The sequence below is a fragment of the Bacillus rossius genome, chromosome 13 (genome assembly GCF_032445375.1).
Source record: "Bacillus rossius redtenbacheri isolate Brsri chromosome 13, Brsri_v3, whole genome shotgun sequence".
Taxonomy (NCBI): Eukaryota; Metazoa; Arthropoda; class Insecta; order Phasmatodea; family Bacillidae; genus Bacillus; species Bacillus rossius.
In genome coordinates, this window is record NC_086340.1 from 38,898,211 (window position 1) to 38,970,299 (window position 72,089).

A 72,089-nucleotide genomic window follows, 5' to 3' on the forward strand; every position below is an offset into this window, starting at 1 on the left:
TTTATTTATTGTTAAGTTACTTCTTTTACTTTTTTTAAATATCTTGTAGCGATTTAAGATGACCGTCTGGCTACGGTCGCCAAACAACGTTCAGTGCTCCAGGTGTTTACGCACGATTTTCAAACTGCTCAAGTTTTATTAAAAGTGCCTGATCAAGAATAGTACTTAAGAGCCATTACATTAATGTCTACACAAGTCTCGTTCCATGGTCTCACCTACAACATGTATTTTTTTTAATAGTGACAAAGGCTAAAACGAATGTTTTCACAGATATTTCCAGGTATGAAAAATTCAACATACAGTATTATTCTAAGTGGAATAGGGACGCGCAGGGATCCTGTATATTCAATTTTCCATTATCAAATGTTAAGGAAAACTGTAGGCCAGCTGTGTGCCTGGAACGTAGGGGCAAAGAGGAGTGCGATGCGCGAGCCAGTTTCGACCTTAGCGCCCACGCGCGCAGGCAGCCACCTTAAAATTACAGACTGACTAGAAAACCACCCTTACGAGAGCCGTTGTCTTTAGGAGTAGCACAAAGCCGCGGCGAGAGGGCGAGATACGCAGCTGTTGCGCCATTTTATTTTAAACGCCCGTATTTCTTAAATTCCATATGAAATCATTCGGTACATCCAAATGGTCACCGTGTTTGGGAACAGAAGAAGTGCGTTAGTTGCCTGGCAACGTATGTACCTGTTGGCTTGGCTTCGCTTTCGCTAGCACATGCTTCATCTGGAATCCTCCAGTATCTTTGTTTCTACCACACTTAAACTTACACAACAACGAACGAATGACTGAAGGAATGGGCTTAATATATTGTCTACATCTGTATTTGTCATTAGAGATGTTGAGAAGGAAGGGGATGAGATTGGATTGTTTACGAAATAACGAGGCGGAAAAAAAGGAAATTGCAGGAAAATATGACATGCTCATGGAAACGTCTGCCACGTTTCCAACTTAAAAAAATCGGGATTGGACCCAGCTGGGAATCGAACCCGGGTTGCTGTAGTGGGAGGTGATTTATCTGCCCACTCAACCACCTTCGCAAAAAAATTGTTAATAATAATGAAACACTTTTGTAGAATATTTAATTATAATTGTTCGATTGGCCACTGTTGATTATTTAGTATTTTTACATGTTTAAATAAATTTTAATGCTTTAATAAATGAATCCATAATCCTATCACGTTTATTTTCTGAGGGCTGAGAGTAACGTAGTTAAAAAACGTTATGCAGAAGCAAAGAATTATTTACTTTAAACTTTCGTGAACGTTTCTGCAATACTGTATTATTGTTGGGTAGCACATGTGTTAGGCGTACGTGTATTTGACACGATGTCAAATTAAAAACATTTGTAGAACTACTGTGTTTAGTGATAAGTAAATTTAATGCACACCCCACGTTAAATCTTGACATAAAATGAGACTTCATGCAAATAATTGAGTTTGAAAATTGACTTAAAGTTTTTTTTTTAACAAGGATATGCTAACAAAAAATCTTAATCACTACGGTCCTCCTATCGTAAAAAAAAATTGTTTTAAATTTATGTAAATTATTTAAGAAAAAAAAGTGTTTGTGTTCATAGCTTTAAAAATAATAGAACTGTTAGACTAAGTAACAGGCAAGATTGCCATATGTAGGCTGCATGAAACACTGTGGCAGAGTGAAGTGTTTGGGACAGCTGGAAGAGCCTGGTAGGTCGGCCACCAGGGTTACATCGCTGCAGGTAAGTGTTACGAGAACGCCTAACGCATAGGCCAACAACCGGTCACTCCAGCTGACTGGGTGGTGTGTAACAGGCGGCGGAATTTCGCTGAATCAACCAAACATTAATGAAACTTTTTAATGAAAAAATATACACATATCATGGAACCGTTTCTCAATAGCCTTAGTTCACATTGCCGCTACCACACCTCTTATTTGGTTACTAAATACAATGGTTACGTACGTTGTAATTAAACATTTATCCTTAAACCTTTGAATGTGTATAAAAAAATTATTAAAAAGTTAAAAACTTTGAGAAAATATTTAAGGTAATGAATTTTGGCAACCCAACGCTAGAACCTATGTTTCCCACCTGGAATACATTATATTCTGTACAGAATGTACAAAAGAAATATTGGTTTAGTCATCAGCCAAAATGCTTTTAAAATTATTTTTATCCCGCAAAAAAATTTAGTGGTAAAAATATTTTTTTCCTTCAATTTTGTTTAAAAATTAAAGGAAAAAATTAGTTTGTATATTTTCAAACAAAAGTTAGTGTTTTCATAATCAATTATTTTATTCCTGTCTTTTAGTTCTATATTCTAATTAAACGTACACATTTAAGAATATAATTTGGGATTCGTATTTGAGGATATTAAGATTTAATCTATAATCGATAGTTAAAATTTGTCATATAAGAGAAAGATCTCAAAAAAATTGCACCTAATAATGCCAGTATTTAAAAGATGCATAAAGCTTAGTACCTTCGAGTTTAAATTAAAATATTATCTTTGGATATGCTAAAAATACCCAAATTTCTTATGTTGAGACGTACCTTGTAGTAATGTTATTTTACTATACAATTAACTTAATTTTAGCTTATGGTTACATAGTTTATAACTTAACTGCCCTTAGCAACAAAGGTTTTATAAACCCTGTGGTACAATAAAGTGCTACAAAACTGCATGCATCTTTAACGTTCTTAGTTTACTTAAGAACAAACAAAAAATCGTGGTAGGGTGTTATTTATAATTCAATTTATATAGACAATAGACAACTCAAGCCGTCAGTATTCTTTGCTATATTAAATTAGATGCATTTATTAAAATATTTCAATTTGTGTCAGAAATTCTTGCTTCTAAAGTTATCCTAAATCTGATCCTTTGAATAAAATACACTACAATTTTTACAATTCTACAAACAGGTAATCAACAAAGCGATTCAATTTTAAACATTTCAATGGTTTGCCTGAAGTAATTTTAAATTATATACATTAAATTGCCAACAATACTTACAAATGTCTTGTATTTATTCCATTTCAATTTCCTTATATTCTTATTAAGAAGTTTATAAAGTGGCTCAAATAACCAGTAAGATATCTTGAACAAAACATTTTTAATGCAAATAATTGAACTGTTATTTAATTTTATGTTTCTTTTCATTTTACAACTAAATTTCGAAGAAAATTTTTTTTTCCATTATGAAGAGACTAAAAAAAACATTGTTCATACTTATTTTTTAATATTTTAAATGTATGTATGTGCAATATCCTGAAAAAAATTAAAGCAAAACTTTACCTGATTCCAAAATATTAAAAAAATTTATTTTGATGATCATAAATTTATGTTTTTTGCCATTAGATATTTTGAATTATTTACGCAGGAATATAAATACTCGGTTCTAATAATTTAATTTTCGTGTACGGCGGATTTTTTGTATCAAAAAACGAAAACAGATCTTAGGAAGGACTCCGAGAATTTTATTTTATTTCAAACAGAAACTTATTTTACATCCATAAAGACCGAGTGCTTGACGCAGTGGGCAGGGGACTGGATCTGATTCTGGTGTCCTGGGTTCGAACCATGGCTACACAGTTTCGATTTCTTCGTCTCGAAGTTTCCCTCGAAATCACTCCAGCCGAATGCCGGGGACAGATTTCAACAGTAAGTCATGTCAGATGCCTTTATCCCTAATTTCCCTGGGTTTCGATTGCCCCCATGTGCCCGTCTACTGTGGACTTTGAAAAACTGTTCCCAATAAATAGTGTGAAATACTACAAGAAACATATTACAAATTTTTACAGCACATAGCTATGCGTATTTTTGCATAAATGAGAAAAAAAACGTTTTTCAAGATAATACTAAATATTTCATACAAAAATTTGTGCATATTTGTGTATTTAATTTCATGTTTCATTCAAGAATATTTTTTTTTGAAACCATGAACAAGATTATCGAATATTTAATAATTGGACATTTGGTTTATTATGCTTATTAATGTATGCAGTTAATACTGGAAAGCTATTCAGGGAACGGTTAACAAATAATTTTAACTATTGGAGGTACATTTACAAATATCCGTATTCTGACATGAATATTTCTGTTCCATTTACAAAATAAAAATAGCATTACAAATTTAAAAGTTCTTGAAAGAAGCACAATGTTAGAAAATTCAGTAAATTTACGGACTTTTTAACGAAGAAAGCAGGTCAAGAATATAAAAAGTTTTTCGTAATTCCAGGTAAATTAATATTCGTAGAAAATTACAGAAAATACCAAATCTAATGTTATGTGTTTCGTTGTGAACAATGCAAACACACACGTAGGGGAAAAAAGAAGTGTTTTTGCTGCTGAATGAACCCGTTTTATTTTATTTTATTAGAGTACCACGATTATTTTTGTGGGTTCATGTTCAAGGTAAGTGAATTAGTGCCCGTAAATATACTAAGATGACAGTAGATCTACAAAAGATCCCTGGATATTTTGTAACCAGGGTTCTTTGTAAATTTAAAGTGAAAATTTTCAACAGTGTGAAAACGATCTACGCAGGGGGTGGACACGTCTGATAATTACATGGTCAGTATGTGAAGCCCTTTATTTTTACTCAGCTAATTGCTGTGCCATATTTTTAGACGCCCAAAACATTGGCTGAAGTGTAAAATTTGCACTGTGGAAACTATATTTAATGACCGTAACAATTTAAAGTAAGCGACTGCATTTATAACATGTTGATCGTATAAAAAGTATAATTACATTAGCATTTCTAAAAAAATTAAGTTGTTGTGCAGGTGATGTCATTTTAAGATTTATAAATAGGTGATTTATTTGTGCTCTTTGAATTTGTAAGATATTTTTATGCTATTTGACTTTTATAATGTATGCTTACAAACAGTAAATAATTAAATGTATTAATCTAAAAATATAGAATTATTATTTTCCTTTAGTGCCTTCTGTTGCAATTTTGTAACAAACCTTATAAATTTTTCACAACAACGAAAAAATAATGTCATATTTTCCTGTGTCTTTGATTAAATATTTAACGTCAATTTCTACAAAAATATGTTTTCCTTGCACATTTGCATATTTAAGGCTAAAAGAGTTTAACGCCACAGATTCTAAAGCATACTTACTAACCATCATACGACGTGACCAAGCACCATTTCCGCAATGTTAGGTAGTGACAATACTTATGACGATGGTGAAGTAAAAAAAAGTGTGTGGTTGGAGTCCATGCACGACAGAAGCAGATCTTCTAGTTTATTATATTATTGGTATAGGAAACATAATAATCTTTGGCTGAGGTAACAGATCAAATATATATATACGCAAGTGTGCAAGCGCTAAATTATGCTATTACGCATGTACGCGAGGGTGAAAGCATGTAATTGTGTAAGTATTCAAGTGTGCAAGTATGCTTAATAATTTCTACCTCTCAACTGCAGTCTCGTCATCTACCGGTTCCCCCACCACGTACCTAATATTATTACTTTCTTGAGATCGGATTTTTCGTAACGCTCGGAAATTGTTGCCTTCTCAGCAAAGAAGTTTCACTTCAAAAAAGTGACTCCAATTACGTCACAACATGTCTCCTGACAATTTCCAACTCCAGAGGTCTACATAACCTTCTGATGGCCTGACAACAGTATTTGCAAAAAAAAAAAAAACTTCTAGTGATTGTCGTGAAAGTTCGTAAACAAACGTCATGTGTTGCTTTGCAAGTGAAAATGATTCAGTAAATGGGCACCACTAGCGGGTGCTGTTCCATGGTTTCAGAGAGCTGTGAAATGCGAGGCGAGTTGTATGGGCACCACTAGCAGGTGCTGTTCCATGGTTTCAGAGAGCTGTGAAATGCGAGGCGAGTTGTATGACACTGACTGTACGTCCAGGCAGGGCCGCGGTGCGCTCCGAATCGACTCTGACTTTGTTCCTCCACTTATCACCTCCCCCCCCCCCCCCTCCGCCATCGTCCAGCACCCCTCGTCTTCGCAGGCTGCGGCGAAAACAACGGGCGCGCAGTTCGTGCCGCTGTCGACGCCGGCACCTCCTAGCAGACGGTCCCGATTGGCCGATAGGGAACGGGTTATGGCGTGAATAGAGGAGGAGTTGGATGAACAACTAGGGGGGGGGGGAACCGCGCGTGGGGAATTAATTAAAAGCAGCCCCGTCACGTCCCACATAATTAATTCAACCCCGTGAGTCAGCAACCTAACGAGGGACCTCCCCTGGCTGGGTTGTTATTGTTGTTGTTATTGTTGTTGTAACGCTTGGCTGCTAACGCGAGGTCAGAGTCCCCGTGTACTTGTTCTTCGACTGCTTCTTGCAACGAGGAACCTTGTTTCTACTTGGTTTCTCTGGTGGTTCCCTTTTTTTCACCATAAGGGCACTTGGGGCGTGAGTCCAGAGCTCCCTGCTTGATGAAGGGCCACGAAACTCCGGAAGAAACCACTTTCATTAACGTAACCAAATTCTCAAAAAAATTATCATTTCACCTATATTATATGTGTATGAAGGTAACCGTAGTAGCCATTAGAGGCAATAAATAAAACTACATATTGATGTTTACATCCATTTTTTTTACATTCTAAAATGGCCCCAAACTCTGTGTGCCCAATTGTCTATGACCTAAGATTTCTTACATCGGTTGTCCTAAAAAAAATAAAATAAAATAAAACCCTTTGAATGAACACCAAAGCTGAATACGGAAATACACTGAGGACAAGCGAATATCAATTGATGTCAAATATAGGTACATGTTTAGTCAACTCAGAAATTTCCGTGGAGAAATAATTATTCAGAAATTGCGGCACATTACGACCATAGTGATTTAATACATTTTCTTGTTTGTCATGGGAAAAAAATTCAAAATGCAAAATAAATTAATTAACACTGAAACTCTCAGAAAAAAAGCCTAGATCAACTGATGTCAAACACACAAACCCAACGATGAACCTGAATTTGATATTTACAATTATTGTTTCTTATTATGCATTTGTGAATTTTTCCCATGACAAAGCGCGAAAAATTGCAATTGAGTATGTACAAGAAATTGTACTAAATCAAAATTACCTTTGCATTAATAATTTAAAGCATGATCACAGAGGGCTGATGACGACGAAGACAGTTTTACAGAGAAGTAAAATACTAAAGTACAACCAGTCTGGACGACACAAAATTGATAACACGGTCGAACACGGTAGGAATTCTATAACTCTACGGCTTATCGCAGGGGTTTATCACATCTCGGCTGAGAAAGACCCTACTTAAAACAGTGTGTCCTTAAAACATGTTCCAGTTATAAGTATTTAATTATTAACTGTAAGCATTGTAAAGTGTTGGTTCAAGATCTCAAAGAGTTTTAGATATGAGCATGCGCGAGTACTGCTTTGTTGTTTTCACGCTTGCAGCATTACAACTACGCAAAATGGTGACTGAAGACCATAAATCCTTTTTTTTTTTTTTTTACCATTTTGCTAAGAGTGAATCGGTTATTTAAGTTCAACGTCTGTTTCGTTTAAAGTTCAATTGTGATCGGTAGTATTCAAGAGGGGCTTCTGAAACTGGGGCTTAGAGCTGGAGCTGGAGCCAATATCCGCCATCTTGTATTGTGATTACACGGCGGCCATCTTGGATGACCTTGAATTTTGACATTGACCTTGAACAATGACATTGACATTAACGTTTTATGGTGACATTTACCTTCACCTTTGACCTTGACATAGAACCTTTGACATTGGCATTTATTCTTGACTTTGACCTTCATCGCCATCTTGAATTTCGCCATCTTGACATCGAGCACCACAATCCCCTCTCAACCTGTTGACTAATATGTTAGGATCATCCCATGACATGTAACCAATATTTTCTGTTGCTGTCATCTTACTTGCATGTTTATTATTATTTTAAGGTCACTATCTTCCCAGGGATCATCAGGAAGCTCCAGTTTCAGTAACACCTTTAATACATCACTGTGATCCCCCATGGGGCAAAAAAAAACATCCGCCGATGGATAGACTATTCGAGATGACAGAGATATTTTTCCCTGGCCTACACGTTCACCTAACGTAACACTGTCCGATTTTTTTTCCTTTGGAGCTTTATAAAAATTCGTGTCTACGTTCCGCCGCTACCCAATGATTTTCCAGATTTGAGGCACAGAATTGAAGAGGCTATTGCTTCCATTACTCCGGACTTCTTAACCAAAGTGTGGGAAGAATTTTGTACTAAAGGTGCACATATTGAACATTTGTAAACAAAACCAGGTTAGTTTACCTTCAATAAGAGATATAATTTGTTGTAAATAGTCTAAATTAAACTGTTTTAATTTACCATTGAAACTGGCACTTTATTTAATGGCCACTCCATACTTGGTCAGAAGACCAGGCTTTTAGTATTTATCGTCCTTGACAATGGCTGCAATAGTAGATGCCCAAAACCTCGGACACATCATTATTTCTTCGCAAGAGGTCTTAAACCAAAAGCCAATTAAACTTGCGATCATTATGTTTACCCTGGTTAAAAGAAGGCTCAGAACAGGGAAAACAATTCCGGAACTACACGGAGCCTTTCGTTTATTGTGTGTTCAGAGTTTAAAAATTCATAATTTTATGTAGTTTTTGACAGTGCAGACAGCAGGGGCAATGCAAATGAACACACATTATTTACTAGCTAATGCGACTGCTCTTCGCTTCCAAAGTCTACAGGCAGAACTCTCTCACACGGCTCATACATTAAACATGTCCCTCCTCGCCTTCAACGAAAAAAAAACCTAATTCCAGTTTTGAAAATCTACTTGTGAAACAAATAAATAAATAAATTTAAACGTAAGAAATTCAAACTGAAGACATTATCTGGCATTCAAGAGTTTTTAAAAGCCATTAAATTATCATGAATTAAAATTATAATGTGAATTAAGTATCTAGAATGCAGTAGCCATTGCAATGAGACAAAAAAGCGTCAACAATAAAATAACGGTTAGCCAGGAGACGAACGAAGCACCAACAAAACGCAACAACCGTTGCCATAGAGATAATATGGAAATTGGGAAGCCTAAAGTTTATAGGGTTGAGAGCCACACCCGAACAGTATCGAAGTTCTCCGAAGTTGGCCGATCGCTCATGAAAATAACACTATATTGAAAGGATTTGTATATTTATTTTAAGGTCATAGAGTATTTTCATTAATGCTAACCTAACCTTATCAAGCTTTCATTTTCGTTACAGAACCTTACCAAACCTAACCTTATACTTCGGTAAACTTCGGAACTGTTCAGGTCGAGATAGTGTGGTTTTCATCACGGTAAACTACTAGAATATCTTTGGAAACTAAAGTGAAATATCAGAACAAAAAAATTATAAAAACTGAGACGAATTAAAAAAAAATCGTTTCGAGGTGCAAATTGACATCTGTTTCTAAGGAATTATCAGAAACATTCCGAGAATATCTGCAGAAGTCTCGCAAGGAATAACCAGGAGCGTACCAAATTTCGCGGCTCTATGCTTTTCGTGTTCGCGCCACGCAAAATTAACACAGGCAAAACATATTTCTGTTTTATTAATATACAAATGGAATACTAACATAAATTTGACTTTTGACTTTCGGGGGGCCCTGACAGTCTTGAGTACCAGGATGTAAGTGCCCTTTCCTCGTCTCATCTATCAGACGCAGTTGTTGACAGCCATAGCACACTCACCTCTACAGTCGGGTACTTTCGGGTACGAGAAGTTCTCAGTTCGGGTGTCATTCGGGCACACACACAAAAGGTATAAAAACCAAATATTGCTGGTGCATACCTTGTTCTGTTAAATCTCATAATAGCATGACAACAATATTGGCTCTACTGCTAAGAAGTGTGCGAAGGATTTTAAATTGCCTAGTATTTCAGCCATACGTTTTCCAGTTATAAGAGATAAATCCTTTTTTCAGGATAAAGGTTGGTGTAAAATTATGAAAAAAATATTACCTGTACCTAATACAAATATGGTGACGTAAATTTGAGTTGTGTTTAATAGTGTAGACGAGATTGTTTTGGAGTGAGAGATATCTCTGATCCTGTCGTCGACTCCCTACTGTTTACTTGAAACTAGCTGCAACTTGATCCTGTGGTCCTCCGGATATCCTTAGGTATATAGCGTAGCCGGGGGCTGTCAGTAATTCCTGACAGGGGCCAAGACTGTTTTCCTCTCTATGGTTGTCGTGTTCGCACCACGCAAAATAAAAACCGGCAAACAAACTCTCTATTTTATTGTAATATAGAAATGGAGTACTAATTTGAATTTGACTTTTGACTTGCGGGGGGGGGGGGGGGGGGTGGACAGCTTTGGGTGCCAGTGATTTATGACAGAGGCCAAGAATGTTTTCCTCTCGAATTATTGGTTTCCCATTTCAATTTAATGTTGTTCAATATTATTTGATCTTCACGGCTACCGGGTACAGACACACGTGCACACGAATTCGGACACGTCTGGCAACAGCGGACCAGGGAGACCAACACCCGCCCGGGCATGGCGGGACGCGCGAAGCGGCAACGTCGCCTCGCTGTGATTCATCGCGTCGTCCCGAGGAGCGGAATGTCAATAGGAGGGTGGGTGGTGCGAGACGTCTGCTCGTCGCCGTGGTCTTTGGAGCAGGCGGGACGGGGTGCTTAATAGGAGGGCTGCCAGAGGGCACACGAGATTATCGCAGCACCATCTCGCCTTTGCCCACGTGGGCAGCTTGTACGTGTGTGTGTACGTGTGTGTGTGTGTGTTCCGATGATTGGCCTCGTGCGGCTAGGTGGAAATTGGGAAGGGATTGTTGTGGAGGGGGGTGGGGAGACAGAGGTTTGTATTTGACACCAGGAATGCGGTTGTGACCTCCACCCCCTCGTCTATAATCGTTCAAGATGTTCTTCAGGAGATACTCTGTTCACTCTCTCACACACACACACACACACACACTCTCTCTCTCTCTCTCTCAAACGTCTCATTGGTCACGCGAAAGAAGGCATTTGGAAGGGAGAAGGGAGAGGTAAGAATCTCCTCCACTCGGCGATGCTATTAGATAACGGTAATCAGTGTTTGCTTTGACCGCTGCTGGTGGTAAAAGGAAAAGAAAAAATGAAGGAGAAGAGGAAGAGGTCCAATACCTTCGCGACGGATACGGGACCGACAAGAGTCGAGTTTGTCTACGGACGGTCGTCGTCGACCTTGGAGGTGATCGAAGAATTGTCGGGGCAAGCGACTCAAGGCCCCTACACACGATCACAGTTCGGGACTGATGGACTGACGCTGATGGCTTCCCATCAGATCGGACGAGAGCCCTCAGTCCAAACTGCGATGTGTGGTAACAACGTCTCGCCAGTCCAAACTGTCAGTCCAATAGCTAGAGACCTGAAAAATTCGCGGGTTCATTTCATGATATGTTAAAATTCAAATAATTATACCTTAGTGCTGCTTCTGTCAATTGGTTCACTGTAAATCTGGAGGACTGAGGGCCAATTAGAGACCCTCACTCATAGAAGTGTCGAATCACAGGCCACCCAGTCGAGACGACTCACAAGTCAGCAGCCAATGAACAGTTGGCATTTGCCCGAGTGTGAAGAGGATATTAGAGTCTATCCTGGAGGTCATTGAACCCGCGAATTTTTCCGGTCTCTACCAATAGCTGAGTGTCATGGCAGACATCTTTGTTTGTACTCTTTGAGTGAATTGCTATCATTTTTATTTTTCTAACAAAAAGCACAAGTGAATTTGCAACAACCAAATTTTCGTCCATATTATACGACGAAACTATACATCCAACAACAACCACAAGTCTGATCTGGTTTTGGGGCTTTTTGGGCGACGTTTACGAGCCAAGATCATCCAGTTTCCAGGCTACTAGCCCCCCCCCCCCCCCTTCTACGTTGAGGCGATCCGGGTTCGTGGGAAACGTGGCGGACGTCGCCGCGTACAGATAGGTTTTCTCATTGAATTCCCCCCCCCTCCAACACCACCACATTCGTTCATTCCACCAATGCTCCATTTATATCTCATGAAATTTCGTCGCCTTTAATGCCTCCGGTGTCCCAGAGACGCGAATTTATTATCATGCTTTGATATATTCCTTTATTTTCTCATTCATTGAATTCATTTATAATTGAACCACAAATGGTTGATCATAAATAGTTTTCTCAACTCTTGAAGCTGTTTACTAAATGGGGTTGTTAAACTCAAAGACCAATAATTTTTGTTTTCGGCTCTAGCGTTTCCATCGTGAGGTTTACGATTTTGAAATTATTCTTTTTATTTGGCCGTTATTGTAAAAAAATATATTTAACCTACAAAATTATATAAATAAAAAAAGTGTTTTTTTACCTAGATAGCCTAGATTTACAATATTTTTTGAAAGAATAATTTTAATTCGTAGATATATTCTAAAAATTTAGAGTTTGAACACAAAGGATGCATACGAACATTATATAAAAATTGCCTGACACATTATCTTGCAATCATTTAATAATAGGATGAAAAGATAAATCTGCGTTTAAGACGCTAAAAAACACTTTAATAAACTATAAGCTAGAGTTCCATTATTGCACTGTTTGTCATGGCAAAAATTCATAAATCCAAAATAAGAAACATAAAATAAAATAATAAAATCACAGAAAAAAAATGGTTGTCTGTAAAGTCAGTTTACGGACGATAGCTTAGCGTGACAAAGTCATAACAAAACATTTATGAAATTATTTCATACTTTTATGAATAAAATTGAATCATTTTTATTAAATTATCACTATTTTGTATGGATACAAAGAAGGATTGAAATGAAATCTACAATTTAATTGATAAATTTACTTTTATTTGCGCTGATTAATTAAAATATATTTATTACTTTAACGAACAGATTATTTTAACTATAATTTTTATACATGACTAGCTGCCCGACCCGGCTTCGCACGGCTTTACTAATAGAAAAAAATTAAGCCACATCTCCCATTTACAGTAATGGTAAATTTAAAAAAAAATCAGTGAAATTTTATTACGATGCTGGATAATGTACCGGAGAGAAAATGAATAGCACTGATGGTTTCCCGACTCGTGCACGCAACGTACAACTGATGTACCCGTACTTCGCTACGGCAGTCTACAGGCAGATCACTCTTGCGCCGCTCATTATACATGCCCCTCCTTGTGGGTACGCCACTGCCGCGCGATGCCCGTTGCCATGGAGACGCAGAAGGCATGAACAATGCAAAATCCTGTTCTCATGCAGACAAAGTACCCACTGTTGCCTGGTTTTAACCACCCATGGGATCTAATTTTCGGAAAATGGTCATCCTGCGTAACATAAGGAACATTACTGTGAAGTTTCAAGTCTGCAAAATATATATACTTGAAAAAAAGGGCAATTTTTGATATTTAAAGTACCCGCATGATTTCAACGGTGATGAGGACTGCACTTACAATGAAATAGTCGTTGCCATAGAGACGAATGAAGCATCTACAAAGCAACAGCCGTTGCCATGGTGATTTCCTACCAAAGACTGGACATTTTGATCTAAAACGACCCCAAAACTCCCCTTGGGATTGGATTTCCGCAGAATCCGTTCTTAGTGAGCGTCTACATCACAAAATGAGTAATAATGCTAAATTTCAAGTCAATCGGGTGTATAGTTTTAGAGATCTCGTGATGAGTGAGTCAGTGAGTGGTATTTCGCTTTTATCTATCTATCTATCTATCTATCTATTTATATATATATATATAGATTTAAGTCCTTGTCAGAATTGTAACGGGAGATGAAAATTATTGATGGTCTGAAAAATGAAAATTAATTAAAAATAATAAAAATAATTCTAGTAAAAGAAAAAACAAATAAAACACAGAGAGAGAAAAAAAAGTTTAGGTTTGCGATTTAAAGTGATAAAAAGTATTTAAATACTAATTGAACTCATATGAGGGTACTGATTGCTTCGTTGTTAATATCACACGGGTGTGTTTTACTTGTATGGGAAAATTAAGAATGATAAGGCATCTAGTGCGTGGCAACAATGTTAATAGGCAATAGGAAATAAACTTCTAGCGCCTGCGGCATTGTCAACACACTTCGTACGTGTACTGCATGTTGTATCTAACCTCCTCCAACGCATTTGATTCTAAATTGGACTTTAAGTAAGGATCCCTAATGTTATTGATAATATCATATAGCCTATAGCCTTCCTCGATAAATGTACTATCCAACACTGAAATAATTTTTCAAATCGGACCAGTGGTTCCTGAGATTAGCGCGTTCAAACAAACAAACAAACAACTCTTCAGCTTTATAATATTAGTATAGATTGCTATTCAACTTCTTCCAATCTGTGTTATTCTGTTAAGGATAGGACGATGATAGGAAAGGTAGGAAACGAATGGGAGTGTTTGAAGTTTAATGTGCCTCGAAAAAGTCAAATCATTGGTTGTTCCAATTGAGTGGAAAAGAGTTAGATGCGGCGCAAGCGTACAATGAGCGTAAAGGGTCAATGAGCGTAACGGGACAATGAGTCATCCTTTTTCATGCGTGCAGCCGGCGTTCATCGATTTATTAGACGTTGTTACTTCAAAAAGCCTAAATAATCTATGTCAAACATATAGACCAAACAATGAATTGGATAGGTATTATGGACAACACAGTGATGAAAGCACAGACGAACACATTCAAAATGTTTGTCTTGATAGTTGTGTTCGAATATTTGCGGTGTTATCCAGGTTTTCTTGTCTGTCTGTATTAACTGTTCTCATTGAAACTGTCTCGCCCACAGTGTTCGTCTGTGCTGTTATTATTTTTTCATTACTAAATTTTTTCCACGAAATTATTGTGCTGTTTGATAATTATGTGGTGTCCATGTGTTGTCCATAATACCTGTTAAGGTTCATCGTTTGGTTTATATGTTTTAACATTAGTTGATTTAGGCTGATTTTCTGTGGGTTAAGTAATTTTTTTTTTTTCATTGTTCAAATTTTTTATCTTGAATTTATGAATTTTTCCTCATATAGTCAATGCATAACTGTAATGGCGCTGGTCCAAATAATTGTATTAAATTACAATACACCTTTTGAAGAGTCACTTACCATGTTTTGGTTGCTGACACTTCTTGAATCGACATTCGTGGACTGGTGTAATGGTTATGACGGTTGCTTAGTTTCTTTTGTGAGGAAATGATGGAACAAATGAAGCGCGTCATTTGATGTAAGCTTTTGAACATACGCCATTGCTAAGCACATGTATGTCTGTAGAAGAAAACTACGAAAAAACCCAAAAGACAAAAATACAAATTAAGCAAAAAATTGCTGTTGTCAACAGGATATAAACACCACATAATATTCCATAACAGGAATATGGTCAATAAACAAAGGAAAACAATGAAAAATGGACTAACAGAACGAAAAAAAACCCTATCAAATGATGACAGCACAAAAATATTGAACCCCCCCCCAAAAAAAACTGTTGACAACAGCAATTTTTTGCTTAATTTGTGTTTTTTTTTTGTAGTTTTCTTCTACAAACATACATGTGCTTAGCAATGGCGTATGTCCAAAAGCTTACATGAAGTCATGCACTCCCATTGCACAAATCTTTCAAAGATAATGAAGCGCGTCAATGTGCGACGCGGTGTTTGCGAAGCGGAGAAAATTTTTTTAATCCTAAGAATACAGTGCGTCAGACGTTCCGATTAGATCGTTTATTTTTCTATTTCCATCATCACGTCACAGTGGAATTTCAGTAAAAAAAATGGTGGAATCTGCATTCATTAGTACAATTACACTGGTTTGCAATAGTGTTTTACTTATTTTTTTAGGTAGATTTCCAAGAAATACTACTTATTGTCGCCGTTATCATGGTGCGACTTCCGGAAAAATTTTATATAGTTTTTCGTTTCATGGTCCATAGACCCCAAAACAATAGTGAACTCAAATTATATATACATATATATATATATATATATATATATATATATATATATATATATATATTAAAATTTAATTGTGGAAAATCTTCGTCAAAATGGTTAATGGCATTTTTCGACCATAATATGGAAAATATCACATTAATTTTAACGTATTATAACTCGTTGGAATAATATCAAAAACTTTTGTCTATAAAATTTTTTTATTCGACCAACTATGGGTGAAAAAAACAACGGCTGGAGGACAAAAAAAATTTATAACACTGTTCGTAGGTACACCATCGAATTCCGTCAAATTGTTGGTAAATTGTATAATTTTTATATAAAACTTTTGTCTGAAATATTTTTTTGAAAAGTCAAATCATTGCTCAAGGAATTGGAAAAAAAAAGTTTTAAAATAACAAAAAAAAAATATATATATAAAATCGGTACTTTGTACACTATTCAAACAATTTAAATTTATTATTTTTATTATAAAACATAAAAATATTATCTAAAACTTTTGTCCGAAAATATTTTTATACGACCAACCATTACTGTAAGCGGTGGAAATAACAATGTTTGAAAGTAAAACAGATTTACTATAAAATCCGTTATAATGCATTGTATGAATCCTAAAATTTATCCAAAACTTTGGCTCAAACAATTTTTGATGAAATTAAATATTAACGTAAAAAACTGGGTTTAAAATTTAAAAAAAAAAATTAAAAATTTCTACGTATCAAATTTATTTGAATTTATTTTAACCATCTTAATATTATATTGAACTTTGGTGCAAAACCAATTTTACACGACCACGTTATTAATGCAGGAGATGAAAAATAGTGTTCCAAGGTTGTAATAATTAAATAATTGCCTTATTTGGCATATGATATAAAATTCGTTTTAAAGTATTCAATGGTAGATACATTTAATTAAAAATAATCATAATATTTTGCTGCATGGAAAATAAGTAAATATTTAATCGATCATTTTGTGATATTGGTGAACAGGAATCATATGTTATGCACATTTAGTTCTTAAAAAGATCCAGAAGTTTATAGAAGTTTCTAAAATATTTCCAGAAGCAATAGCTACTTCGAAATCTGCCCACGCCTATAGGCTGTGCCGAATAAGACTTTTAATTTATATTCTAATAACAAGCCTTGTCATTTCGTAGGATAAAATATTATGAGTTATAGTTATCTTTAAAATTGTTTCATCTTATCAAGTTTAACGTTCGAAGTAAAAAAGTCAAACATATTGAATGTGGCAGTAAACATAATTTATGTAAAACTTACTTGTAGACCTATACACCGTTTGATAATATAAAATTTCACGCTGACCAAAACGAACTCGTGGCTGTTTAACAAATATAAAACCTTGTTAGTAACAAAAGTGATAAATAAGCACTTGTTCCCACGAACATTTAAGTCTTTCAAATACATTTGTGACAAAATTCGTTAATCAGTACCAAATATACCAAAACATTTTCGTTGCTATTGTCCGCAACAGGGCTCGATAAAAATTGTTAATTAAAAGTAAAAAAAATTATGGGTAAGTTACTTTTACGATACATCACCAACCAATTTAAATACTACGTACTTACATTCATTTTTTTCTAAGTGGAAAGGTTAAAAAAACTGTTGCAACTTATTATTATAAAATCATAATTCTTACAGATGTACGTATTGCAAAACGTTCTGGACCAGTTTCAAGTACTTTAACCTACAAAAATACTTAAGGGAGTATTTCAGTACTTGCTAGTGATGTGTCAACATCTAACCTCGGTAACCAGCCAATTCATGTGTCCTCGTGTTGCAAATAAACTTATTAATAAGAAACTTCGACCCAAAATCTTATCTAGAATTCTTTAAAATAACGCCGAGCGTAATAAAATACACTAAAATGATTTATTTTTAAGACCAACAGTAAGATTTTTCCCTTTTGTAAAATATAAATATAATTCTATTTAATGAGATGGTACTACCGATGTCTCAGGGTTAACCGAACAACATTAAGTACCGATCGCGTTACCTGTAAATGTATCAACGCTGAACTTGTGACATTTCCTCCTAGACAGGCATTATCATCGCCTGCGTACGGAGCGATGAGGGTGAAACTTAAGTTTGCACCAATAAAATGTAATTAAATAAGTGCCCGTTAACAACGGTAATTTAACAGGTTGAATGCTATAGCCTCGTGCCAAAATCGTCAAGAGGGTATGCTCACATGCGCCCGTATATATTTACTTTCCCGAACATCAGGGGGATGTTCTAATCGTATTGGTGTGCCAAAGTAACCTTTATGGCAGTGAAACTATTCTGGAAAAAAAATTGTCATCTTGAATAGTCATAAGAAGAATTAATCGTAACATTAACAAATACATATAACTTTTTAGGCAGGGGAAAAAAAGTGTTGGAATAAACATGGCGTCAGAGCTATTTTTAACATATTGTTAATTCTCTAAAGCAAACTGTTAATACTATAAATAGAGAACTGAAACATTCGCGAGTTCATTTCGTGTTATGATAAAATTCAAATAATTATACCTTAGTGCTGCTTCTGTCATTGGTTCACTGTTAATCTGGAGGACTGATGACAAATTAGAGAACCTCACTCATAGAAGTGTCGAATCACAGGCCACCCAGTCGAGACGACTCACAAGTCAGCAGCCAATGAACAGTTGGCATTTGCCCGAGTGTGTAGAGGATATTGGAGTCTATCCTGGAGGTCATTGAACCCGCGAATTTTTCCGGTCTCTAACTATAAAGTTTCACTTTGGCTTTGCGAATTTTGGTTTACGGGTGGCAGCTCTTCCCAATCATGGAACTACTCCTACAAAATGCCGCGTACAGAGAGCTAAATTATTTCAGATCAAAAATTTTCTTGGGAGGTGGACCATTTCAGCCAGTTTGCAACCGATGCGACGCTAAAAAGAGAGAAGCGGATCCCGTAGAGGGTTACCTTGCGGGAAAGACGTGGAACGGGGCTTTAAGAAGGGTGGAGGGGATGTAGGGAGGGGGAAGGGGGGAAACTGCGACGATGGCCCGTGGGCGGCCCGCAACGAGTGAATTGTTCACGACGGCGTGGACACGGTGATCACAAGTTGCGGCCGCACGTCGACGAGGAGGGGTGGGGGGGAAGAGGGGTGATTAGCTGGAGCGAATTGATATCCGGCATCAGGGAGAGGAGAGAGAGAGAGAGAGAGGAGAGCGCGCGTGGCCGCCGGCCAAAGACGTGACGCTCGGCCGAGAGAGCCGCGCACGCCAGACCTGCGGGGTCCGCCCTCGCCCAGTGTAACCGATCCCGCGGGTACAGTCGCCGCCCGAACCAACAGGCGCACCTGGCGGCCTCGCCGCGAGAACAACTGTTATCGCTGCAGAACAGCGCTCGGGTTCTTCAACTGTCCCCTGAACAGCTTTCCAGCATCAACCGCGCACATTGATAAGCACAATTAAAACAATATTTAAGTTAAATTATTGAATTTTTAATTAACTTTTTCATGATTTAAAAAAATATATATTTTAAAATGAAACATATATGATTATGCGTGAATTTTTGTTAGAAATATTATCTTGGATAAAACATTTCATATACGCAAGAATAACCATAGCCATGTGTTGTACAAAGTTACAATTAATAACTTGTAGGTAGTATTGCAAATTGTTTCTGGGCACCTCTGCTCTCCAAAGTACAGAAAAGTTCTTCCTGGATAACGCAATGGGCGTGAATAACGTTAGAAAGACTTCTCGGCCAACTTCCTACGTAAGGTTGTTCATTCTGCTTCAAGGATGTGACAAAGCCACGATTGACGGTCGGCATGTGCTTGGGTTGAGTGGGACGTTAGGTCTCCCGGGAAAGCCTTCTATTTTATTGGCTATAAGATTTCAGAAAGGGAAACGAAATTTTTGGTATCTGGGTTGAAATGAGATAGCTGGAATGTATCCAAGATTTGACATAGTCTTACAACACTGCTCGTGTATGAGTAGGTGGGGTGATGTGGTTTATAAGTCGAAGTAACACTGTATTACAGTTGAATAACAGCAAAGCAGAGCTCTGTAAAATTACAAACGGTGCAAAGCCTTGCCTTGTATTACAAGTGACAACCTTGGCAACTCAGTTTCCAAGGACTGTCCTTGTAAAAACACAACAATTTTTTACAGTGTCTGGCGCAGAGAAAGTTATTGTGTGTCTGGGGCGAGTCATTCACTTCGCCAGCTTCGGCATTCCTGAGAATACTGGTTTTTTTCTGGCTCATCACACACACGGAGCATCCTTTCCCTGAACCTAATTACCGAAATGACAATTTATGAGTTCGGTTTGAAACAGCCTCGCCAGCTAATGCACATGAACCATGTCTCTCGGTCTATGTTTTTGGGTGCATACATGCACGTAAAAACATTTATGGTTGAAGGATCCATAGAACTGTACACACAACCCTTCAGAATGTTAATATGTGCGACGTGTTTATTAAGTATGTACCATTTTGAAATCACAAAAAAAAAAACTTTTCTTTGAAATTTTAATTTTACATCTACTTTTCTACATAATTTCCACCAATGTTAAGGCACTAATCGTATCGTACAAGCAGCTCTTGAATCCCATCCTGATAGAAGTCTGCCTCCTGATGTAACAACCACCGCGGCACTTGAGGAAAATCATCAGATAACATTGAAATAGTTAATCATCTGTTCTCTTTCACTATTTCTTCAACTTTCTGCACCAAATCTTCAGTAATGACAGAATGTGGGTGCGCTTCGTTGCTCATCACGAACATTCGTGCGGTCATCTTTAAAAGCCATTCTCCGTAAACTTCACTGATCTGAAAATGAATTTCATCCTCTTTCACGCATGTAGAATAATAAAAAAATTTAAAAAAAAAATTGGTGTCTGTAAAGTTGGTTACAGACGATAGTTTAACGTGACAACGTCATAACAAAACATTGATGAAATGATTGCATACTTTTATGAATAAAATTCAATCATTTTTATTTTAATAATAAAAAATAAATACTTGAAATCATACTAGTAATCAGATTTTTAAAATGCAAGAATAATTAACCTATATTGCCGAAATTGTTGTTGCAATAAGCAATGAAAACCACATTTACTTTTCACTTCACTTTATAAACAGTCGAGTGGAAGAGAGATAGATGCGGCGCAAGCATACAATAAGCGTAACGGGACACAGCGTAACGGAACAATGTGCGTAACGGGACAATTTTTGTGCGTGCAGCCGGAGTTCGATTTATTAGACGGTGTCACGTTAAAATCAATTACAGCGCGTATTTCACAGTTGGTGGGATTCTCAGTCAGTGGAGGCTTCATAAACACCCACAAAAACCGTAAACACGGTCGAATGTTTCCGTAATGGCGTCTGTGGTTTTCCAACAGATCTAGGTGCACAGCCCTTATGCGCGGAATTCTGACCGCAGCGCTGCAGCGGCCGAATTTCAAAACGGTACTTATTCAAAAATAACTCCCCTCGTAGCTGAAGCGAATAAGCTCGGTTGGTTGTGCCATAATAACTGCCCCAATGCTTGGAGTACTCTCTGAGGGGTCCCCGCCCTGTTGACGAGTGGAAGTGGTGAGCTACTTAAGGCCATATTTCACAGAATTTTTTATTTTTCCATTTAAAAGAGTTGTGCATGGACACTTTAAAATTGTAGGTTTTTTTTTTGTTTAGGACTCATAATTTTCAAAATATTTCACTTCAAAGTTGATAATTCAGTGCTTTTGTGTACCAATTTTTTTTTATTGACTATCCATTTTTTCCCCTAAAGATTTGATGTGATCTGTACTAAATGCCCTACAAAATAACTTATTATGAAAGCGATAAATCAACTGCCAAATGTTTTCTGTAATCATTAGTGTTGCTTAAATTAAACATTATTATTCTGATGAGAAACCACAGGCAGTATAGGAGGAAACCTCGGCTGGATCTCGAGCAACTGGGTGACACAAGTGGTCCCAGGGATGCGGCAGGAGTGGACTCGGGCCTCCAGTGGGGGCAGGCACCGTCGGCGACCTGATAGCAGCTGGTTGGCATGGGTCTCCTCAACCTCCCGACGTAGCTGTTCAGTTGTCGGAACAATGCCGCGAGTGTAAATGGCGCTATCTGATTCCCGGTTCTCAGAAACCCATGCCCAATATTTGGTCCTCTGGTGTTGGGCACGTAAAATAACCATCCAATCTAATCGGATCTATGCCCTGAACGGGATCAGTTGTCCGAGGTAGTTAGATGTAAGTGCAGGTGTGAACCTTAAAAGGTTGTTGCTGCATCACACGGAGTTGATATGACTATAGTCATGTTAATATTTTTTTTTGCGCTGGTAGTGAAATATAGTGTATTTTATTGTACACACACATTACAAACCTATTGTGAAGTACTGATTATGATTATTTAGTTCAGTACTGGAATTTTAAAATGGGGGGACCCACGCAAGCTTCCAGAAAACATGTGTTGTACCCAATTAAGGCCAAAATAAACGTTTTCTTCAGACTAATTTCTCTAGTAATTTTTCATACGTCCCTCAGCTACACGCCTTTTGAAAAGAATTATTTTACCAGACAATAAAATCCACATTTACACTGAGCCCCGGATGTACACAAATCAGTAATATTCATAATAAAATTAATGTTTCTCAAAGAATTGCATTATTCATATTATTAATATAACTGAATAAGCCTTGAAAAGAGCAATAACAGTTACATGACGTAGTATTTTAATTCCTTGCATTGTCACCTTGAGGACGAAATGCTTGTCCGTTATCTCAGCAAGTTTCCTCTGTCAACAACAATGCATCTACCATTTCATCTCTACACTGCTGTTCCCAGAACTTTTAATCTACCCTCTCAGGGCAATAGCACTACTGCTAATGTCTAGCTTTAGCTAAGCTGATGACTAAACGTTTCCCGTACCCATTACGGCAGACTTTCACATGGACTTTCTTAGAATGAGGGCAATAGCCCTGTGAGCCTAACTACCACGCTCTACCCTACAGTCTTCTATCTGTAACAGTGATGTAACTAATATTAGCATATTTCTTGACATTCGTATTCGCATTATTCATGCGAATATTTTGCGAATATGAATAACACATCTTTTAAATATTGATAATAATATTAAATAAGATACAATAACGAATTTCTTAACATTATTATTAGAAAAGTCTTCTTAATCCCTTTTTGAAAAATAACTTAAGATATTTAACTATGATAACCTTGCAATTATATATATATAATACGCTTTTAATTTAACATTGGGTTATAAGTAATAAATACCTAAGCATTTTTTTCATTAGAAAAAAAATACTATATAATTTAAACAAACAAAAAAAATTCTCTTAAATTTTTATTAGTCTTTACTTACACACTATAAATGTAAAATTATTTTGTTCCCGTTTTAGATCCGCCACTCAGTAAACAGACGATCGGCTTTTTTCGGATCAGCTCGGCAATTCCCGGAATAAGATGCACACGATGATAGATGTTTTTTTATCTTAAGCACTGCACGTCCATCCCTGAGTTGGGTGTTTGCATATTTCGTAACGAAATGCCTAGTTTGTAAGTCATTTATCTTTTTTCTGTATTAGTTTCTTAGTTTTTTAGGTGCTGACTGGCGGCGGAGTGAGTGGTCAGTGCAACCACTCACCACCAGGGGCGCTTGCGTCCCTGGTCACTAAATCCAGTACTGGACAACTGGAAAAGCGGACCACGAGTCCAAGTGCCCAACCCCCGCATGGTAGACTCTTTTCTACTCTGTCCAACACTTCATCCAGACCATCCTCTGTCTCCTGTAAATTCCTACACGTAATGCATGCCAATTTGCATCCCGCATGAATGTGCCCAGGCAGGTTTTACCTGGGCCCAACCTATCTCTAGTTATAGTCTAGATTTAAGAGTGAGGGGAGTTAGTCATGGCGCCAATCGCTGCCATGGCTGGCCAATCCCCTCCTAGCACATGATGCATGCGACCCTCTCCTTGCATGGCTAATCCCAGCATGACTAGGCGTATAGGCTTCGGCCTGAGACGCACCTAGGTCCCTCCCTAACCCGGACCCCTCCAAAATAGACTTAGTTTTAGTTAGGTTAGGAAAAAAAAAATTTTTGATAAATGTTTGGGGCTTCACTGGTAGTGCCGGCGGGTGACGCTAGGGCGAGCGGCAGTCGCGGGGGCGCGACGAGAGTAAATTGCAAGGCCGAATTTCAAAGCAACGTTTTCGTTAAAACGATGTCGTGAAACGTTTTTGACCCGAAATGGACAGAGAATAGGTACTTGAACGTAGATCTATATAGAGAGCACTATGTTATATACGTTGCTGGGGTCGATTTCGTTCTCCTATTTGTGCGATGATTCGTATCCACCTCAAAAAAAAAAAATAAGACTGAGAGAGATAGATGAACGAAATAATAAGACAGAGAGTCTGCGCATTCTCTTGTTTCAGAAAATAGATATTGCTATCCTATACAGTCAGATGTGACTGCCTTGAATTTTATATTTGCTACCAGCGCGCTAGCGTTCCTCTTTGTTCAACCAGCGGAGAAGAGAGCGATTTTGAGTTTATCAATGCATTTCCCGAATAGATAGCTACCTGTTAAGAATTTAATATTTCATTTAGAGATTTGTCGTGTTAAAAATGAGAGGATTGTTTGAAGAAACAGTAATACGCACATTTTAACTTTTTAATTGTTATTGGTTAATTATTATTAATAAAATAATAATAATTTATCATTATAAATTGATCGATAATTATTGATATCCTGAACATTTATTTTGAAGTGAGTAATAATTTTAATAACTCATGTTTATTAATTTATTTTTATTTTAATCAAATTTCTAATAAAAACAAAAAAAAAATGGATTCTTAAATAATTGAAAACGTAAACAATGACAAAAAAATCCCACACTCTGTTATTTTTTGAAAAATTGTCTTCTTTCTTGTCTCTCTCTTGCACTCTCTCACTTTGTCGTTTTATCCCTTATGATATACTCACGAGTCGAGGTTTGAATTGCCGATGAAGTTCCACTTCTATCACATGTCCTGAGTTACACGCGCTCTTTCTGTTTCATTTCGTCGATTCCTCGTTCTTATTAAATCATCAACTATCTGCTCTGACGGTCCCGACAGTCAGTGATAGGCTACGCGTAGTTCTTCATTCCTTCTTTTTCTCGACGTCTGAGCCGAGACAGCACATCTCTTGCGAAACATACGTACATATATCTTTTTTTGCGTTATTTTCTAACTGGCGGATTGGAATGCGTTAGTCAGACAACCAAAAGTTATTCTATTTTAAAATTTAAGTTATTAGTTGTTTCCTCACCTTTTGTTATTTTACATATGGCTATGAAATACAAAACTCCGAAGGTGTAGATGAAATGAACGTCCTGAGGGCAAACAACTATAAACGTAAAAATAAAATTAAATCAATTATAATAAAGTAAAAAAATACAGGCAGTCAAACGTTTAAATTGTTATTTACAAATGTTTTTTTATATATATAAATTGAAAATGGCTTTTCCTGCGCATCACTAAATTTTGAAAATTGTTTTTTCAGTCATATATTATGTCACCTAAATATTTCAAGAGGTTTTATTGGTTATCTGGTCATTGTGTAGCTGTATTATAAAAGATCACGAATCAGCAAAGAAAATTTTTGACGTGTAACATCTTAGATCTTGGTATACGGCATTTGGTAGGAGCAATTTCGGGAGTGCGACGGAAGTCAAGATACAGAAATGTTTGACAACAACCGTGCTGCTGCCTGTGGCGAATGGCGCGAACCGAAGTTCACAAAGACAAATAGAAACTTATAGTATTTACTGTTTAGTAAATTTTAACAATGAGATCGATATTTTTATTAATTTCATTGGCCAAAATTTGGTCCAAAACCGTGGTTTAGTATTTTTTTCAAGTTCTTTTTTTTAAATATTTTATTGGAGCCGTTTTATTATATATTTGAAAATTTCACGAATCAAATCGAGTGATTCAGTAGTTTACGTGGCTACTCCGGCAGTGAATTCTAGCGGCAGGTGTTGGAACTACTTGTGATTCGCGTCTAGAAATGCAGTTGAAAGAAATAATTTGCCTATATTTATCATTTTCAGTGTTATTGCAAAGAACACCACGTTAAATTTCGTGTCTGAGATCCGTGAATTTTGCTCGTTAACGAGGTTAGGTGTTTAACACATCACTGGTTGATTATTCTAGAGACTCCCTCGCATTTTTATTTGACACATTGCCTTTTATTCTGTCATCAGGTACCGCTTTCTTCCGAAGAATACCTCCATTTTGCCACAACAGATAGGTTTTTTTCCCCTCCCCCCTTGCGACGTTAACATTTGAGCTCGCCTACCCGGGCACACACATGATTTGCAGAGCTTCAGGAAAAATAACGCGATTTCAAAACTACTCAAGATTTCCGAGTGGGGTCTGCTTACGAAAAGAATTTAAGAGTTCTCTGAGGGCCGATAAGTACTTCTGATTTTGGTTTAAGTTTTTAAACTGTATTTTCAGAATAGTTAAAATTGCTCAAACGCATGTTTTCAGAGTAATTTTTCAGGAGTAAAACAACCAGTACAGATTCTTGAAAGCACCTAAGGGATTTGCATCACACATTTATCTTCATTTCCCCCGCAATGCAATGTTACGGTCACCGCTCAGTGCACTGGGAGAAGACTGCGCGCCAGTCCAGAGGAGACGCCGCGCTAGAAGCACCAGCGAGCGTCGCGCCTATCATCCCGCCTCACTAACACACATACACCCCTGACGAGGCGGGCCCCTAACTGCCGAGAGAAAGCGTGTAATTTGCTTCTCTCGGCGTGCACCCCATTGGCCCGGCGGTCAGCGCGCTTGACCTTTGCGCAGCTGGGATTGGTTCGTTTCCCACGCGGCGGTGCGCGAACCGAGCTAAGAAATTCACTCAACGGGAGGCTCATGGTGTCCGTCATCGAAATTGAATATTGGTTCCTCGCCAGTGATGTGTATAACATATAGCCTTCGTAACGAGCAAATTCACGTGTTCTCGTGTTGCAAAATACACATATAATACGTAACTGAGACACAAAATTTAACTTCTAAAGTCTTTAAAATAATGCCAAGCGTTATTATTAAATACAAAAAAAAATTTTAACTACATTTCTAGACGCGAATCACACGTAGTTCCAACACTTGTCGCCAGAATTCGCTTCCGGAGCAGCTACGTCGACTATTGAATGATTTAATTAGCATAACGAAACGTAATACTACAAAATGAAATGGCTCTATTAAAAGCGATAATACTTGAAAAAAAATACTAAACCCCAGCTTTTGGACCTTAATTTCGACAAGGCATTTTAATAAAAAATGCCCATTCTGTTAAAATTCTCTAAAAATTAAATACTATAACGTTTCCCTTTTGCCTTTGTGAACTATGATTCGTACCATTCGCCACAGATAGTAGAACCGTGGTGGTTACACATTTCCGTTCGTGGACTTCCGTCGCATTCACGGAAATACGCCCACCAAATGCCGTACACCGAGAGCTGAGATGTTACACATATTAACGCAGCACAAATTTACCTAGGAGATTTGTCCTTAATTAAAAAAAACAGTGTTCTCTGTTCCTATTGACTTTAACAATTGCTAGGTCAAAACAGTAAACATAGAAAACTATTAAGGGAATGGTTAGTTATCGCGATATATCGCTGATAATCTTTGTTAAGTGATTTGAAATGCCTTTAAAAGTTTACTTTCTCTGGAGCCAAAAAAAAAACATGTAATTAGAAAGACCATTTTGTTAAGATCATATTCTCTATTTTATCAGAATACCTTTAAAGCGAGAATAAAACTTTAAAACCGTCACAAAGTAAACAAAAAATTATGGTTTTTGGATGTACTGTGTTTTTTATTTACAGAACAAAATGCTAAAAAACGCTAAAATATGCCACATCGTAAACAAAAATACTTTTTATTTTAAGAAACTACACATTTTGATCACTCAAGTAAATATAAAAAATACCGTGACAACAATCTTTGTAATATCAGATGGCAAACCACTCTTAGTAATTTTTTTTTATTTATCGACATCTGTACTGAGCTTGACGGCAAACGTCTCTCGGAAAAATTACTATAGTTAAAGGAAATTTTAACTTCGTATGTCGTAATACCCCACTGGCTCGCAATATCACATGGTATCGGAAATCAGACCTAGTTACTGACCTGAGAAGCGCACAGGTCGACTGTTAATGGTTTTGCACCTGTCAAACTAGACCTTTCATTAAATATAAAATGAAACGTCCCTAGCAGTAGACATTAAAAGTGTTGTAATATTCGTGAGACTAAATTGAATATCTAACGAAAATTGTTTTTGCCAAAATAGGGTTCAAAATAACTCTGTTTCTAATATTGGTGACCTACTCATCATGAGTACGAAGAAGATAAAGCAACAAACATTTAAATTTTAAGTAAAATCCTCTAACATCACTTAGATCAATGTTATTCAATTTAATTGAAAAATAACATTCACTAAGATGTAAGACTATTTTTTTTGGGAAACATTTAACTTTAACAAATGTAATGTTAGTTTATTAAATTAAATTTTTTCCCTTGTTGGTATGTACCAAAAAAATGTAAAAATGTAGTTTTTACAGCTTAATGAGAAAACGATTGCTAGATAGTAAAGAGAGAAGCGAAGTAAATGTTCAGGGTATTCAGTCTATAGGGGGCGCTGTCATGACATAGAAACATAAAATATAAAATTATTTTAAGTTATGCCTGTACTAAGTTGCGTGTTTCTAAGTTATGACAATTTTAAGTTATATGATTCAGCGTAGTGTCTTTCTAAGTTACGTGTTTCTATTTTATGACCGTTCTAGATTATGTGTTTCTAAGTTATTGTAGTTCTAAGTTACATGTATTTAAATTATGTGGTTTGAGATTAAGTGTTTCTAAATTACAGGTTTCTAATTTATGACAGTTAAAAAGTTTTGTGTTTCTAAGTTACCTGTTTCTAACTAATGACAATTATATGTTTTATGGATTTTTTAAAAAAAATATAACTTATAATAGTTCTAAGTTGTGTGTTTCTAAATTATGTGTAGATCCCAGCCTAGAGCACGAGGAACTGCTGAAAGTAAGAGCCAGGTTCTTCCCATTTTTTATTTCGAAATCCACTTCTCCTACCCCCGCTTATACAAACATTCGTAATTTTCAAAAAAGGTTTCCTTTCAAGCCGACTTCCCACGTGATCTCGGCCGTGCTCTCCCCACGCTATTCGTATTTTCCTCTTCGCCCTGCTCACCGGACCCATGAAAAGTTTTTTTAACTGCGGCGAAATCTGGCAAACCAGCTTCAGCACGGTGCCTTCATTTTGGGACCCGCGGATATTTTAAACCCGTGTCAAAAAAAAATAAAAAAATATAAACATAACGGTGTGGTCGGAGGAAGAGAGAAGGTAGAAAGAATGGGTGTTGCACGAAACACACTCAAGGGGACTTTTTTTTAACGGGCTTTCGAAGAGTCCATCCTCCCATCACTCGGGCCGCCGGCACAGAATGTTGTCCGGCAGCGGAAACGCGGCGCGAAACACGAGGCTCGTTTGCGTCGAGAAGCTTCGAACGAGCATGGCGCGTGCGCGCCTTCTCGAGACACGAGTTTTTCCTCTCTTTTCTTCGCGGCAGAAATTTTCACGCTTGAGATTTTGAAACCGTGCTTTCATACGTGCGTAATAATTTCGTCTCGTGGGCTCGCTCTTTTTTGCAGCTTGTCTACGTCACGTCCGGTGTCTGCATTCCCGCCAGTGCGAGAAATATCCAAGCATCTTAATATGGAAATTCATTTAGACATAATTTCCTTCTCACAATCCTCTCTTACATCTTATTTCGAGCATTAGCTAAAATCCCAGTTTTTTTTTTTTTAATATTCTATTGCTACCACCGCAGAATTAGTTCTTGATAACGTTTGCGTGTGTTTATAACAACCCGTGTACAATAAGTCACACAGAAGCCTTTGAAGTGCATGTGAAATATTTGTCAATAATCAAAACGAAACTTTTTTTAAAATTAAGCTTTTAAATTATGTACTTAAAAGACTGATGTTGAATATTGGTACATGCAATTAAAATCTTTTTTTATTAAGAATATTATTGATAGAATTTCTGATAGTAATTTTTTTCAAGTATATTTATGTAAGTGAGGTTATGTTCCCAGTTGGTTACAGATATTACAAAGTTTATTACAGATATTTATTTGACTATAAGAGGAATTTTTTGGCAAGAACACAAAATACGCTCGCTCCTCTCATGATGGTTAAAATATTTTCTCCAGGTAAACTCTTCGCTGCAGCTGCTACGCTAGTGATCTTTCAATACGGCTGCAGGCAAAAATCCTGAATCCGTATCAGCTTCTTTGAATAACACCAGAAGTCTAATACCTCCTTCGGGTTGGTTTGCAGGGAACACATACGAGCAAGGGAGCTTCCTGGCACAGGCCAAGCTAAAACACGTGATTTCCAGGGGTTAAACATGCCTGGTTCTTCGCAGTACATTCCCTCCCAATACAGGACCTGAGGCGAGTAGTTTCCTTGACATGCTGTCAGACTTCTGTCCGTCACGACAATGTTCCAGTCTTAGAACATGTCCGTGATGGACGGACACCGAGTATGCTGAGGTGAGATGAACTTATGCAGCTCCATTTCACGATGTACTTCAGATTAATGACGTATGAAGTGTCAGTTTTCAGGTAATCGCGAATGCGAGTGCGGATATTGAATTTTCAAATCCTAGGTTGGTAGATACTACTAATTGTTAGTGCGACTGCCCCCGCCTGCCCGGGCACACACGTGGTGTGCAGAGCTTCAGGAAGATCAAACGCGATTGCAAAACTGCTCAAGACGTCCTAACGAGGGTTAGGAAATTGGTCGGCGAGAGAAGAGTGAAATGTGAGTGATGGGCATTTTCTCCTTTTTGAAACTTCTATAATTTTCTGGGACATTTTAAGAATTTTATGTAGAAAACATATTTATTTTCTCTAATATTACAAAACGACCGATTATATATTTTTCCATTTTCCATGCAGCGAAAATATTACGAATATTTTTAACTAAATGTATCCGTGTATTCAATAGTTTACAACGCAGCAGTTAATAGCTTAGAACGAATTTCATATTATATGCCAAATAAGGTAATTACTTAATTTTTTTGACGTTAAAAAACTACGTAGTCGTGTAAAAATTTCCTTTACACCAAGGTTTAAGATAATATTAATATGGTGTAAAATAAATTCAAATGAAATTGATACTAAGAAAGTTTTGAATTATTTAATATTTCAACCCCAATTCAATCTTAATAATTAGTTTCATCAAAAACGGTTTCAGGCAAAGTTTTCAATGAAGTTTAGTATTAAATACAATTAAAAAGTAATAAATACTTTTTTAACTTTTAAACCTGGTTATTTCCACTTCTTGCAGTAATGGTTGCGTAAACAAATATTATTTTAAGAATTGTTTTAGTAAATATTAAGACAGGTAAACAAAAATAAGAATAGATTAAATAGTGTACCGGGTATGGAAGTTTCATTATTTTCTCATTCCAACCCCTGGTATTTTCAACCCCTTGCAATAATGGTTTGTATTATCAAAAATTGTTTCAAACAAAAAATTTAAAAAAAATTGTATTATTTACAAACAATTTTAACAGATTCAATTGTGTCCTAATTAATGAGTTATAATTTTTTTATATTGCAGCCCTTGTTTATTCCACCGTTTTCAGTTATGGTTGGTCGTTTGGAAAATTATTTCAGCAGAAAATTTTAGATAACATTTATGCGATTTACAAACAATCCGAACGGATATATGAGTGTGCATATTAGGGGGATATGAAAATTTTGTCTTCAACCCGTGTTATTTTCCACCCCTTGCAATAGTTTTTGGTCATACAAAAATTAATTTTGGACGAAATATGTATGTAGATAGTATTTTTAGGTATTACAATAAAAACCAATGGATTAAAAATTGTAATAGGAACATATTTTACGATTGTTTTATCCCCTTTAAAAAAATCTTGCAACAATGGTTTTTCTTATCGCAAATTGTTTGAGACAAAGGTTTTATATTAAAATTATTATATTTACAAACAATTCGAACTAAATAAATAGTTTTCCTACTATGGGACTTATGATATCTTTTTTTAATTCACCTCTCATTTTTTTCACCCCTTGAAATGATGGTTCGTCTAATCAAAAACCGTTTCAGCCAAAAGTTTTAGATAAAAATTATAAGACTAATAAAAAAATTGTACAATTTCGGTTTTGTGCCTACGAAGGGAGTAATGATTTTTTTGTCCTCGAAACCTTGTTTATTGTACTCCGTGCAATAATAGTTGGTCGTATAAAAATTATTTCAGACGAAATTTGTAGATAATAATTTAAGGTTTTATAATAAAACAGTTCAGTTTTAACAATTTTCATAGTAAGTTAATGATGAATCATTTTAAACTCTACCCCTTTATTTTTTAACCTATTTCAAGAATGGTTAGTTTTATCAAAAATTGTTAAAGACAAAGGTTTTAAATACAAATTATACGACTTACAATTATTTTTAACGGAATTGATAGAGTACTTACTAAGGGAGTTATTTTTATTTTTTAAAATTCTATCCATTATTTTTCAACACCTTGCAGGAATAGTTCTTCTAATCAAAAATTGTTTCAGTATAACGTTTAGATAAAAATTATAAGATTAATAAAAAATTTGCAAGTATTCAATGTTGTTCCTATGAAGGGAGTTATGATTTTTTTGTCCTCCAACCCTTGTTTTTTCAACCCCTTTTAGTTATGGTTGGTCGTATCAAAACTCATTTAGAGAAATAATTTGGTATTTCTCTTAAGTGTTATACGTTCAAATGGGGTGTGATATTTTCCATATTATGGATAAATCTATTTTTATAAAATACTTTTTTTATAAAAAAAAACTTTCCCCATTTCTACCGCTTTGGTCGGTTATTGCCCATTAACGAACGCGTCCGAGACATTCCACTATCAGATTTTACGTATTTGTTGGGAAATGATTTTAGATAAATAGCTAAAGTTATTGTTTCCACATAATTGTGATATATATTAATTTGTTTAGTTATAATTATGTGTACATATAAACTTTTAAGTGGGCGATGGTTTTGGGGTCTATGGACCAAGAAACGAAAAACTATATAACAATTTCCTGGACGTCTCACCATGGTAACGGTTACAAAAGGTAGAATTTATTTGAAATCTACCTACAAGTGTCTAGCTTAGTGCTTCTTTATAAATTTTAATTATAAATGTCCATAATTGAAACGGTATACAGCTTTCTAACTTATAAATAATATAATACAAAATTTTAAATGAACTCATATTCTGAGAGTGATCAATTAATTTTAAATATGATTTTAATAATTACATTAAATTATAAAATACCGGTTATAAGATAAATTTAAAACAAAAATTTGGCAAATAGAACTTGTTACGTAGGCTATGTATTCCAAATAACACTTAATATGAGTAGGTATTAAAATTTTTCAAGTTTTTTTTAAAATACATTATTTTTTTAACAATTTTATTTAATCTATATTATTTATGTATGGTGGCAGAATAAATGTTTTTTGTGTACTTTTGTGGTGTCAAATAGTCATGTTTGAGGTTTTTTGTTATTACGGTGTAGGCACGTTTCACCACTGTTAGCTTGACCCTTAAACATTATCAATAAACAATAATTAATAAGTATTGTTCCAATACAAAACTTATTAAAACATTTCCTTTGAAAATGAAACCGAAGACTTACAGAAACTAGGTGAATTCAATTACATGAATTTTTTCTTATTTCAGTTCTCGGAGTCACATTTAATGATCCACGTAATTTCTCACGCAATTTCTTAGAAAATCGTTAACGTCAGAGTTACTTAGTCTGCAAGGGGTGGGTGCCGTCTCCTTCGAAATTAGAGACGATAATTTTCTGTGAGATTGTACCTCAATTTTCTTGGTAACAGTCAAGATAATGAAGTAATTAAGCACTATAATGTAACTGAATTTACTCGGCATGCGTTTAGGGGCAAGTGAAATAAAAAAATTTCATTTTGAAAATACCAGGTACCTACCCCGTCTCTTAAATGAAATAGAAATTATGTATTTTAATGTCGAATACTGACAATTTTCATAAACAATAAATTCTAGTTTTCATTTTTCTCTCTCGTATTCTGTCAGCAGGCCAAATAAAGCAAGATAATTTAAGTAACTTAGCGAGTTACTTGTGAAAATATGAATGTAAATTTGTGATTATCAATTTTTTTTAATATGTCGTTTCAGTAATAACCTTAAAATTAGAACTCTCACGATGTTTTCAGTATTTCATTACGTTTGTAGGCAGCCAGCTCATTCTCTCCATAAACTAAATTATAAGAATAAAAATATTTTTCATTTCATGAAACAATATTCTGTATATTTAAAAATTATTAAAAATATTATTTATGTCAAAATAATTATATCAGCTAGACCTATGACTCACAAAGTCAAGCTAAAAACCGTTGGTGGGCCAGTATAATTCCAATTTTAAATAAAACACCAAAATTAAAAAGTGTCGTATTGTTGCCGCATAAGTGGTGATAAGAAATTTTCCCCCAATGGCATAGCATATTTTAATTTTATTTGGAATTCTTATCAATAATATGTTGTTTTTTTTTAATTGGCGTAGCAAAAAGTTTTAGTTTCAGTTTGTAATAATTTGGTGCTGGATGGGTATTTTACAAACCAATTTAATAAATGCCTATAACTCGAAAAAAACGAAAATTTTTGAATTTTGGTTTTTTGATTCTGAATCATGATTATTTGGCCTACCAACCATCTCGACTAAATGTTGATTTATGGAATATCCTTAAATTAATATTTAACGTAAATGTGAAATGAAATTATTATTTTTGCACACCTTGAAATGACCGTGTCATTAAAACATTATGGCCGGTTTCCTTAAATTTTCAATTTTTGCCTTAAGGAAAAATATATTGATTAAAAATTTAAAAAAAAACCTTGTAAAGCAGTTCCTTTACCCGAATTTGCACAAATTGCGTGCTGTCTCTCGGGACTCAGGTTAAAACTGTCACGTCAAAGTTGCTAACTAAAAATAACACAATAATTATACAGGTCATCTGGATGTATTATATTTATTTTAATGATAAACTTTTATAAATGTTTAAACAGTTACCTCTAAGTTTTTTTATTTAATTGTGAGCAAAAAGATAATATACATATTTTTTTTTTTACTTTACGGAATGTTTATTCAAAGTCACTTTACAGGTAATGAGCCCCCACAACCGGGAAAGGGGTAGGAGAAAAAAATTAAATTGCAGAAAACTTGTTAAGCACGCTTGAACCACGAACTTAATTTCCATGACATACTTAGCTAATGTATTCCTCGCCGCTGTAATGCGAGCTAAATTTGCGGTTTTCGCAATTTTTTCCCCCCCTTTGCGGTTCGCGTGTCCGTCCTTAGCTTCTCCTTGCGCCTGCGGTGTCGTCAGCGGCTGTTCTGCCGCCGGGAGCACGGGAGAGGGGTTGCTGGGCCGGAAGGGGGGTGCGCGGCGGGGGTAGAAGGGCTGTTCGCGGGGACGGACCTCGGGGCGGGGAACAGCGCGGTGACGTCACGGACGTGCTAAGGACCGCCGGACTATAGCTCCTGCATTACCGGCGAGCTGCGAGCGCCTCGAGTGGGTCGTTGGAGGGAATTGTCGAAGCGAGGGTGAGGGAAGGGAAGGGTAAGGGAAGGGGGGGGGGGTAATGGGTGGGTGTGCGTTTCGGTAAAAACACGCCAGACCGCAAGACTCCATGCGAGTTTCGCGCACGCGGGCCTCGTACCGGGTAATTCCCCCCCTTCTCCACCGCACCCCCTCCCCTCCACGGGGAGTCATTAAACCCCAGCGAGGCCAGCGGGCGACAAGCGAACAACAATGTGCGCGCTTGATAGCGACAATAATCAACCCGCCCGCTATGGCCAAAGGCGCTGAAACAAGCTTCGAGTGGGAAGGGGAAAAAAAATTTTTTTTTTCAAGCTAACGGCCAATTAGCAAAAATTACACCACTCAAGGTGTTCTCGGAAGATAAACTCGCAATAATGCAACTAATTATATGATGCAGTTAGAAATAATAATAATCGCACCTGCAATCTGGCACAATCATGCTGATAAAAAAGGGTCATGCAACATCTAAAATAGATTGGGTAACATTTCTTCGATACGTTCCTGGAATGAGTCTTGCAATGGGGAATATAGTTTTAAATATATTTTTTTTAAAACTACAACATTGCTGGTTCACACGTTACGTCGTAGGAAAATCATCAAACGAATGTGAAATGGATGAATACACATATATATATAAACAACAATATATATAAATATAGTTTAAGCATTTAACATTTGACTACATATCAAGAAATGGTCTGAATTTCTTTCAGAAAATATTTATTAATTTTACCTGGCATTTCAAAATTCTCAAATTTGTTACGATTTTGAAAGCCAAGAAACATGAAATAGGTTTTTGTCATAGAAATGCAAACCATATCATGAAGTAGCCAAAATAATTGCAGTTAAACCTAAAAGTTTTATTTCTGCAATTCATCAAGGTCTTCTTTTTTGTTCAACCAAAATACGTTATAATATAATTTTGTCAGCTAATTATGCGAAAAGTATGCAAAATATATGTTTTTTTTATTTCGTGAAAGGTAAACCATTTAAAAAGTCTACAAGTCGATCTGTGATTAATATAAAAATAAAATCATACCAGAAATGGGAGGCACCCACTTAAAGAAAGACATGCACCGCCATGTAGATATGCAAATGGCGTAAGTGCACCGTTGACCGTTCTACCTGTCATGAAATACAACTAAGTCGGCATCATCCTCAGAGTTGAATTTTTGCATTTTCATACAATTATTTTTGATGTGTAACATCTTAGCTCTCTGTGTACGGAATTTGTAGAGACCGGAAAAATTCGCGGATTCATTTCGTGATAGGCTGAAATTCAAACATGTGTACAATTCTGCTGGTTCTGCTATTGGCTCGCAGTTTAACCGGAGCTCTCTGGGCCAATGACAGACTATCGACCAAAGAAGCGTCGAATCACAAGCTACCCAGTGGAGACGCCTCACAATTTAGTACCAAATGAACACGCGTGTTTACTTGAGAAGTGCAGAGGATAATGGAGGCTATCCTAGAAGTCATTGAATCCACGGATTTTTCCTGTCCCTAGGAATTTGGTAGGAGTAACTTCGTTAAAGCGACGGAATTCGCTGGAACGGAAATGTGAAACCACAGTGCTGCCTCCTGTGGCGGATGGTGGGAACCATAATTCACAAAGCCAAAGGGAAAATTTAAAGAATCAACTGTTTAATTAATTTTAACAAAAAGGGGAAAATTCCAATAAAACTGCTGGTCGAAATTCAGTTATGAAGCTGGGGTATGTTTTTTTTATTTACTTCTATCGTAGCCGTTTCAATATATAACTTGACATTTCGCTCTGCAAATCGAATGATTCGATAGTCGACGTAGCTGCTTCGGCAGCGAATTCTAGCGGCGGGTGTGGAGACTACGTGTGATTCGCGTCCAGAAATGTATTTGAAAACACATTTTTCGTAAATTTATCACGTTTGGCATTATTCGAAACCATTCTACGTGAAATTTTGTGTCCGAGTTTCGTTTGATAAGTGTATTTGCCACATGAGAAAACATGATTTTGCTCTTTACCGTTACACATCTCTGGCGAGAACTAAAAGACTTGCTCACATTTTTTTTCTGGTAAAATTTCAATGGATGTGCATAAAATTTCAGATTGTGCTCTGTAGAAAATTTTTTTCATCGAAGTTATCCTACATGGCCAGAGACAGAATACAATTTTAGGAATTCGAGCTAGAAGTTAAAACAAGTTTAACTTTTTGCTGCTTCCTTCATTGGGTCATAGTTGATTAGAAGTACTCTGAGCCAACAGACTACACCAAAGGAAATAGTATATAATCTTAAGCATTCAAATAGCAGGTCTCATAAGCTGGTAACCAATAATGAGGCAACATTAACCCGAGACTGTGAAGGCTTGTGGTGTCTATCCTAGAAATAATTGAAACCGCGATTTTTTTTAGACCTTTAACTTAGTATCTGCTATTTTTTTTAAAAGTCACGCAAATGGACCTGAAATAAATTGGGCAATGTATGAATTATAGGCCTAAATGCTACAGTATGGCGATTCCCCATTGGTACCTCTATGGGTGTTGAATCAGGGGGGTAAAAAAAAAAAAAGCATGTTCGTGGAATTATCGTTCGCGGGACCTAAATATTAGAGTAGAAGAACATATGTGGGAGATACTTTTTTGTAGGGTGTTTTTAAATTGTTTAAATATTGCAAACATAGAAAATGAAACTCACGACATAGTTTTCGTAATTTTATTTTATGTATATATATAATATATTTTATATATAACTATATTGTGTGTGTGGCCATCATTGTATTTCACAGTACTGTTTTTGATTGCAAATTATGGTGTTTAAAGTGGCTGAATAACAACACCTAATATTTAAAGTCTCTATTATGTAACTTGTCTTTGGTTGACAGTTCTTAAAAAATGGTATCAGTGGTACCATTTACCAGCTGTCATATGTAAAGCAACGCATGATGTTTGGTTACTAACTGTTAAAATATGTTTAAGAAACACTGTTGACAAACCAACAGCGACAAAAGGATGCTCAGAACATTTGGTAATACTTTTGGGAACCGTCGAATGTAAGACAAGTTAAGTGACAGGCTTGAACTTTTTTTTTGGGTTCAATATTTTTGTGCTGTCATCATATGTGTTTTTTTTTCGTTCTCTTCTGTTATTGGAAAACTATTGTGTTTGTTTCGTCTTTTCGTTTTGCTGTGTTTTTGTCTCGTTTCAACTGTTGTGCTGAATTTTTTGGGTTCGGTATTTTTGTGCTGTCATCATTTGTGTTTTTTTTTTTTCCGTTCTGTTAGCCCATTTTTCTTTGTTTTCCTTTGTTGTTGACCATATTCATGTTGTGGAGTATTGCGTGGTGTTTATGTCCTGACAACAGCAATTTTTTGCTTAATTTATGTTTTTTGTAGTTTTCTTCTACAGACATACATGTGCCTAGCAATGGCGTATGACCAAAAGCTTGCATCAAGTCATGCACTCCAATTGCACAAATCTTTCAAAGATAATTGAACATGTAAAACCTAATCCCGCCGCAAAGCTGAAGGAAAGGCCTTTAAGCCCTGGCGCTAGGCTAGGGGGTCTTTCACTCCCCCTACCCCCCTCTCCACCCACGGCCGCTGCTGGACGCTGGTTGAAGAACGAGGCGAAGAGAGAGAGATGGAGCGAGAGATCTAACCACGGAAGAGCAGGAAGAAACAAGGAACATAATTACAGCTCGAGACGTTCCGAAATTCCGGTATTATTAATTTCGCCTCCATTACATACACCGGCAGCGTAATGGAAATTTGCATAAAATTCCGATCGCCCGTCATAATTGGCCGTTATCATCATCAAGGTGCATTAAGGGGGAGATCTCGGCCGGGCCATTATAATTGTTTCAAATTAACCTCGGGGTCCCAGTGGCAATTAAGTGCAAATAATCACGCGACTCAAGCGCCGGTTCAAGCAGATTTCTTGCTGCCTGTAAAAGGAAGCAGAAGGAAGTAAGAATTCGCGGACGAAAGACGTGTACATTCTGTCTTTACTGAAAACTTATGAAATCAACCTTTAAATACCGTCACTGCCCAGAACTGTGTTGAATTAAAAGCAAACATGACATTTTTAACTGCCCGTCTATTTTGGCAGCTATCCAAGAAAAGTACAATCACGACTAAAATCTTGTTTAAAGAGGAGTGTTAAAAATTGGCGACTATTATAATAGATTTTCTATGAGTTTATGAACATTAGGGTAATATTAGTTGAAATTTCAACATACTCATGTGTAAGTTTTGCTTGATCAATGCATGCTTTGAAGTCATTAAGCCTTAGCAGTGTTGAATCAGCCATGTAGTGTAGGCATACTTAGGTTTTACTTTAAGGAGCCCGTTAACTCATGGGTATATCTGTGTTAGTGATGCGGAATTTAAGAGCGACGCTTGCTGTTGTTTCTAGCACGGTATCGCTTCTAAGCGCAAGTCTCTGAAATGGCATACAGTGATCTCGTCGTGCATAGGAAAACTATGCAATTTGAGCGATGACGATAACATTATATGACGTGGAAATGTAGTTAAAGGTATAATGCATTTCCCTTAAGTGCTTTCATGAATCTCTACCGGTTGTTTTATGGCTAAAAATTACTCTGAAAAAACACCTTTCAGCCATTTTTGAAACAAAACTTCTTATCGGCCCTCAGTATCTTAAATGCTTTTCGTGAACAGATATGTCGTGCAGTTTACAAATCGCATTGTTTTTCCTGAAGCTCTTCACACCGCGTGTTCCTGGGTAAGCGGGGGGCCTTAAGCATTTAAAACTATATATGTTATGAGAGATGTAAATTATGCTCACTGTAACCGAAAATTATCCAATAACTGCAAGTTAATTTAACTTGCAAATTAAGGCAATTGTGCACGCATGTGTGAATATTTACAGGACATAGACAATTTTCTCCTTTCTCTTTTCATCATATTGACTTGTTTGAAGTGCTTGGCATTGTGGGAAAACAAACAAGGAGTCTAGCAAGATGGCGGTTTGTGTTAGTGGTTTGTAATTAGTTGTGGTGAAAATAAAATACATTATCCGGCAATAGATGTTGTTGAGTTTATACATCAAAACATAATTTTGGTCCTCCGGGCCGGATAAAAGATATGAGCAACCAGTTTTAAAAACATTTCTGTGTGTGTGTGCTATTGGTGTCATGGCGGCTTCAACAACCGAGTTACAGCTTATCATTTTTGACTATGTTATGGACAAAGTAAACGAAGTTAGTGCAATTTTAAAGGAAACAGCCAACAATCCAGATCTTTTTGAAGAATTTGCAATTGCGTTTGAAGAAGTCTCCGAAAAGAAAGACGAATTGCTGGCTAACTACTTTGCTTTGTGTGCAGTACCGCCGAAACCAGAAGTACGAACAGTTGATGAATTGGGGACAGCCTTTGTGACGTTCGAAAGGTTGTTTAGGCAGCTTCGTATTGAACATAATCGGTGTACAGTTAGAGCGGCAGACCTAACCTCTCGTGCAACATTCTCACGTGCAGTCCTGCCTCCACTTCCTTTGCCGGTGTTTTCAGGAAGCAGGGCAGAATGGGCATCCTTTTCTGAGCTTTTTAAATCCATTGTGCATCAAGATGTGTCACTCAGCAACGTGCAGAAACTGCATTATCTTATTGGATGCCTGAAAGATGAGCCAAGAGAGCTGGTAAGTAATTTACCCCTCACCAACGAAAATTACGAAGTAATTTGGTCATTGCTGGAAAAGAAATACCAGAATCTACGCATTGCTACTACCATTCATGTTCAGAAAATACTTCATCTTCCATCTGTGCATTCTAACCCACCAGACTCATTATCCCGCTTTGTTAGTGTGGTGCAAGAGAATTTGAATGCATTAAGGGCTGATAATTTTCCAGTGTCTGAGTGGAGCTTTCTCCTACTGAATATTCTTCTTGAGAAACTAGACTCAAATTTACGTGAATTATTTGAAATAGCTGTGGAGCAAGATTTGCCCACTTGTGACCATCTCCTTGCATTCTTAGAGCGTCGTGCTGTGGCGAATGAAAATGTTAAACTACTTAGTGTTCAAGGGAATCATGAGGTTAAAACCTCTACAGTTGGTCGTAGCTACAACAGGACTGCAACATTTAGTGTGAAACCACCCTTTAGACCAACCAGTGGCCGAAGCACTGCCCTCGTAGCAGTTGGAAATGTTATGTGCTGTGCATTTTGTAACGAAAATCATTCACTTAGTAAGTGTGAACATTTTTTGTCTAAGAACATTGATGAGAGGATGCAGTTTGTGAAGGAGCAAAATATGTGTTTTAATTGTTTGAAAAAACATCATTATGCTCAGAGATGTTTATCAAAATTTTCATGCAATCATTGTCAAAAGAGACACCATTCAGTTTTGCACTTCAACCACAACAATCACCCAACTCAGCCAGAGAGTACTCAAAATGATACAAATGATACTCCAGCTTATGAACCATTTGTAAATAAATTACAATCACTACATCTGTCAGGTGATAATCAGGATCAATCAACTACCATTTTATTAACCACTGCTCTTTTGCATGTGAGAGATGGAAGTGGACAGTTTCAAGTGGTAAGAGCCTTGCTAGATGGTGCTTCACAAACTACATTTTTGACTGAAGATTGTGTACAGCGGTTGGGATTGAAACGTCATCGTCAGAATGTCGAAATTGCTGGTGTTGGACAGACTCCTGTGCCAGGGGCCAGAGGCATTGTCCATTGTTCAATAAAACCAGTGGATTCTCAACATATTCAGTTTAATGTAAAGGGCACAGTTCTATCTGAAATAACACATCCCATGCCTTGTTCAAGAATCTCACAAGGCTCAGTTACTCACCTCAAGGGTTTAAAATTAGCAGATCCATCATTCGACAAACCTGGGCCTGTTGACATGCTCCTTTCAGCTGATATCGTCAGTGAAGTGCTGACTGGAGCTAAATTACCAGGGGAGCCTAATGCTTTCCACTCTCTGTTTGGTTGGGTTGTGAGTGGTAAGGCCAAGTGTGAAACACATGTGAACCCACCTGTGTCATGCTTGATAAGAACAACTAACCTAGATGTACAATTACAGAAGTTTTGGGAAATTGAAGAAGTGCCATCAGTCGACCTTATATCAGATGGTGACAAGAAATGTGAAGACCACTTCCTTGCAACACATGAACGCAATGCTGAAGGGCGATACATAATTCGTTTACCATTCAATCAGGAGGTGAAGGACATGGGTCATTCTTTGCACTCTGCTTTATCAAGATTTGAGCGCCTAGAGTGTAGGTTGAAGAAGTCACCTGATCTCGCGAGGGAATATAGCCAGTTTCTCAAAGAATATGAATGTTTAGGCCACATGACCCGCGTGACAAGCATTCAGCATATTCAGGGTCAAGATGATGAAATAGCCTATGTCATTCCTCATCATGCTGTACTCAAGGAATCAAGTTCTACCACAAAACTTCGTGTGGTGTTTGATGGGTCAGCAGCAACTTCTAAAGGCATCTCATTGAATGATTTGCTCCTTACTGGTCCAAAACTTCATAAAAACATTGGTGATATTCTTTTGAACTTTCGAACTAGGCCTGTTGTTTTCACTGCAGACATCTGTAAGATGTATCGACAGATTCAAATCCATCCTGATGACTGGAAATACCAGTGCATTCTATGGCGACCGTCTCCCGAAGAAAGTGTCCATGTTTATCAACTGAAGACTGTCACATATGGTTTAGCATCTTCTCCTTACCAAGCTTTGAGAACCTTGCAGCAATTGGCCTTGGACGAAGCCCAGAAATATCCTCAGGCATCAAAAACATTGTTAAGAGATGTGTTTGTAGATGACATTGTAACAGGAGCAAATTCTGTAGAAGAGGCAGTGCAACTTAAGTGTGAACTCGTGGACTTGTTAGCTCAAGGAGGATTTGAGTTACGTAAATGGTCATCCAACAATTCCAGTGTGTTGGAGGATATGCCTGTAGCACATTGCGACACTCTCAGAAGCTTTGATCAAGACACAAGTCCAGCAGTTAAGGTTCTGGGCATTCATTGGCGTCCCATCACTGACGAGTTTATGTACCACATCAATGTACCCCATCTATCTGCCACAAAACGAGGAATTCTCTCCACCATTGCTAGGTTGTTTGATCCATGTGGATGGGTGTCCCCAGTTATAGTTTGGGTTAAAATATTGCTCCAGACTCTTTGGACACTGGGATTAGAATGGGATCAGCCAGTCACTGCAGAGGTTGCTCAACAGTGGTTACACTTCAGAACATCATTGTCTTCCCTGACTAATGTAAGGATTCCACGATATATCCATTTTCTGGATGCCTGCTGCATTCAGTTTCACGGATTTTGTGATGCCTCTGAAAAGGCATATGCTGCAGTGATTTATGTAAGACTTGTGGACAAAACTGGTATGGTCTCAACCCATCTAGTAATCGCCAAGTCAAAGGTGGCACCGCTAAAGACATTGTCCATCCCCAGACTTGAGTTATTGGGTGCTATGCTGCTTGCTAAATTGTGGTTATATGTGAACACATTGTTTGAGAGCAGATTGGACAATTTTACTATGTACATGTGGTTAGATTCAACGACTGTGTTGTCATGGCTTAAATCATCTCCTCACAAGTTTAAGGCCTTTGTAGCAAACCGTGTGTCCGAGATTCAAGCTATCACACCCCCAGGAATTTGGCGCTATGTTCCCTCAGTGTGCAACCCAGCTGACTTAGCATCCCGAGGTGTTTATCCTGATCAATTGATTGAGAGTTCTCTGTGGTTTCATGGTCCAGATTGGTTGGTAGATTCAGACACAGAATGGCCTGTAAACCAATTTGAGGTATCACCTTTCCTAGAGCTTCCAGAATGCAAGCCGGTGCAAAGTCAGGCCCTTGCAGTGCAAGAGGACAGACAAAATGAATTGGTGAAATTGTTGGAAACATTTTCATCATTTTCAAAACTTAAGCGAGTAACAGCATGGATACTCAGAGCCAAAAGTGTATTCTCAAAACTCCCGCATTGTGATTCTAAGATATTGAAGTGTGAGGAGATGCAGTCTGCACTGATGTTTTGGATCCATGTAGTGCAACATCAGTATTTTATGAAAGAAATCAAACTCCTGAAGCGCAATGAATGTTCCAGTAATTTGCGGAGTTTGTATCCATTTATTGACTCCCTCGGAATTGTCAGGGTGGGCGGACGTTTGCAATATGCTTGTTTGCCTGAAAGTACCAAACACCCAGTATTGCTTCCAGGAAAATGTCATCTTTCAAAGCTTATTGTAACCTTTTACCATGTCACATATCTCCATGCAGGACCTCAAGCTACTCAATCTCTCATTCAAAGGCAGTTTTGGATTGTGGGTGCTCGACATCTCATTCGGCACTGTATTCATCGGTGTATCTCATGTTTCAGGTTGACTGCAAGGTCTCCTGCACCTCTAATGGGGAATCTCCCAAGTGTAAGATTCTCACAAGTGCGTCCTTTTCTGAAGGTTGGTGTGGACTTTGCTGGACCCTTTTCTTCTAAGACCACCAAAACACGTAAAGCCCCAATCAGTAAAAGTTATCTTTGTTTGTTTGTGTGTATGTCAAGTAAGGCAACACATTTGGAGGTTGTGTCCTCACTATGTACAGAAGCATTTCTAGCTGCTCTAAAAAGATTTGTATCTCTGAGAGGAACACCATCTGACATACATTCAGATCAAGGTAAAAACTTTATTGGTGCTGACAGACACATGAAAGAAATTCGTCAAGCCTTGTTTACTGAGCCTGCCTGGCAGATGCTGCAAGATCACCTAGCTGACCTCAACATTGTGTGGCACTTCAATCCTCCCGCTGGCCCACAGTTTGGAGGTTTATGAGAGGCAGCTGTCAAGTCGGCAAAGGTGCACATGAAAAGAGTTATTGGCAATCAAATACTCACATTTGAAGAACTGACCTCACTCTTTACTGAAATCTCAGCAATTTTAAACTCAAGACCATTGTGCCCTTTGTCAGCAGATCCCTCAGAATTTGATGTTTTGACTCCTGGACATTTTTTGATTGGTGCTCCTCTTGTTGGCATACCGGAACAGGATCTATCCCACCTTTTGGAGAATCGTTTGGATAGATGGCAGCTCATCACCAAACTGAAGCAGTGCATCTGGAAACGCTGGAGCACCGAGTATCTCCACACGCTCCATCAAAGGACAAAGTGGAATACTGCAGTACCCAATGTTAAGGAGAATGTATTAGTGTTAGTGAAGGACTCGAACTTGCCACCCTTGAAATGGAGAACTGCCAGAGTTATCAAAACTCACCCGGGTAGAGATGGTGTTGTAAGAGTTGTCACACTGAGAACCTCTACTGGTGAAATTGTGAGACCTGTGACAAAAATTTGCCCTTTACCAATCTCCTAAACTTATGGACATAATCAGGAGCTTTTGTGATGTTGGATCTTATTCGTTTTGTGTTTTAGAATCAAGGTTATGTATGAAGTATGGAAAAAAAAAAAAAGTCATTTTTTTTGGTGGGCGGTATGTGCACGCATGTGTGAATATTTACAGGACATAGACAATTTTCTCCTTTCTCTTTTCATCATATTGACTTGTTTGAAGTGCTTGGCATTGTGGGAAAACAAACAAGGAGTCTAGCAAGATGGCGGTTTGTGTTAGTGGTTTGTAATTAGTTGTGGTGAAAATAAAATACATTATCCGGCAATAGATGTTGTTGAGTTTATACATCAAAACAGCAATTTTGCGCTATAAATATACAGAGAAATTACGAGCTCTGTAAAAAAAATATATAATTATATTTCTTTTCGTGACGAGGTAAAAATATTTTAAAAAACTAAAAAAAAACATAATTTATTTACAACTGTTCAGTAATATTTTGATGTCGCTAACAGATTCCTCACAGTAATGATTATGAAAAAAAAAATATTCTGAATGCGTTTTTCAATTCTTTATCATAATATGTCGGTTTATTGTTCATTTTATAACAAAAGGTAGTATATGATAGTGAATGATACCAAATGTTACCAAAGAAACAAAAAAATTGTTATTTTAAACACTACATATTTTCTGGGAACCTACCGCTAGTATATGTTACATTGAAATTCAATTTTCTAATATAAAGTATTTAATTTTTTACCAGTTGGTAGTTATAATAATGTCCAAAATTAAATATTTGATAATAAAACAGCAAATTATCATATTATCGAAAACTGCAAAATTAGTTGTGCAAATTGTATATTACCTACTATAACAATACAGATTTTTTTTTAACTCGGTGTTAATTCAGTACAAGTACGGAGATAAGCGGAGAAATGTGAATCTCGCGCTCTTTTAGGCGCTAATCCAGTGGCTTAGAGGCCGCGCGATTGGATGGCAGTGACGTATCACGTTCAGGCGGGCGACGAGAAGGAAACAACTAGCAGGGTGCAGACGTTAAGGTTTAAGGCCCCCCCCCCCCCCCCCCCCGCCAAACCGGGCATACACACGGTGCGCAGAGCTTCAGGGAAAACAACGCGATCTGAAAACTGCTCAACATATCCGAGTGGGGTCTGCTTACGAAAAGCATTCAAGAGTTCGCTGAGGGCCGAAAAATACTTTTGATTCCGAATTACTTTTATGAACTGTATTGTTATAAGAGTTAAAATGGGTAAAACGCATGTTTTCAGAGAAAATTTTAGGCGTAAAACAACCGGTACATATTCTTGAAAGCAATTAAGGGACTTAAATTACATCTTTATCTTCATTTCTCCGCCATATAATGTTACGGTCAACACTCAAATTTCACAGTTATCCTGTGATTACGAGAAGACTGCGCGCCAGTTGAGATAAAAGAAGCCATACGTCAGAGAATAAAATTATTATTTATTTTTTATATTGTTTTGATGTGTTCACAATTCCATAAAAATTAAAAAGATTTTCCCCACTAAGATCGAACCATCTCAATAAAATAGGACACAAATTTTAACTGAAACCATATTAAAATTAACACATTTTTTGGACAATTATTTAGTTTAGCTAATATTTAATATTAACTGTTTTATATATTGTTTAAGTTTTTCACAGTTTGATTTTATAGGCACCTTCTTATTCATCTAATGAATTAGTTTTTCTTCCAGCTGCTTTTGATAATTAACGGGCAAAGATATTTTCAAGACGTTGCACTGGGTGTGCGATAAAAAAATATTATCTTTTAAAAACTAAAAAAAAAAAAATCTTTAATCAGATACACACTAAAAAGTTCATAAATTACAGGTTTAAAATACGTGTTTTGTCAGTACCGGAATAAAAATGAAGGGATTTGCTAGTAGCCATTAAAATGCTCCACTGTGCATCTTCTGGCTCCATTATTATATCAGTTCGATGGTACCAAATTATTTTTTTTTGTCATCCGGATTACATAAATATACTTGCAAGGTTTCAAATCGATTCGATGATTAGAAGTAAGTTAAGATTGACTTCCAAGATTTGTGACGTAGCTCGTTAGTTACAATTGAAGCTAATAAGAGCGTTTTAAAAAGGAGGGCATATGTCAAAAATAACATTTATATTTACCATTTATTAGGACAGAAATTTTTTTCCTTTACAATAGGCATAAATTACCTTAAGTTTGTAGATTATACTATCGACATTTTTTGTTTCACTGTGTTTTATTACAGGTGAATAATTTTTTACTACAATAAATGAGACATGCGTTAGTGTATTTTAAAACTGGTGTTTATGATTTTTCTAATGTGTAACTGATAAAGCGTATTTTTTTTAGTTTTCAAAATATAATATTAGTCTATTGGACACCTAGTGCGTCATGTTGAAAGAATATCATGTAAAGCTTGAGATACTATGCGTTGCAACATTACAAGCGAATATAAAATGTGCCACGAGACTACTTTATTACGCCACAACCAATGAAAATCCTATATAAATAGAAACAGGTGTTTCAACAAATATAAGGTTATCAAAACAGTTACGAAGATGTTAAGAGGCAGACCGGCCAGCGGGGAGTCCAGGAGAGACAACCCCCCTCCCACCTCCCGGACAGGTAGCGCCCGTCAGCCCGCAACACGGTGATGCGATAAGAGCGGCGCCTGTTTGTTCCTCTCGAGGGTTCGTGAAGTTTCCACAACCGCGTCTGCGTGAATTGGCGCAAATAAGACGCCGTTGTTCTTGAAGCTTCCGAGTGCTACGGGACCTTTCCAAACGCGGTTTCGCAGGCGTGTGAATGAAAGCCGAACCTGCGGCGACAGCGCGAGTACCTGGCGAATCCTCGGAGCGATGCGATCAGTGAAGTGAAGAGGGTGAGCGTCCCCTTTGACGAGCGATAGTGGGTGACGAGCGACGGGCTTCGTGTGTGGAGACTCGTGCATCGAGACTGTGCTGTGTGCGAAGGACTAGTAAGTGGTGCGAGGTAGTGTGTCGGGACAGAGGTGCTCGGTACGAGATGAGCAGTAGAGGGAGCCACTGCCGAGATGAGCTACAGTTGAGAGAATAAAGAGTGGGCCCAATGAATAAATTATATATATTTAAAAATATTGTTTAATGACCTAATCACTTCTTTTCTTGGACTTTCACAAAATCCTTGCGCTTCTTGAGAGTTTCAAATACCACGGACCCTGTTTACACTGCGTTTTTCTCACATACCAAATGTTTAACATAGTTACTAATAAATATTTGTAAATTTATTTTTGTCTTTTTATAGATATTAGTATTCAAGTAATCTGGCAAATTGCAACACAACCCAACCAAATAAACTAGCAGATATTATATGTAGAATGTAAGAGATAATACAGAGACCGTTTGAATTAAAAGCCCCGCAAAACTAAGAGATTTTCATACATTTTGTATTGAAGATGCACACGGCTCAGAAAATCGAAACGAACAAATAAATAAAAATGGTTAACTATCCTAAGGCGATATGTTTCAGCCTATAGAGTATTTGTCTACTTGCTAAAAGAATATTGTAATTTTGCATGTAAATTTTCACTTCATAAATCTTTTAGTACATAACCCGATTTTAAGCAGCGCGGTCTAAAAATTATGTAAATATTATTATTCCACATGTGTATTCTAGACTTTATCTTAATTTATTCAGCGGAGTAAATGTACGCTTTGGTTGTGTTGATAGTTTTATCTTCATCATAATTTCTTTGCCGAACATTGATAGATTTCCGTAGGCTTGCCCTCGCTGTGATCATACCCAAAGAAATGTAACAGTTAACAAACAAAGTAAAAAGTTCAAAAATTAGAGGCGGTTTAGGGATTACAATGATAGTATTTTAGAGGTTACTTTACGTTTGAAGCTTCTTCTAAATTATTTGAAGCTTACAGTGTTCTTTTATATAGAATGATTGGTCTTTTAAAAAGCTGCCTTAAAACCACCCTTTTGCGTATATTTATTCACGCATATTTTTTAAAATCCTTATTCAAAATAGTGAGTAGTAACTGTTCTAAATCCAATTATAAAAAATTACTCCAAGCCCGAATATTATTTTATGAAAAAGAAATAATCACATATTTTATATTTTTAAAAATGCACTTTAAAGACTACTTGATTAGTGCAAAACGGACAAAGAGTCTTAAATTTAGTTAAAACGTGTATAAAAAGTTTGCAATTTTTCCCCCCAAATTATTAAATTATGATACTTTCACATCCATTCCTACAAAGGATGGGCGGAAATACGTGCCAATTGTAGCCGATAAGGTTTGAAACTGCAAGAGAATGGATGCGAGGGTTATTTGCTTGCTACGCTCCCAAACATGAGAACTTTCGAGAAAGGTTTCATTAAAATTTATTGAAAGTACTTACCGCGAAAATTTCAAGAGGAAGTTAGTTACCTACCGCAGCACGGATGAGTGCGCCAGTAGAAGGTAAAATATCGTTTCGGAGTTTTTTTTTCTTTTTTTTTCTTCCGGGCTTACAACGCCTTTGAGCTTTATTAATGAGAGCTCCCCGCGGTTAATTACAAGCCTGTCGCTGTTACGTCGCACCTGAGCCTCGCGCCTGCAGCCGGCCACTTCTCCTTGGAGCGGCGCCTTAAATATTACAAGCGCGCGCGTGCCCGGATAATCGACCCTCCGCGCACAACTGCGGGGGGGAAATTTATCGGAACGTCACTTCCCACGCGTTATTTAATTCAAAAGTTATTGATCACCCTGTGCGGGGCGGCCGCAAGTTCCTTCCTCCACACCCCCCTCTCCCCACGAACCACCAAAACCCCACCGCCCCCGCTTTTATCCCCACCGCTCCCCACCTTAATGTAGCGCACTCGTACACCGCCTAATAGCCTATTACGCCGAGACAAGCAGGCATGCTTAATGCGGCTCATTACACCGGCCCTAATCAGCACGTGGAGTCGCCCTGGTTTGGCCGGCCAGGGTGGGAGGGGAGGAGGGACGTGATTTGGGACCCCCCGCCCTACCTTTATAATAATAATGGGTGCTCTATCGGATACCAGCTCGCTGGTGCTCCAGGGCCCTCTCGCCCCCCCCCCCCCGGACCAAAAGTCGCGGTACAGTCGTGGGCAATTAAACGGCACCGCGCGGGCTGAGAAAGTCGCCGCCCGCCACTTGTACACCGGGCAGAAGTAGAGTCGATCTCGTCCCGTCGGAATTCGGTGCGTCGGCAAAGTGGCAAAAGCTAGAAGGGGCTAGAATGTTCCCGTGGATTGTACACCGGGCAGATTTTGTCACAATCTTAAAAAATTTGTAGTTTTAGCTGAATCTCTTGTGAAAAGGCTTGCTCGGTCTCACAAGTCGTTATTGTTTTTCTTTTTTTACTCTTTGTCATTTTTTTATTTAAGAATTTTTAGTTATTTTTAAATGTTTGCCATACTGGAATTAGCGGTTGTGTTACAAATATTATCAATAGATATTCACATACAAATGATCATAGTTACAAAGATTTATGCGACATTTTACACCATCCGTCCAAATAATGTGGGGCAGGACAGCAAATTTAAATACTATAATTAATTATTTTTGAAAAGTTAATATTAGTTTTAAAAAAATATTTTTTCACTATCTTGTAATGACTCTCTTGTATATTATGTTTCATTTAAAATTTTCTTTACTTTCGTATACCTATTTATCAAATATTATCTAATAGCATTCAATGACCACGAAATGTTCTTAATTGAAATCCCTTGCAGGAAATATTACTTTTTACAACTCGAAAATAACTTTCAGTAAATATATTGTGAAAAAAAATTGTGACCCAGCTAGAAATGCAAGTAAGCTATCAGAGGAAATTAACAGGAAAATCACCAAAAAAAAAGCAATGGCGAAAACATGTAAAAACCAACTCGGCATGTCAGACAGCTCTTGAAGTTAAAGGACCACCAATAATCAAGAGGGCTTAAAACCAACTGGTTAGAAGAATCGGGGGTCATTGTATCGTGCCATTTAAAGATTGGAATCGATTACAAAACTTGTACAATAAGCTACACGCCTCAGCGATCACGACCAGTTAGAACTTGTAATGGTGACATCCCAGCACAAGAGTGAGTAATAAAAACCATTTCCAGGTTTATAGAGCTTTTTTTATGTCTATACTCTTAGCTCTCGGTGTACGGTGTTTGGTGTAGTAGTAATTTCGTGAATGCAACGGAATTCGCATGAAACGGAAATGTGAAAACACAGTGCTGCCATCTGTGGCGGATGGCGCGAACCACAGTTCACAAAGCCAAATGGAAACTTTAAAGTATTTACTGCTTAGAGAATTTTTACAAGAGCGGGCAGTATTTTTATAAAATTCCTCGTCGAAAATCAGATCCAAATGTAGGGTTTAGTATGTTTGCAAGTCGTTTTCGCTTTTATCGGAGTCATTTCATTACATAGTTTTAAATTTCGCTCTGCGAATCGAATGATTTGATAGTCGAAGTAGCTCCGCAGGTAGCGAATTCTAGCGGCGGGTGCGGAAACTATGTGTGATTCCCGTCAAGATATTTAGTCGAAAATACAGTTGGCTTATATTTATTACGCTCTGCATTTTTTCAGTGGATTCTACGTTATATTTCGTGTCCGAGTTTCTTATTATAAGTATACTTGAAACACGAGAACACAAATATTTTCTCGTTATTTAGGCTAGATGTTACACACCATTGGCTCATTTTTTCTATCATGGTTTTGACCGTATTTACTGGTAAACATACGCAAATATAAATTGAAATTAATTTTAAATATATTATGTTTTATGTATTTACATTTTGAGATAGCGAGTATGATGCTCATGAATGATATGGTCACATCTTTCGATGCTACATTTTATTTTCGCAGAAACAACAAGTTGATGATGCTAAGGTAACATAACAAAAAATTTAGCATAAGTAGCTCTGAGGCTCTCGACTTGACCTTAATAGTGGCTTCTTTCCCATCGCTGCAAAAACTTGGGTTTATCGCGAAAATATTAACGTGGTGAGTGTGTCGTTTCCTCTTGATTTTATGTTTGTTAATTAATTTAATTTTTGTGTTCGTATCTTTCATAATTGTAAATTGAAATAAATTTTTCGACTTCCCACACATTTTTGAAACTGAATAAAGATGTTGTGTTTTATCCCAAATTTAAATATGCAGGCCTGAGATATACAAATGCCTATGCTACACTACAGTGTAATAAGTGTAAATTGATTCAGAGCCTTTGAACAGACTCATATGAGTATATCTTAAATACAAAACTACCAACAGTGCAATGTTAACACACAAAACAAGAGGGTTTTTGGTACCATCCAAGACACTGATTGGTTGAAACGTAAATTCTGTTAAGAATTTTTTTTTATAAATATCTCACCATCTAAATTCATGTTAATACAACTTATAAGTCAGCTCTTTCGGGAAAGTTATCGGCCTCTTACCATAAACGTAACTAATAAAGATACAAAAACTTTTTCATATAAGAAAGTTTACATTTTCATATTGAAGGGATTTAATTTCGTTATTTGGGTACCATTTTGGATCATGGTTTAAATAAAGCACTGCAAGTGGTCTATAAAATTTTTAAAATTAATCTTTAAGTCAAAGTCGCATGTGAAATTATGATAGTCAGTTAGGAAATTGGTAAAATTAAGAAAATAAATTAATTAAGTTTACTAGTGTTTCATAAAGTATTATTATTATTATTATTTTGCAATTTGAGCCTCGTCAGTCAGCTAACAAATGTAGCGATATAATCCTGCGCGCGAGAAAAATTAATGCTTATATTCCAAAGGAAACTTAAGATTCATTGACATGGAGTCAGACAGCAGAATAATTCTCGCTCGTGCATTTTAGGCCTTATTTTAAAACGTTTTTATTAACTCGCTTTCTTGTCTGTATTTCCGGTACCAATATTGCAATCCATTTTAAAATAATTTCCCGATGAGCTAGTAACTTAAATCTTTGAACATAGTTTAGAACTTGTTGACAGATTATCTTATTGCTTATAGAAAACATTTTTATGGGTTATGTATATTACTTAAAACTACTGTGGATATAATCATTTTTCAAGGTTTGCAAGAGTAGTGTGTTTTAATTGTAGTACCCAAATTATAATAGACACACACAAGATTATATATTTTATATAATATATTACAGTTTATATTATATAATAAATCAGTTCCTTTAATCTGACTTATTCAATTTTCCAGGGTATAGCTTTTCCGTCATTATTTTATTCCTTTTTTTTTTAGAGAGGTCTGGTTTGTATTGCTTGTTTAATACTTCTTATACATTTCCTTTCAAATACAAGAATTAAATTCAATCCGACTATTCGATTACGCATACATAAGAAGAACAGCCAAGAAACTTGTGTAGGAATTCGCAGATAAATTTTCGTAATTATTCCGTATCGGAAAGTAAATCTTCCATCAATAATTGTTCGTGTATCCAGCTGTCCAAACGTTCAAGCCTCTTTGATAATTCAAAAATGTAGCTTCGCCATATGTCATAGGTCTTCTTATTTCTTACTATTTGAATAATGTTCTTGATGTCTACATCTTCCAGGGCCATTTTCCATGTATATAGGTCTCGAATATCTTCTGTTTTGATACAGTCATTTAAAACATGCTCTGCCGTGTCTTCTTCCGCACATACTGGGTACAAAGGGCTTGACTGGTTGACAATGAATATTAACATGCTTTTGTACGTTTTGTTTGTTTGTTTGTTTGTTACAAACTTGTGTGGTTTTCTTGAGCAAAATCCCAATATTCGCAGCATTGGGCTACGAGCAGAACAGTACTGTGCTGCTGGATGCATACGCAGTACTCGCAGGCGGTACATATATCACTCATACAGGGCTCGGAGAAACGTCCGCCACACGGTCATATAGTAAGGACGGGCAACTTCCTAATCCTTCTCCTTGGTGAACCCGTCCGCTTAGCAAAGCTCGCGGTGACTAGCGAACTAACGGCGCTGATAACAGTTTAGTTTAGAACTTTGTCAATAGATGGCTTTGCATTTAATTTGACACACACTGTCGTTTGGTGCTTCCATCACGGATTGTCTCCTTACTATTATCCATTGGAAAAGTACCTCATTTTTTTTAGGTTTAAACCTTACATGTATTTTTATAGGAATTTACAATTCACAATCACATATTTTCATTACATTCTGTATGGGGTTAGGAATAAATAAGATATTTAATCTGTTATAAAAAAATCAGTTAAATAAATTGCAAAATTTCACTCATACAATATATATGAGCAGAAAAAAAATAATTATATAAAAATATTATTAATTTTTTTAATGTAGGTACTCAAAAGTATAAAATTATTTCTCCTTGTCCCGTTCAGATTTCTAACCCTATAAAGATTACCCTAAAAATTTGTGATTTTTTTAACACCTGTGAATTAACTATTAAGATTTAAAATTGATAAAGTGGAGCGCATGCAATATACAAATGATGCAATAATAGTTCACTAACGATTTTATTGCACTGCAATTAATATGAACTGTTGTATGAGTTTTCTCGACGATAGCCAACCCCTGCACATCTTACTACTAGCGCTCGCATGAGCCCCATTTTCTTTTAAATGTTAAGTCATGAGCACATTTAAAACTTAAAAAATAAAAATTCAAGCCTCCATAAATGAAATTATATCCGTTTTAATTTAGCCTACAGCCGTAGATGGAGAAAATATATTGGTTACATTCTGAAAAATTTAGCAACATTGTAGAAGCTTCTGGAACATTCTAGAAACTTTAAATACATAGCACCTTACATGTTCTCGAATATTCCAAATTATTGAACATTTATTTTTGCAGATTTGGAATCATAATTTAAAAAAAGGACATTTGGAAGCATATAAAAAAACGAAGCACAATTAGAAGCACATTCGACAATAAGGAAGCACATTTGGAAGCACATTTAAAAAAGGAAGCTCATTTGGAAGAACATTCGACAAAAAGGAACCACATAAGACAGAAAGGTACCAAATTAAGAAGCCACTCGATAAAAAGGAACCACAATCGAAAAAAGGAAGCACATTCTGCAAAAATGAAGCACATTTGGAAGTACATTAAAATTAAGGAAACATATTTGGAAGCAAATTTGACAAAATGGAAGCACATTCAACAAAAAAGAAGCACATTTAGAAGCACACTCGATAAAAAGGTGAACGTTTATAAACAGTGAAGAACATTTAACTAAAAGGTAGAACATTTGAACGAAAATCACAGTTGGTCGGACATGAACTCCTCATGAGAGATATACGATTTTATCAGTAGGATACAATACTACAGATTTGACTACGAGAATTTTACTAAAACGGCGTACATTTTCACGAACATACAACACTTTAGGCTGCGATTCTATCAGTAGGATACAATCGCTTATATACAGTAGGCTCAAACTGTCTTAAGCTCCAACTGCTCAAACGAATTTTGGCCAGGAGACTACAAGACTACAAGGCTACGAGATTACGAGTCTACTTTCCAACGAGGCTACGAGGTTAAATTTTTTTTTAAATGTTATGGTAAATTATTTAGAATTTCCAATATGTTATAATCGGCTTACTGGAGGCTGGTAATTAGGAACTTAAGCTGCTTTTAGGATTTTTTGCCATATTTTATTGAATAGATTTTTTTGATCTAAAATTACCCTTCTCACATTGTTCAGTGATCGAACCGAGGATGGATATCAGTCGAATCAATCATTATTTTTATAAGTAATTTTGTTGTAATTAGGAATTTTCCCCAAATTTCAAGCTTAATAAATACAGAATTCCAAAATAGTGGCCAAGGCAGCTGACAAGTTGGCGGGTGCCATGTAAAATAAATAATTACTGCTCTCTAGCGGGTAAAAATTAAACTAATATGGTAGCAGCGCACTCTAGCAGATTGAAACAATTAATCGGCTCCAATATGGCGTCCTCCAGCAGATGAAAACAAAATTGCTGTTATGACATCATACTGAGCGACGTAATAACTACTTTGGAATTAGTGGTGTGTAGTCAGTCTGCTGGTAGCTTCCGGGGAGGAAGGATCTGTCGCCAATTTTAATCAAATGACTTCGCCAGGTTTGAACCACGTACCGTAAGATAACTGTATTGTTATTAAAATTTATTATTTTTAGTTTTTTGTAAAGTGTCAAATTTTTAGTGTTTTTTAGCTTAAAAATTACAGATTTTTGATATGAAAACCATTACGAAAATTACGTTTCTAAAATCCAAGATGGTGACCTAACATAAAGTGAAACATTAAGGAATGGAGCGCTCGTTGTCACGATGGCTGAGTTCAAGAAAGCTGAATTCAAGATGGCATAATTCAAGATGACCGCCAGGGTCAAGGTCCCATGGTCATGGTCAAAGGTAAAGGTCAAAGTTCAAGGTCAAAGATAAAGATAAAGGTAAAAGTTCAAGTCAAAGGTTAAGACCAAAGATTATTGTTAATGTCGTTCAAGATGGCCCACTTGACTTCACAATCAATATGGCGTATATCGGCTCAAGCTTCTCAATCTTATTCCTGCGCTCGGAGCCCCAATATATACTACTAATTATAAATTTAAATATTTCAAATTACTTTTTATACAATGCATTAGTTTGACATTATTTTATTTAGCAGAGTTAGGTATGTCATAAATAAAAAATAATAGTTTGAAAAAGATTATATTAGTCAATAAAATTAAATATTGAAAAACAGACAATTAGATAAGTAAGGACATTTAATCAGTAATACATAAGAAAAAAATTACAGTTGTTAGCAAATGTACTGGTTTAACAGGGAACATTGACACACTTTTCGCTAATCTTTGTGTTTTTCAGCTAAACAAAGATTTTTTCAGACAACTCATAATATATAGTTGATCTTGATCTTCGCGATAAATGGCTTATTTAAACATTGGTTGCACTACATTATATATGCGTAGCATTCTTAATAAATAAAGATACCACTGTTTTATTTCTTGCAGTACACAAATATATGAGGTAAATATATATATTTGTATTTATCATATATATGTAAACATTAATAAAAAAAGTCTTATCGAAAACGAAAAAAAAAACTAGTAGCCAAATCAAATTATTTAAGGAGTTATATTTCATGATACCAATACGTTCGTGCAATAATTAGATTAATTCAGTCCCAGGAACACAAAGAAAACAGGAAAAAAAAATTAAATGATCTCCAACTTGAATGTTTCTTTTTTGAAAATTCTAAGACCTCTCTGGAAAGGCGCAGGTGTGAAAGACACAGCTAGCCGTATCTTTTAATCTCGGCTCACGAGTGCGCGTTTAATTGGCAGCCAAATGAGTACGGCCTGTGCAGCTGGCGTATCTCGATCTCATTCGATATTCGATCAGCGAACCTCCCCAAAGGAACTCGATTAACGCCGTTTGAAAGACGGAGGAACGAAGCTGCGACAGCCGAAGCCTGGAGCTGGTGTCAATGAGGAGCGAAAATATTAATTATATTACGCTTTCACTGTTGGAACGGTCCGTAATTGGCTTTTGCCCTGGAGAGATGGTGAAAAAAAGATTCAGGGCTAAATATAGACGGAGTGAAAAGAAAATTGGCGAGGAAAAGGCAAAGAAAGTAATGACGCGGCTTACTGTGTGAAAATTAAAAAAAAAAAGAAATATAAAAAAAATTTAACTAGTTAAAAAATATTTTTCTATGCTGGAAAAAAAATAGTTTTGGATTAAACATATATTCATGCAGGTTTATTCATTACTCTAACCTAACGTTTCCGAGTACAAAAATTACTTCTCATTTTCGTTAGAGAGGAAGAAAGCTTGTATAAAAGAAATTGCACTATATTTTTTGTGTGGTTTCGTGAACCGGGATTGTTTGAAGCCAAGTAAAGGAGAATGGCAGATATAATTCTTGGGGAGATTGTAGGGCAGGGACAAAGAGGAATTATTAAAACATCGTCGTTGATTCCCTCAGAGGAATGAATTAGGCTCGGCTCCGACGATGAACTGAAATCACGCGAGATGGTTATACTTCCTCCTCGACCCGTGAAGGGGGGGGGGGGGGGGGGGGGGAGGGTAAGGGGCGAAATTTTAAGAAACAACAAAGAATTCCGTTTTCGTTAAACGCCTGGACGATGGAAGGAAAACCGTTCCGCGTTTCTGTATTCCCTTTTTTCATTTCCTTCTCCTTCGCAATTTGCATCAATTACACCCCATTGGCCATTCTTTGTGAATCACCACAGGCGGAGTGTCTTCAGAACCGGCATGGTAAAAAAATAATAATAATAGTATGGGTCGTAAAAATTTGGACGGTTTTCCACATGAATCTATTGCGTTATAAGTCGTTTTCTTTTCTAGGTCAATAAGGCAAAAGTGAATGACAGGAAATTACTGCTATCTTCACAACGCAGCCCACTTACCAGTACCTGACAAAATTTGGGCAATCGGAAAAGAATCATATTAAAAATGTCAGATGTCGTAAATTAAAATCTAGCGCGAAAGCTTATTATCATGCATCCAGCAGGTTTTTTACTTAACTTGATTATTGTATTTTTATTATCACAACCAATTTTTATATAAACTTATTAATGCCACATTATTCAATTTTTGCATTAGAACATATTTTTACTAATGGGAATGCAGAACCAATTTTTGATGTAAAATCTCTATGATTGTAACTACACTAGAAATTAATTCATTTACAAAGAACATAAGCGTCCATAAATAGGCAATAGTTAATAATTAAAAGCTGTAACGGGAATATATATATTTAATGCAATGAGAAATAAGAAAATAAGATAAAAATATGGACAAATTTGACACTGTATTCAACCAATAAATATTCTCGGATTAACTATTGGCTAATAGCAACAAAAACCGTAGCTGAATGAAGGCTAAATATAGAGGGTTTTTTAAAAGCTTGAAAGAAACTCATTAGGATAAATCGTAAAAATGATATCTTGAACAAAATTAGGGTTAAACAATGTTGTTTATAATGTTACGGCTTGAAGTGAACACCCCCCTTCCCCCTTCCCAAACATTCTTGGATGTGTCCCCTACTCTGTCGCTAGTGCCAGCTTTAGCGATGCCGAAGCCTGTGGTGTAGGCAACCCTGGGTGCTTCGTTTGCCGGACGCCTGTGGTATAAGCAACCCGGCACGCACCCAAGTAAAACGTGTCATAGTGTAAAAAATAAAAGCCTCCAATATCAACAGGGGATGTGACGTCATCGGAAGTCCACCATTGTCGCGAGCAACCAGAAGTTTATACGAGAATGGTCTAGGTCTCTATAGCGAGTAAATAAGGGCCTGATTGCGAAGAGCAGAGGCAGTCGTCCTACGGAAGAAGATCGTGCAGATGCCACCCTGACGATCCGACCCGCCATGTGAAAAAATCCATAATTCATTTAAGGATACGTTTAAATCCAAACTAGTTTTCTTTCATGCTACTTCAGTGATTGGAATACAGTTTATTTGAAGGCCACCGAGTCAATGGAAATACTTCAACAAAAATAGTATCGAATCACAAGCATCCAAGTTGTACAGGCCTCACAAGTCAGTAGCCAATGAGCAAGCGGCATTCACCACACTGCATATGTGGATTCTACAGTGGATGACACTGAAACCGCTAATTATTGCGTTTTCTGTCCATTACTAATGATGGGCAAAATTCGTTTCGTTACTTGAAAATTGCAAATAATGCAAAAAAAAATTACACATTTGAACTGATTTTTAATTTTATTGTGGGTAGACACACCAGAAGGAAATTATACCAATAAATTTATTTGAAAAATTCTAATGAACTAATCAAATGCAACCCACTCGGTAGGTTGATTGTGGTAGTAATCGATAGACACTAGACACAGACTTATTTGTGTGCACGTATTTGGAGTTAATTCTGGTAATATGGGGAAAAAAACATATCAGCAAGTCTTTCATTACTCGCCAGAGTTGATTAACATCCAACCTCGGTAACGAGAAAATTTATGTGTTTTAAAATTGAAAATACATCTTAAATAAGAAATTATAACACAAATTTTAACATAGAAATCTTAAACATATTGCCGAGCGTGATAAATACATACGAAAATGGTGATTTCAACTACATTTCTGGACGCGAATCTAATATAGTTTCCGCACCCACCGCTAGAATTCGTTGCCGGGGGTGCTACGTCGACTATCGAGTATTTCGATTTGCAAAGCGAAATGTCAAACTATTTATTGAAATTTCTCCGATTAAAGTGAAAATTACTTAAAAAAATTCTAAACAACGAAATTGGAACTGATTTTCGACAAGGAATTTTATTAAAATAATGCCCATCATGTTAAATCCACTAAACAGTTAATACTATAAAGTTTCCATTTGGCTTTGTCAACTTTGGATAGCGCCATCCGTCACAGATGGTAGCACCGTTGTTACACATTTCCGATTCATGCGACTTCCGTTATTTTCACGAAATTACTGATATAAAATGCCGTGTACCGACAGCTAAGATGTTGCACACGAAAATATGTGCTTTAAAAGTTAAGTTATGTGTGTACATACGTTTAAAGGAAAAACCTCCAGAAACCCTCAAATTAATAACGGTTACCGTAGCCAAAGGCCCCTATGCAACAATTTTTTTTTCGGGTGACGAGGTAAAGGATTCGAATACTGGTAAAGTCATGAGTACGATTACACTATACACTGTCACATTCAAGGCAAACTTGAGCATAGATCGTAGATATTCTTAGCCATAGTCACGTGCTACTTCTTGGCGTCAAAGCAAAATGATGAACTGATTTGAGGTCGCGTACGAATAAATGATGAACTGGCCCCAACATTTCGTCATGGCTAGTTGCAGCCATCTTCAAAGGGTATTAACAATCGTTAATTCGCGATTGAATATGGCTGTAACATTGCGTGCCGAAACGTCAAGCACTTTTTTTTTTCATTCCCACGATCGCGGCCTCGATCAAAAAAAAAAACAAAACAAGTAGCGTACGGGTGATACTCGCTTAAAACCGGCGCCAAATTACCTGACTCCCTCAACGATGGAAATCGACGCCTATTTGAAACGGGAAGGCATTTAATTGCAGAGGGATTGTTTAAGGGGAGGATAATTGTTTAATCATCGACCGCGTCCGCCGAGACACGGCAGCGCTGACGGCCTGAGAAATTAATAACGTCCGTTTCTGTATCTCCCCGGCAATTAATTCCACCGCGGATGAGTAACTACCTCGGTGCGTGCCACTTCTAGAAGGGTTGCGGGAAGAGGGGGGGATGGGTCAGGTGCTAGCTGCGGAGGAAAGGGGGGTGGGGATTATTACGCGGCCAATCACCAGCGGCTGAGTTAACCCCGTGTCGCGTGCCTCGAAGCCGGAAGACAGCCTCGTCCGCCGGCGACCGTCCTTACGGAGATATCGAAGGGAAGCCATCTTTTCACAGACGAGAGATCCAAACGTCCGATCGTGCATCTTCGGTTTTTTTTTTTTTTTTTTGGATCATTGTAAATAAATATGTCCCCTTGCAATTTTACGCAACTTGTAATTTTCAGGTAAGGAATTATGCTATTTCTGATTGATTTTTTAAATACTGAATCATTTTGTATCTAACATGTTTATAAAAATTACGAAGGCTCTATACTAATGGTCATTTAGGTTAGGTTAACTACATCTATATATATAAAAATTTAGCTTCCGTATGTATTTGGCCGCAAAACTCGGAAAGTATACGATGGTTTGGATTGAAATTTTTACAGAACATTGCATCTTAACAGAAGAGTGTTTATATGAAATAAAAGTTTGGGAAAATCCACCGGAAAAGTCGGAAAAAAAGTTTCTATAACTAAATATCATGGTCACCCAACTTAGTTGTGACCACGCTCGACGATGCCGTACCATATTGTCGAAGTTCAAGCACATCAGGCTACTCGACCATTGTGCCTTGACGACTATAATTTACACAAATATATATATATATATATATATATATATATTTCAAGAAAGAATAAAAAACTTTATTTAATTTGAAAGTATATTCTTTCGACTCTATTGATAAAAATACGTTTAAATTAAAAAAATATTCAAATTTTTGGAGCACAGTAAAAAAAATGCATTTAACCACGAATATGCGAGTTAAACTTCAGAACGATCCAACAGCAGTCATATTTTCAAGACAATTAATTGAAGTTGGTAACGGCACTGTACCTACAAATCCAGAAACAGGAAAAATCAGCTTATCATCTGATTTATGCAACATCGTAGATTCAAAAGAGGAATTAGTAGACAAGGTATTTCAAAACATCGAAACAAAATTCAAAAATCATGCATGGTTGAGCGAAAGAGCCATTCTAGCGGCTAAAAATGTTGACGTACACGATATGAACAATAGTATTATAAACAGAATCGAAGGTGAAACAATGACATACAAATCTATTGATTCAGTAGTGCACCAAAATGAAGCAGTGAACTTTCCAACGGAATTTCTCATTTCACTCGATGTTCCAGGATTACCACCACATATTTTGAATTTGAAAATTGGTGTGCCAATTATATTGCTTCGAAATATCTGTCAGCCTAAATTATGTTATGGTACACGATTAGTAGTTAAAAAATTAATGGATAATCTTATTGAAGCAACAATTTTGATTGGACTTTATAAAGGTGAAGACGTATTACTTCCACGAATGCCACTTATTCCGACAGATATGGCGTTCGAGTTCAAACGACTTCAATTTCCAATACGCCTTGCGTTCGCTATGACCATCAATAAAGCACAAGGACAATCTTTGCAAGTGTGCGGTTTGAATTTAGAAAATGAATGCTTCTCTCATGGACAGTTATATGTCGGGTGCTCCAGAGTCGGTAAACCATCTGATCTATATGTTTATGCAAAAATGGGAAAACAAGGAATGTAGTCCTTCCATTAGCTTTACAATAAAAATATTTAAGCTAAACACATTTTTATTTATTCTATTACATTCCACAGCCATGCACAGTAAAATATTAAATTAAACAATGAATTAATATTAAACTGTGCCACAGCAAAGCGTGGCCGGGTTTAGCTAGTTATAAATACTTTAAAACATTGTTGACGGTTGATTTTGTTAGGATAGCTACATTAAAGATGCTGTGAAATTAGGTAAACGGTTTCCAAGCGCTGGATAGCTAAATATTAAAAAGTTATTTGCTAAGAAACCATAAAATGATTTTAAAGAATTTATAAAGAAGCTAAACTATCATATGCTTCTTTTGACTAAAAAAATGAGATACCGTTTTATCTTCATTTACTGGATAATTCTTTAAATTACTTCTTGCAAATTTTAAGAATGACATCTTATAAGTGAAACCCGCGCATTTGGAGAATAAATAAATGCCCGTGAATTTTTTTCTTTCCCCAAATAGATACACCTGATGTGGTATGGAAAAAAAAAACGAGCATGAACTTCGGGGAACTTCGGGTGTGGCTCTCTCGTCTGTGATAGAATCCCTCTGATTGTCCCGTAGAGTCCACAACAGCCAGCAGAACGGCAGACTGCGACGTGGTTCTGAGTTCCTTCCTACCTCACCATCACCGTGTTGCAATACAGAAAGCCATACACACGCCGCGTCATCTGATGTGTTCAGGGTTTTAAGATTTTTTTTTGACGTGACAGCGTCTAATAAATCGATGAACGCCGGCTGCACGCACGAAAAAGGATGACTCATTGTCCCGTTACGCTTTGTCATGTTACGCTTTGTCCCGTTACGCTCATTGTACGCTTGCGCCGCATCTATCTCTCTTCCACTCGATTGGAACATTTATCGATTTCACTTTTTCGAGGTACATTAAACTTGAAACACTCCCATTCGTTTCCGGTTATGGAATATTATGTGGTGTTTATATCCTGTTGACAACAGCAATTTTTTGCTTAATTTGTGTTTTTTTTTTTTTAGTTTCCTTCTACAGACATCCATGTGCTTAGGAATGGCGTATGTCCAAAAGCTAACACCAAGTCACGTATTTCATACATTGAAATATGATCATAGCCATGTGTTGTACAAAGTTATAATTTTTTTTTATAGTATCACAAACTTATTTTTGACAACTAGTTTCCAAAGGAATCTTTTGTAGAAGTACAGGAAAATTGTTTTCAGTGTGTAACATCCGTATTCATGTACTTCCGTTGGCGCATGCGCGCTAGCAGCTGGAAAACTAAAATTTCACTCCCAACAATTGTCAACGATAGAGTAGATATCCATCATTGCCTGCAAAGTCCCAGTATGAAAGTCTCCCGAGTATCTTTCCGGGCATTTCCGCCAGACATGCCCGGTGAAATTTTGTTCAGTAAGCCACATGGGACATGACTCATGTTTTTGGTAACTATTTGAAATAGCTCTGGATCAGTGGCATTTGGTATTTCTGCTGAAATTTGTTCTGGTGAGATTTTTGACGTGATAACGTCTTGTAAATCTATGAACGCCGGCTGCACGCACGAAAAAGCATGACTCATTGTCACGTTCCGCCTGATCCGAGAGTGCAAGAACCGGCCAACCACCGTGCGAGAAAATCTTCTATAATATCAAACACGTTAAGGCGGGCTTTTTAACTAATAGTTCGTGACTATATTTAAACAAATTATTTAAAATAAATTTGCAAAAAACTGTAAATAATATTTGATAGTTAAAAAGTATGCAATTTTTCATAAATGTTTTCTTATGAAATTATCACGTGAAATTATCGTCCGTAAACCGAATTTACAGACAACACCCCACACCTTTTTTTTGATGAACCAGATTAATATGTGTGCATATGGCAATCATCTTTTGCCACTTGAGACTTTTGTCCCTAGGAATGTCGAGTTGAGTGTTTGTTGTGTTCGGTGTCAAGGCTTGAAGGAGTCAAGTCTAAAGGTGGGTTTACGATTGAAAATTAAGAATTAAGAATTATGACTTAGTCGTGTACTTACCATATGACTCTATGTAAACTAGTGGAATGGTTTATGATTGTCGTGTGTGAATTTTGACGGGTCGTGTGCAAACCATATGATGACTTAAGACAACAGGAATGGTTATATTTTATATTTTTCGTTAAGACGTAAGGGAAGCGACCAATCACAAGAAACCGGAACCTTTCAGCCGGAAGTTTATGTCTTGGTATTGGACCGAGTGAGGCAGTATTTTTGGTTATAATTCGTATATTTGTAATTACAAATTAATTTAGACATGAGTGAACATTCTTATGCAACAGAATTTGATATTTAAGTAGAATATGATGTAATGATACAAGTAATATAGATATCCCATTTGTCAATAACCTATTTCAAACCTGCTTCTCCATTTCTAACAATAGCCGACAGTGTTTTTTGTGCTGTGATTGGTTGGAATTAACGACTTCTATGTCAATCATAAACAAGAAAATGTAGTTTTTAGTTGATCGTGTGCTCGATGTTAGGTTATAATTCTTAAGGAAATCAATCGTAAACACAGCTTAAGCCACTGCGCCATCTCTCCCGGTCTCGCGAGAAGTGGGCGGTCGTTGACCTTGAACAGCTGCGCGGGGAATGCTTCAAGTATTGTTTGAAGATGGTTGGAGAGGGGAGAGGAGGGGCAGTATGTCTGGGTGTGAGGGTCGCTGATCTCTCACGGACGGACTGTCCCGAACGAGGATCGAACACGTGACCATGCCGCGGGCGCATCAGGTCTCCTCGTGACGAATCCAAACCCAGGATCTTCCCTTTCCTCCCCTCATTCCCCTCCTTTAACCTCAGCCCCGCCTTATCCACCCTACAGGTTAAAAAATTGGTTTTCTGTAAAGTCGGTTTACGGACGATAGTTTAACGTGACAACGTCATAACAAAACATTGATGAAATGTATGCATACTTTTATAAATAAAATTGAATAATTTTTATTTTAATAATAAAAGAATAAATACTTGAAATTATACTAGTAGTCAGATTTATAAAATGCAAGAATAATTAACCTTTATTGCCGAAATTGTTGTTGTAATAAGCAATGAAAACCACATTAACTTTTCACTTCACTTTATAAACAGTCGACGAAACAGTTCACGTGTAGATGTAAGTTGTGTGCTGCCGCTGTCTTTCTTCTCCTCGGACGCATAGGCCAATCGAGTGGAAGAGAGATAGATGCGGCGCAAGCGTAAAATGAGCGTAACGGGACACAGCGTAACGGAAAAATGTGCGTAACGGGACAATTTTTCGTGCGTGCAGACGTCGTTCATCGATTTATTAGACGTTGTCACGTCAAAAAAAAAATTCCTGTAATTTTACGTTGGATTCCTTTGGTAACCAGTTCTCAAGAAACAGACTGTAATGCTACAAGAAATATACTGTAACTCTGTACAACGTAGTAGTAGTACGTAACTGCTCCCTGATGATGGCGACTGCAATGTCGACCGAAACGTCGGTGAATTATTCACCAAGGACACGGCTACAGCCCAGAAGCCAAGCTACTTCAACATAATACTAAGTACTTCTTGCCGGAATTGGCGCTAAATATTATATTTTATTTGATGTGTCATTCAACCATAATTTATTGAAACCATTGAAAAGATAGGGTAATTCCAGGAGAGATGCCGCACATTTTGAAAAAAATCTATAGAAAAAAATATATTGAATAAAATTTTACATACACAATGTTACATAGACTACATTTTGTGCTTTATCAGAAAAAAAACATAGTTATAGTAATTACAAGATGTCTCGAAATAAGTGAATGTTTTCTGGGGCTAGTTTTTTCTCAGCATAACACTTCCTACAGGAGAGATGCCGCACCAATGAGGATAGATGCCGCACTTTATTTTTTTGTTGTAAGTTAAGTTTTCTCTTTTATGCTCTTCCGCATTCATTACATAATGTGTTGTACAAAGTACACGTCTCATGAAGCCACTTTGCACACATGCTGCACTGAATCCAGTCCACCTTGGAAGTAGTTTTGTAATAGTTCTCCCAACATTCACAACAAATATTATCAATGCCATTACCAGTTTGAGTAACAGAAACACATGCATTTTTCTTGTTAAATTCTTTACGAGATGTTTTCTTTCTCTTCACTCCTTTAGCTGAAGTCACAGGTTGGGTTATCTCAAGTGATGCTGGCATGGGTTTGTTTTTCTTTTTCTCTTTCAATCTTTCTAAATTTTCTCTTGTGGTAAGAATTTGTGCACATTGTTTGAATCTTCTTTTCTGAAGAGGAGGTAGTTGTGGGAGTGGACTTATATCATGGAGATGCTTTGTTGGAGTTTCTTTAGATGTGGATGGTGTAGGATCTGTTTTACTTTGATTTGTACTCTGGAATGAGATTTCCCCTTTCTTTAGGTGTCAATGTGTGGACATTTCTGGAACCTTTACTTGCTAACACTTTCCCTGGTTTGTTAATGAGAGGGAATCCCGATTCGTCAACGTTAAAAATGTGCCCTGGTTTGTCCATCAGATTATACTCCTCTAACACTGATTGTAGCATTCTAAAAAAATGGAATGTCTCGTCACGATTCATCCCTACACCTCTTGCAATAGAAAGACCTTCGGCTTGTCTTATTGTTAGTTACGGATTTCTCTTGAGAAAGGAGTTCAACCAAGCATACCCTGCCATTTCAGATTCCCTAGAAAATTTATTTTTAATGTTCAATTTTTCGGCGAACATGTAGGCTAAAACACGGACGGTTTGTCTGTCAGGAGCAAATCCAACTTTGCAAAAATTTTGGATGTGACGAACAAGTCTTTTCTCATTTTCTGTACCCAATGTACCTTCTGGTCCAAGACCTTTCTTTGTGCAGTCGTTCCTCTCAATCCTCCGAGATATGGTCCGGGCTGGAATGCCATAATAACTCTCTGCCTCTCTCTTGCCTATGTCCCCTGCCTTCACTCTGGAAACGGCTTCTTTCAAAGTTTCTTCTGACCAACTTGCTCGTTCTGACTTCCTTCGGTAGCAATTAGGCATTTTCCTGAAACAAATACAAAATATTTATTAGGATATAAGTTATATCCTTATTTGAAATAAAATTAAATACATAAGTGATAATGTAATTTGGTCTTTTTTATTTTATAGCATATACATATCGTTTATTTTGATCTACTTATTATGACATAAAATTTGTATCATGTGTGAAGTTTTTCTAATTATAAATCCAAAAAATTATACAGTTTTCAAATTTATTAAACCACGGCAAATATATATAAAAACACATTAAATAAATCATTCTGTAGCTATTCGTGAGTAAATAGACTTAAGAAATATACTTTTGACACTGCGGCATCTCTCCTTTATTTTTGCGTGGCATCTTTTCAAATGTTCAAGGAGATATGCTGCACTCACGAACTGCAGTAAGGAAACGGTTTTTTTTACCATGCTTGTACATCACAAGATTCACAACACAATAGAGAAGTTCATAAAACTATATTAAGAAATAAACTTATAAACACAAGTAGTAACAAAGCTTTTCACATACCTTCATTAAAGTTTTTCGAGTCAAAACCCCTTGCTTTACATAAAAAATCGACTGTTACAAGCGTAATGTAGCAGCTATCCCGGATTACTAACATGGCGTCGCTTCGTGGATACAAAACGCACGTTCTGCTCGACCCGTGCTGCGATCTGTGTGGAAGTGTAGTAACTACGACAGGTGCGGCATCTTCCCTGCCGCGGCATCACTCCTGGATTTACCCTAATCGAACATTCAACCACTTGACTTATTCTGTTGTATTATGATTATTATGTGCGCAGTTAATACTTGGAAGCTGTTAAAGGAATGGTTCACATATAAAATTAACTATTGGAGGTATTGGGACAACAAAAATCATTAATGACAGGGTAAGAATCCGAACCCAGTATTACTGCGAATACTATTCTGTAGTGATAAAGTTGTTTTCATGTAAATGCAAAAATCTATAAATATCTTAAATTTTACATGAATATTTGTAAATTATTTACAAAAAAAATTAAGTATACATTAACACCTCCATAGCTTCCGAAACATTTAAACGCTTTCTTTGCTAAAAAAAAAAATTAATTAGGTAGCCAATTTGTAACCTTATATCTTCAAATATATAACAAAATTAACCAGGAATAACTAGAAGGTGGCGAAGTTCGGGTTGTATTTACTAGACTCAATTATAATATATAAAATTACACTTTAGAAAAGCATTTTCATTGGGTAATGATCAGTTTGGCATGATCCAAAAGTTAAAGAAAATAAAAGATCGTATTTTAGGACCATATGATTTCTGCACAAAGGTTAAAATTTTTTATTAGCCAGTAAACAAAATAATAATTGGATTGTTGTGTGGAGTCTGCATAGACTGGCTCAAGGAGAAAAAAAAATTTGTAGGTTTCTAGCAATAAAAACTAGATTCTATAGAACAAGTATTGATTTTTGTTTGACTAGTAGTACCAGTCGTATATGGGTTAGGTGTCCTTCCATTTAGTCGTAAAACATTCTGATATTTTAGCTCCTTTAACTAAACATTAAATTCTTTTAATTGTATCTTATTACCACTGCTTCAATCGCGTAAATTTCAAAAATCTGCTGTAAGAGAGGTATTTGATACATTACAAACTTTTTTATTAGAACAATAGTCACATATATAAGATATTTAAGATTTCAATCATAACGAACTCATTCAGGCGTTGAATTTAGAAAGTGTTGATACGAAAGCTTTTTTTAGAATAGATTACGTGTGCCAATTTCATAACAATATTTTTAGTGTGTCTGGATATATATTAAACCTTGTTAAAATCACACCTAACTACTTACTTGATTTGTATTTTTCTGGAACAATTTCATTTTTATTTTTAAATAAAGGAACACTCTTAAAATGTATTTTCTTAGGTATTAATAAAGACCCGGAAATTTCGCGGATTCGTCTGGCCTCAGGGTAGAATTCAAAGTCATAAGTGTGCTCAACCCCTGTTTGTTTTTCCATTGGTTGATTTCTAAGCGAGAACATTTTTATCCTTATTAATTGGCATTACCTGATTCGCTCACTTCTCTCCTAGCTGGGCATCGTTGGCTCACGATCGTAGAGGGGTGTGTCCAAATAACTGCGGTCCAATCATGAGTACAGTGCGAGAGTGTGAAGGTTTGCAATATAACTTTCAACTAACTGAAAGTGTGAAATTTCAGTATCTCCAGGTGTTAGGTACATGGTGAATTTGCAGTTATGTTCAGTATTAACAATAGAAAATACATACAATTTACCAATAATATTTTTTTTTTTCAATTTTAATTGCAAATTATGTAGGGCCTATGTAAGGTTACATACCTTCGGATTTAGTGAGTACGCCGACTCCTGTTCAACAAACAAAAATAACTGTAAGGTCAAAAAATCTTGTAATAAACTTACGTTTATATGTAAAATCTACAATATCTATTGTATCATACACTGATACAGTGGTTTCTATGGATTCATTTTTCTAAAGCGATACTTACTCCTGTAACATTTTAAAAATAAATTTTGGAAAATGTTTTTATTTAGGGTTGTAATTCAGAAAGAAGTAAAATATTGATGGATTGTGAAATATTATAATTTGTACAGTGTACGTTTTCTCTTACTTGATAATCTTCATGTATACTATAAATTTTTCATTATTTGCGGTACAATAAGAAAATAATATTCATTATACCAAACATAATGGTTAGGTTATTGCATTCAACCTTTTTACCTCCTGCTTGATACATTCGGAAATAAGATCTCAGCTACATTACGATTGAATTTTGAAATGTAGTACAAACATGCTAAGTAAATAATAATATATCATTCTTGCTCATTTTCCTACGTCCCGCTTGAATTGTTCCGGAGGTTAGAATTTTTACTATAAAGTATAAAATTACTGATATTGAAGACAACACACTACGTAAAATTTTGATAAATGATAGTCTCACTAAAGGTTTTTTTTTTTTTAATTTTCTTTAAAACAAATTTTACCTCTTTAACATCTTTTTAGGTATAGGATTCCCGGAAATGGTAAGGTAAAAATTATAAGTGGTCATTTATGGTTGTTTATTTGTTTTGGATAAATGATTATTTTTAATATGAAAAGTAACTTTGTTTAAAATCCTTTTTCAGTTAAAATTTAAAATATTTTTTTAATATTAACTAAGTATCTTTTATACAAGTATTTTGGCTGAGTCCTTTACATTGTACTCTATTGACTTCGTGACACACATACGAATAATAATACTGTTCGAGGT